At 36.1% G+C, this 72089-nt stretch overlaps 4 protein-coding genes across 4 annotated transcripts; 3 read left to right on the forward strand and 1 right to left on the reverse strand.

Moving 5' to 3' along the window:
• Nucleotides 1-3709: 3709 nt before the first annotated feature.
• LOC125995921 (olfactory receptor 14J1-like) lies at nucleotides 3710-4552 on the forward strand. Its single transcript, XM_049764871.1, has one exon. It carries the CDS (start codon nucleotides 3710-3712, stop codon nucleotides 4550-4552), a length of 843 nt encoding a protein of 280 aa, XP_049620828.1.
• Nucleotides 4553-21956: 17404 nt separating this feature from the next.
• On the forward strand, nucleotides 21957-22874 carry LOC125995922 (olfactory receptor 14J1-like). The gene has a single exon (XM_049764872.1). It carries the CDS (start codon nucleotides 21957-21959, stop codon nucleotides 22872-22874), a length of 918 nt encoding a protein of 305 aa, XP_049620829.1.
• A 13373-nt stretch (nucleotides 22875-36247) lies between these two features.
• On the forward strand, nucleotides 36248-37183 carry LOC125995923 (olfactory receptor 14J1-like). Its single transcript, XM_049764873.1, has one exon. It carries the CDS (start codon nucleotides 36248-36250, stop codon nucleotides 37181-37183), a length of 936 nt encoding a protein of 311 aa, XP_049620830.1.
• Nucleotides 37184-63759: 26576 nt separating this feature from the next.
• Nucleotides 63760-64716, reverse strand: LOC125995924 (olfactory receptor 14J1-like). Its single transcript, XM_049764874.1, has one exon. It carries the CDS (start codon nucleotides 64711-64713, stop codon nucleotides 63760-63762), a length of 954 nt encoding a protein of 317 aa, XP_049620831.1. The 5' UTR covers nucleotides 64714-64716.
• Nucleotides 64717-72089: the final 7373 nt, after the last annotated feature.

Raw genomic sequence — 72089 nt, forward strand, 5'->3', positions numbered from 1 at the left:
GAAACCCTGAATCTCTTAGGCCACGGGAATTCCCTTTCTTCCCCAATGCTTACTGTGCCTACTTTTTCTTGTTTTGTTTTGATTTGTTAGTTTTTGACTTTATTTTCCTTCTCTTTTTTTTTTCTTCCACTTTTCTCATTCTTTTTCACTCTTGTGGTTATTATTTAGAGATTCATTTTTATTTTTATTTGCCGGGTCCATTTTTTTCCTTTTTTCTTCCATTTTTCTTTTCTTTTTTTCCTCTCTCTCTTCTTTCTTTTTTTGGTAGTTGTCACCAAATTTTTTTATCCCCTTTTTCTCATCCTTTTTATCTCCAATGATGGTGGAATAAATGCTCAATCTACAACAAACTAAAGTGGAGACTAGTTGCACTCGCATACTGGGGGGTATTGGAGGGAGATATGGGATGCATACTGCGAACAGGGGTAGAGGGAGGACAACACTGGTGGTGGGAATGCCCCTCATTCCTTGTCACTATGTACCATAAATGATGCAGTGAAAGATTTGTAATGCACTTTGGTCACAATAAATATTAAAAAAATGAGTTAAGAACAATGTTTACACAATACATTAGGATCACAGAGGCACGCAATGAATGGAAAACATATGTAAAGATTGTGATTTTCAATGACTAGGTGTACCCCTTCCCAGTTGAATTTATCTTAAGCAATAAATTTGTTTTCACTATATTTGGCAGTTTTATAGGAATCAAACTATGCAGCACACAGACATATTTATTCTAAATGACCCTATATTATTTATTCAGAGTAAAACTTAATTGGGATATAGTTATAAATAAGTGAACGTTTCTTAGTTTTATTCATTAAGTGTATTGACATTTATCTACATTTTCATATAATATCTTTACTAACCATATTAATTTCACAGTTTATTTAATTTATTTAATTTAAAAGAGTTAATTTAGTTCACTCAATTCATTGAAAATATTTGCTCAACCTACTTCAATCTATAGCATACATTAGAGTGATTTTTCAATCATATAGTCCGACGAACATAAAATAAAATTTAAATAGCTTAGGTCATAACTAGGTGTGGTTATGGTATTTAAAAAAGTACTCTACTTAAACTCAGAATAATTTATTTGGGCCCCAGAGTATAATGTGAATTCTAAATTCCCAGAGACTCAGGAGGGATGCTTTGCCAAGGAAACTTCCTAGTCTAACCTCCAGTGGTCAATGAAGAATTCAAATAGGCTTATATTTGATCTCTTAGTCCAGATTTGCAGAAATCAAGAATTTCAGATAAATGTTAACTGATATCACTGACAGCTTGTCCTCATGTTAAGGGAAGAAGTTCTTGAATGTATTCTGGTGAGTTTCCTGAGACTGAAAAATATTCAATAAAATTTATTTATTCAGATGATTTTAATTAGAAATCTGGAAGAGAGCATTGTAAACTTTGATTTCAGAAATATTTTTGGAGTAGAACTCTCATCTTCAAGCAATATATTTTATAGAGCCATCATATAAGTACATTAGTGTATTTATAGGATGGGTTTTTAAATATAATTGATTATTTTTATTTTGGGTTTTTGGGCCACACCCGGTGAGGCTAAGGAGTTACTCCTGGGTCTGTACTCAGAATCACTCCTGACTTGGGGGACCATATGGGATGCCATGAATCAAATCTAGGTCAGCAGCGTGCTAGGTAAAGTCCCTAATGCTGCTTCACCACTCTGGTCCCTAATTGTTAAGTTTTTTATTTTAGTTAATATTAATTGATTTGTGCACCATATCTGGTGGTCTATGAGACTTACTGCTAGCTCTCTTGTCAGGAATCAACTCTAGAGGTGAACAGAAAACCATATGAGATGATGGGAACAAAACGATGTGGTTTGAATGCAAGGCAAAATACTTTTTAATCTAAATTTTATTTAAGCATCATGATTACAAGCATGTTTGTAGTTGGGTTTGGTGGTGGGAAGGCAAATTATCTCAACTCTTAAAACTTCATAATAAAATCATTGACAGTTGTTAAATGTATTTTATGAAATATTTATTGCATTTAAAAATGAATTAATGTGGCAATAGTATGACAAGAAGCATTAGCTGTTAAGGCCTTTCTATATTTTTCTGTTAGTATCTATATTAAAATTCTTTATTTTGAGTTAAACTCGTTTTTAAGATATTGTGGAACACATACACATCCAGAAAACATTGTACAACACAAATAATAAAAAAAAATAAGGAAGAATTGTTTTCCATAAAATAGCCAGTTTGAAGAGTGCTCAGTTTTAGATTTCTAGAGAAAACCTACTGTAGCAAAAGTCTGATTTGAATTAATTTTGAATACTATTAATTGGCATGTAACAGAAACAAAAATATCTGTCACCCTTAGCTTTATATTAATACACTACTAACCTTGGAGCTTTTATAGTGCTGAAAAACTCAAAGTAGGCTCAGATTTTCATGTCTCTGAGATAGGGGAACAGTCTTTTTATCAGCATAAACATAATTACATGATCTTCACAAACAACTACTTACTTGTTATGGTATCATTTCCTGCTAATTTTTTAGTCTCTTTCAGTTCCAGTCACTTCTATGTATACATTTTAAGATCCTAGGATAGATAAAATATCCTAAGATAAAGAACTCAAAAGTATATCACGAAAATTTGCCTTACAATCATAATTTTTCAATCATCCTATTACCTTAGAATTTTAGGATGTACCTGTTTTTATGGCTGTACTAATTTTAACTAGGTTAGGTTTTCCTTGTATTTTCTCTTTTAATTTTGGTGTGAAATTGAACCCATGTGTCACAGATGCAAAGCAATACTCTACCACTGCGAAACATGCAGGGCTCTGAATAAATTTTCTTAAATACAGATTATTCTCTAAATATATGAAAGTGATATCTAGATATACAGTTAATTGGTTTAGTTTACACACTATTTTTGTTTTCTGTTAGTTAAATTCTATACTCACTATAAACATATATGCACATTCTTGACTGTGCTATTATATACTTTAGATTGCTTTCTTCATAAAATAGTGTTTTTGAATGATAAAGAATATCCTGGAGTCAGAGAGATAGCATGGAGGTAAAGCATTTGACTTGCATACAGGAGTATGGTAGATTGAATCCCGGCATCCCATATGGTCCCCCAAGTCTTCCAGGAGCAATTTCTGAGCATAGAGCCAGGAGTAACCCCTGCATGCTGCTGGGTGTAACCCAAAAACCAAATAAATAAATAAATAAATAAAACATCCTAAGTATGATTTTGTAGTTCATATTTCTCTTATATTTTATTAAGTTAAAATACTTATAAAATGATTTAGAATATATGTAAATGATACATAATTTACAGATAATTTCCCTTTTTACAACAGAATTCGAATTGCTTTCTTTTGTAATTTTCTACTAGGAAATATACAATATTTGATGAATTGATATGGTTTTGACTAACTGAAGGTTTATAATTGCTTGTTAGCTTGTAAGTCTTAATATTTTATATTTATGAATACAAATATTGAGTTAGTATTTATTATTGGCTTATTTAATTTATCATTGTGTTTCAACTCTACAGAATTTGGGGTGTTTTACTTATCATTCCAGACCAGTCATTGGCAGTCCAACTCAGTCAGAAGTTAATGAAGACTATGAGTAACTTTACAACTGGGTTTCTGCTTACAGGATTTTCAGCCAATCCTGAGCTAGAAAGCGCATATGGTTCTCTCTTCTTAGTTATGTATTCATTGGCTTTAACTGGAAACATCCTCATTGTCATCGTGACTTCCATGGATGATAGTCTCAACTCTCCCATGTATTTCTTCCTGAAGCATCTCTCTTTTTTGGATATCTGTTCTATTTCTGGGACTGTACCACGATTTATTGTCAACTCATTCTTGCATAGAGGCAACATTTCCTACTGGGAATGCTTTTTTCAGTGCTTTGTTTTCACTCTCTGTGCTTCTGCTGAGATGTCCATGCTCACAGTGATGTCCTATGACCGCTATGTGGCCATTTGCCTTCCACTGCACTATGACACAGTAATGAATGTCAGAACCTGTGTCCACGGAGTCATCGGAGTCTGGGTCAGTGGGACCATTTCTGGAGTCATGCATACAGTAGCAACATTTTCCATCCATTTCTGTGGACCCAGGGTCATTCACCAATTCTTCTGTGATGTCCCCCAGATCTTGAAACTCTCCTGCTCCAGTGATTTTATGAACGAGGTCAATGTCACCATTTTTACAACTTTGTTGGCATTTCTTTGTTTTATCTTTATTGTATTCTCCTACACAAACATATTTTCCTCTGTACTGAGGATGCCATCAGCAGAAGGCAGAGCCAAGGCCTTTTCCACTTGCCTCCCCCACCTCGCTGTTGTCATATTATTTCTTTCTACAGGTGCCTTTGAGTATTTCAAACCTCATTCTGGATCTCCAACTGCTTTTGACATGTTTCTTACAATGATGTATACAGTATTTCCCCCAACTTTCAATCCAATGATCTATAGTCTGAGAAATAAAGCCATCAAGACAGCTGTAAAAAAAGTAATTAAGAGAAAGAAAGCTCATTGGGGCTAATGACATATATTATTTTCTCCTTTGAAAGAATATTCATATTCTATTGGCCAATAAGATAAATATAAAAATGATCATACAGAAATTTAATGGAAACTTTTAAAGATAATGTTTAAAGATAACATATAAATTAAAGAACATTTGTTCATAGTGTGTAAAGAATCTCATTTTATTCATTCACAATCCATTGCACTAGTATTGTTAATAGAGTCATATACTTTTCTTAGAAAATCTTAGTGACTACTTGTCAGGAACAAGAAAAAATATAGATATGGAGTTTTTAATAAATTGAACTGAAGGAAATGTTCATGCTTTTGATATAAGACTGCCCATTGCTCTAGCTTTACAGTGTTATTCTTTTTCAGAACCCTAACTCTCCTTCTGTCCATCCAAAGAGGGGATTACCCTTGGAACTTTCTATAGTCATATAAGTTTTAAACTCACTTTCACATTTTCTGAAACATATACGCTTTGCTTTTTGATTTGAGGTTTAATAAATCTAGAAATCAAGTAGAAAATTGTGTCTCCTATAGGTCACCAAGATACTTTCATGCATAGGTTTAAATCTTCAAAACATTATTTATCAATGAAAGTCATGAATTTAGCTCAGTTGGAAAACACATGTCATGCCTTCAATATGAGGTCCTGCATTCAGTTCCCAATATCAAGACATAATAAAAGTGGGGTCAGAGCAATAGCACAGAGATGAGGGCATTTGCTTTGCATCCAGCAGATCCAGATTAGATCCTCAGCATCCCATAGGGTTCCCTAAGCCTGCCATTAGTGATTAGTGCTCAGAGCCAAGAGTAACTGGAGTGCTGTGTGTCCCAAAAACAAAACAATAAAGACACAACAAAGCAATCCACCCAAATGGAGAAAGCAGGACAATGGGATCCTCAGTGTATTTTTTATGTTAGGGGACACAGAAATTTTTGGTAGATTTATAACTGTATCTGCTTTTATTCTGATTTATAATTCTCTTTCTGTGTCATTATTTTGAATTGTAATCGATTTTTATTTTTTGACTTTGTATTCAATTTCTATTATTAGCTGATTTCATGAAGGGAAATATGAAGGCTATTTTAAATTTCTATGTAGTATATTATCTACCTGTCTAGGGTTTTGATATTTTCCATTCTAAAGATAGAAACTGGGTTAATTTTTGAACGTTCAATTAATTGAGTTACATTTTAAATAGGGAACTATTTTCAATTCAAATATTTGAATCACAATTGCTTCATATGCAAACAACTACTATATAGCAATAAATGTTTATTTCACTCATATGTAAGGAATAGTGCTAATTAATGTTAAATATTATTTATTTTACTTAATAACACATTAAGACTGATTTATTATGCCATTTTCACTATGTGGATGAAGACTCAACTAGAGCTGAAGTAATTTGTACTAGATTCATTTAACTATTATATGTAGTTCTTTCTTATGACATCTAATCAAGTTTTAAATGGTACTTCTATATTTTTACTTTTCTATGACTATTTTCTTTGGTTTCTCTTTTCTGAGTTTCTATTAGCAACTGTCTACTTCTTTTATGGGATTTTATGTCTTCTTTTACCTCTTAAATAACCTCTATTTGCCTTGTATTTTTTTTTTTGTTTTATTTGGTTTTGGTTTTGGTTTTTGGGTCACACCCGGCAGAGCTCAGTGGTTCCTCCTGGCTCTATGCTCAGAAATTGCTCTTGGCAGGCTCGGGGGACCATATGGGATGCTGGGATTCGAACCACTGTCCTCCTGCTTGCAAGAGAAATGCTTACCTCCATGCTATCTCTCCGGCCCTTGCCTTGTATTTTTAATTAGAAAACATTTATTGCCCAGTTCTTTTATTTTTTAGGTCTTTGGGCCACACCCGGTGACATTGAGGAGTTACCCCTGGTTATGTGCTCAGAAATTGCTTGCAGTCCGTCCTAGGCTAGTGTGGGCAAGATAGAACAGCCTTACCACTTGCGCTATTGCTCCGGGCCCTGTCCACTTCAGGTTTTTACTGAATAAATATTATTAAATTATCCCCTTTCCTAGAAATATGCGTCTACATGAATGTATCTGGAGAGTATTGTGCTGAGTGAAAAGAATCAGAGAGATGGATAGACATAGAATGATTGCACTCACTGTGTGATATAAAAACAAAGATAGCATGGTATTAATATCCAGAGACAGTAGACACTTGGGCCAGTTACTGATAGGAAGCTTGTCACAAAAGCAGGGTAGAGCAGTTCTGGCAGGGAAAGGACCACTATGACAGTGACAGTTGGAAATGATCACTTGGACTAGAAGTCAATGCTGAGGGGATAAAGAGCTATGCAGAATACCGCTTCAGTAACAGTAGTGCAAATCACAATGTCTAAAAGGGAGAAAAAGGGAAGAGAGAAAAAGAGGGAGGAGAGAGAGGAAAAACGTCTGTCACAGAGGCAGGCAGGGAAGGTGGCAGGGAAGAGGGCAGGAGGAAAGCTGGGGACATAGGTGGTGGAAAAAGTGTCCTAGTATAGGGTGCTGGACATTGAGTGACTGAAACTCAACCAGGAACAACTTGGTAATTGTGGGGAAACTTATTATGAGCAACCTTGTAAACCACAAGGTTTAAATAAAGTAATTTAAAAAAATTGCCCTTGTTTGATCTCGCACAGTTCCATAAATACAATCGCTTCCCTGAAGCTATTTGTTGAGAAAGATTAAAATTATCAGGAAAATACCACACCTGGCAGCAGTCGAATCTCAGCAAGCTCCATTTTTTCCTCTCTAATCTTATATTCTTTACAGGGTAATATTGATTTTCATAGTGTATATCGTTCACTCTATCTCAGGGCTCAGAGACTAATATGTGGAGCTGTGGGTTAAAATTGGATCATTGCTTGCCAGGCAAGCATCTTCTTCTCTGAACGATCTCTCTGGCCCCTGAAAATAGGTTTTGGAAGAAGAAAATTACTTAGAAAATATTTGTATTCTCTCTTGTGCCAAATTTTCTTTTTTAATTTTTTCCACAGTGTTTATTCATAAAGGAAACGTACTTATTTCTCATATATTCTATGCCTTTTTAAAAGTTAGGCTGGTTGAAGTCTAGGAGATAACTCAAAGGGCTAGAGTTCTTGTTTTAATTTTTTTATTTCTGATTTTTTATTTATGTAAACACCATGGTTACAAGGTTGTTCATATTGTAGCTTTTTTCTTCAGAGGAAAAGTTTTTCATAATTGAATTACAATCATACCATGCATAACAACTATCACCAGTGGGCATTTTTGCCACTAATGTCTCCAGTTTCCCTCTCACCCTTCATCCCCCTTTGTCTCTGGGGCATATATTTTCTTCTTTCTCTTTAATTCCCTCCCTCCCACCCTCCCTCCCTCATTCACTCACTCTATCTTTTTCTTTTGCTAACTATCTTTTCCATTTTTATAGTTAAAATCCTCACATTTGCTTTTTTAAAATTGTATATTTAAAAACCATGATTACAAACATATTTGTAGATAGATTTCAGTCATAAAATGTACACCCCCGTTCACCAGTGCAATTTCCCCACCATCAATGCCCCCATCTTTTTGTCTCCCCCACCCCCTTATCTTTGAGGCAAACATTCTATTTCTTTCACTCACTGCCATTGTCATGATAGCTGTTAATGTAGTTATTTCTCTAACTGCATTCACCACTCTCTGTGGCAAGTTTCATATTGTGGGCTAGTTCTTTCAGTCCTCATTTCTATTGTCTCAGCATATTATTATAATGCTGTCTTTTATTTGAAAACCTCCCATTTGTGAAATGATAGCCCAAATATATTACTGCTCTGTGACAATAGAGTTAAATTTCAATTTGAAAGTCAGGCAACCTCAATGCTATGAGTCTACTTTTATAAGATTTAAAATTTTTTAATTGTCAAAATTTTTAATTGTCACACCACTAGCTAAAGGTTTATTTTAAATTAATTCTAGTAAAATTTTTATTTTTTGTTAATTCGTTCTTTGGAGTTTGTATTGGGGGTATTTGCTATAACATTTGGAGTTAATTCTTTGTTTCTTTGGGTAGCAATTTATTAGTATAATTGCCCCTTTTCATATCATATCACTAGTAATCACAATGGTATCTAATTTTAAAATGAATATCCTATTATTTTAGCAATTTGAATTAAAATAATTCTTATATTTTATATTTTTACATTACAATGTTTGTCCACAATTTTTCTGATGCATACAAAAATAAAACACCAATTGAGCCTTCATTATATCACATTAACTGAAAAATGCTCTACAAAATCTCAAGATTCCTTGAATCTTAAACCCTCTGGGTGTTTGTTTGCTGAGTCCCAAATTCTCAGGGAACAGGATTCAAACTAACCTTTAATATGTCCAGAATCATATTGAAATGGACTCATTTTATTCTCTCCACAAGCAAATTTGACTGAAAGAGGCAGGTGTTTGATATCAAGGCCTTGGGCTAAGTGTCAGAGGCCTACACTGACATTTGTCCTTATGTTGAGGGAAGAATTACTTTAATGTGTTATGTTGAGTCTCTTGAGATTTTGAAAAGAAAGATTACACAATAAATAAAAATTCCAGAAGTTTTTTCAATAAAAACTTTTCAAAAGCATATGAATTTTTATATTTTATGAAAATAGGGAACCTGAAAGAAAGAAATATGAATTATATTCAAGTTCTCTCCACAAGTCTCAAAATTGAGAAATTTTTCAGTGTCTTTACTTGGCATTCACCTGTGTGAGAAAAAATTGTCATTTTCAGTTCTAATGGGCACATCTGATTTACAGCTGAACATATAAAAAGAAGGTCCCATGTCTTACCTGCCTATAAATCATGAGTAAAACTATTAATCAATCATATATAAATATTAATATATCAGAAATTTATAAATTTATTCAGAAATTATTGTTTATGTTCTTTTTGGGGAGGGTATTTGTGCCACACCCAGCAGTGTGCAGGTATTACTCCTAGTTCTAAACTCAGGAATTAATCCTGGTGGTGCTCAGGGACTATATCCAATGCTAGGGATTGAATGAAGGCTGGCTGCATGCAAGGCAAGCTCCCTACTCACTGGACTATCTTTCTAACCCCTATTGTTTGACTCTTCTGTCTATATGTTTTATAATCAGTGCCAATTCCATTCTCATACATTTACATTATTTAAAGTTTTATATAGATATAGTATATTCCAGTCTAAATATTTGTCATGATCTCATTTGTAGAAGAATGCTTCAGGATCATAGTTTTTAAATGATCCTAAATTTTTGTCAATACTTATTTGATTTTGTTTAAGGTTTGTTGGTGGTTTTTGTCACAGTTCTAAATATAAATGAAATTTAAGTTTTCTTAATACTTATTATTTTTTAATGCCAAAATGCTTATGCTACACCTTAAAAGCCTCAATTAATGCTAAAATGCTTTAGCTATAGATATACTCTGATTTTGCCATAATACATTTTTAGATTACGTTCTTTATAAAACCATATTTTATAATTTGAATATTTAGGTAGAAAATCATATTTACTAGTTCTCTTGTTTCTTTGTAAAGATAGGATGTATGGTAAATTATTCTTCAAGAATATTTCAGCTATAAAATTTATTAACCATGCATTCGGAAAGGTAAGTTCCTTCATGATTTTTACTGGGAAATTAATAATAATATTAAAAACAATGAATGGGGGCTTGTGATTTCCACAATTCCCAGAGAGAGGGGGGATTTTCATGCCCCCTGTCCAGATAGGACAAAAGATGCAGCAACAATTACAATGCAGCAAATCATTCGGGCACCAGTTGTTGAATGGTGTGTGCATTCCATAATCCCCAGAGAGGAAGAGGGATTTGCATGCCCCCTATCTGGGTAGGACAAGAGATGCAGGTACAGCAGCAATTCCAATGCAGCAAATACTCCATACAAAGTTGGAAAGGTATAGCAGGCCAGAAACTAACACCACAAGTTGTTCACCTTCAAGCCAGTTGTTCTACCACATGCAACCACAAGTCAAGATGTAACCTGCTTCTCTAGGCTGCCTGAGTAGCCTTTATTTATTTTAAGGGTGGAGAAACCCTGTATCTCTTAGATTTTACACTTGGTCAAAAATTAATGTAAAAATTTTGAACACGTTTTACTTTTCTTCTATCTTTTTAAAAATTTTTATTTACACCATTGTATTTTAGAGTTTTTCATAGTTGTGTTTTAGACATATAATGTTTTAGGACCAATCCCAATGCCTTTAGTTTCAAAATCCTGGAGTGTTTTGCCTATGTTTTCTTTTATGTACATTATAATTTCAGTTCTGATATCAAGTTCTTTAATTTATTTTGATTTGACCACTTTACGCCTGGTTTTAAAAAGAGCTGAGCAATTGTCCCAACACCACTTGTTTGAAGAGTCTTTTTCTGATCCATTGGGTGTTTCTTCCCCCTTTATAGAAGATTGATTTAGTGTATGTCTGGGGATCATTTTCTGAATATTCAAGTCTATTCTATTGATATGAAGGTCTGTCTTTATTCCAATACCATGCTGGGTTTTTTTGGAAGGGGGTCACACCCAGTGACACTCAGGGGTTACTCTTGGCTATGTGCTCAGAAATCGCTCCTGGCTTGGGGAACCCATATGGGATGCTGGGCGAGGAACTGTGGTCCGTCCTAGGCTAGTGCCAGCAAGGCAAGGCAGAAGCCATGCCACTGCTCCCGCCACTCAATACTATGCTGTTTTAATGACTATTTCCTTGTAGTACAATTTAAAGTCCGGGAAAGTGATGCCTCACATCTTTGACTCCTAAGGATTATTTTAGTTATTCATGTATGTTTATTGTTCTAAATGAATTTCATGAGTGTTTTTTATCCACTTCTTTGAAATATGTCATGTGTATCCTTCAAGGGATCAATGCAAATGTTCCTGTTAGAAGCAAATATAATGAAAAGAGAAAGAATTTGTGCAATTTTCTGTTGGAATACATGATTTTCTTTTTTTGTTTGTTTGTTTTGGGTGCCATACCCATTTGATGCTCAAGAGTTACTCCTGGATAAGCACTCAGAAATTGCCCCTGGCTTGGGGGACCATATGGGACGCCAGGTGATCGAACCTAGGTCTTACCTTGGCTAGCGCTTGCAAGGCAGACACCTTACCTCTAGCGCCACCTCTCAGGGCCTGTAATACATGATTTTCTATAGACAAAACAAATAAAAACTATCATGTTTATGTTTTTTTAGTGAAGGGGCCGGAGTGGTGGCTCAAGTGGTAGGGCATTTTCTTGCACTGCTAACCTAGGATGGATGTTGTTTGATCCCAGGTGTCTCATATGGTTCCCCAATCCAGGAGCAATTTCTGAGCACATAGCCAGGAGTAATCTTTTTTTTTTCATTTTAAGGTCTTCTTTTATTTTTTTAATTATATTAATATCTTTCAAATACTAAGTTCTCAGAAAAATCCTAACCACCCTAGCATGAAGCTCCCAAATTCCTGATTCATCTCTGTGCCCTCACTCTCATCAACCTTTTATTTTTAAATATATTTTTATTTAAGTAGCATGATCATAGTTGGGTTACAGTCACAAAGAGAACACCCCCCTTCACCAATATAACATCCTCCCGGCCCCCCTTCCCATCCCCTGCCTGTATTCAAGACAGGCATTCTGCTACAGTTATTTTTTTCACAGAACTATTTATGGTACATAGTGACAATGAATGAGGGACACTCCCACCCCCAGTGCTGTCCTCCCTCCACTCCCGTTTTCAGAATGCATCTCATATCTTCCTCCCTTTCCCCCCAGAATACTAGTGCAACTGGTCTCCACTTTACATCTTGTTGTAGATTATCTATTCTGTTGTCATTTGCGATAAAAAGGATAAAAAAAAAAGGAAGAAGAGAAAAAAAATGTGGCTGCAACTACCAAAAAAAAAAAAAAAGAGAAAAAGAAAAAAAATGCACCCGGCTAATAAGAGAGAAAAAATCACCAAATAATAACCACTGGAGTGAAAAGGGAAGAGAAAAGTAATGGAAAGAAGAGAAGGAAAATAAAGTAAAAAACTAACGAATCAAAACAAAACAAGAAAAAGAAGGGGTGCTGGAGTGGCAAGGTTTGACGTTCCCTCCATTTATTTATTTATTTATTTTTGCACAGGCACAGTAAGCATTGGGGGAGAATGGGAATTCCCATGGCCTAAGAGATTCAGGGCTTCTTCATCCTTGAAGCATACCATCATGGGATCAACCCCTGGCTCCATAGATACTCATTACCTCATCCCAAGGGCTTTTCTTGGGAAACTTTCCTCTCAGTTTGGGTGAGAAAATGAGGCCACTGTAGCCAGTGATCTAGGCATTTGTGCAGGTCCTCGGACAGGGTCTAGGTTAGAGTCTTTATGGTTCTAAAGGTTCTGTTCCATCATTGTTGCTGTATTCAGTCTTCTGTAACAGATGCTCCCTGTTTTCATTCAGTCCCCAAGCCGAAGATGGGATATTATGGATCTAAGGGTTCTGCTCAGTCTCTGCTGTCCAAGTTGGACCTCTGCAATAAAAAAAATCCTTTTTTATAAATAAGAGTTTCTGCCTACAGTTTAGGGCAGGGTTTTCCTTATCAGTTCCAAGGAAAGTTCTGTCCAGTCGCAGCTGTCAAAGTCAGTTTTCTGTACATAGTGCTCTTATTTTTCACATCTCAAAGGACAGTACAGTACCAGAAACTTCTGGTTTCCATCCAGTGCTAGATGAGGTGATAAGACAACTTGGTCTTGGGTCAGGTTGTCATTTCCTCATTGTCATATCATAACTGGTACAAGTTGGTGCCAGAGATGTGCTATAATTCTCCCAATGGAGTTGGTTCCTGGAGTTGTTGCCCAGAGCTGTATCAGTTCTACATCTGGCATCTGGGGTTTGGGGTTGAACTAACACTGTCCAATCTGCAAGGAGTAATCATCGAGCATCACTGGGTGTGCTTTCCCCAAAAATAACACCAAAATAAACTATCATAAAAAAGAGATCATTTCAGAAATATTATAAAGGGAGAGTATTACATTTATAATGACTAGTTTCTAAAGTAGTTTTTTACTCATTTTTTATTCTTTGAGGGAATAAATAATGTGAATAAGAAGAATAATTTTATATATGTTTTGTTTTGGGGGCCACACCTGGTGGTGCTCAGAGATTACTCCTGGCTCTGCACCCACAAATCATTCCTGGCCAGCTCAGGGGACCATATAGGATGCCAGGAATCAAACCCTGCTCTTATCCTCTGTGCTATTACTGTAGCCCAAATTTAATTGTTATTTCTTTTTGAGGAATGCATTGCCATTGATGCTTAAGGGTCTCAGAGGATAATGTGGAGAATTTTGACTAACAGGGCTGGTAGTTCAGTAGTGGGACGTGTGCTGTGGTCTTGATTGGCTCCTGTCATATCCTTGGTGCTGGGGTGCTCCTTAGCCACAGTCTGTCAGGCTTGAGAGACACTGTGATGGAGAATCAGATGCTGACGTTGTACACAATCACTGCTGCATGTCTCTTGGTCGGTTTTCTTTGGGTTTGTTTTGGGGCCACATCCAGTGGTGCTCAGAGGTTGCTTCTGACTCTGCACTCGGGAATGAGTCCTTGCAGTGCTCTGCGGACCCAATGGCATGTCAGAGTTCAAACCTTGCAAGGCAAGCACACACCCGCTGTACTATCATTTTGGTCCCAAGTGTCTTGGCCCCTTAGTAACCAGTTTTAGAGTATTTTTAGGAATTGTAAAACCAGGTTTGTTAGTTCAGATTAGAAAAATAACATAAACTAGCCAATGTCATAAAATTCTTTCACAAATTATCATTTATAAACTACAAAAATAACACAGTCAGAATGTTAACATTCACACTTAAATATTTATAAATCTATTTTTCTTCCTTTAATCCAATAAAAATAATTTTTGCCTGAAGTGTCAGTAGACTCTAAGTCATTTTATTCATAGAAATATGCAGTGGAACAATTTTTGTGTGTGTGGATTTTGGGTCACACCCGGCAGTGCTCAGGGGAAACTCCTGGCTCCATGCTCAGAAATTGTTCCTGGCAGGCACGGGGGACCATATGGGAAGCCGGATTCGAACTGATGACCTTCTGCATGAAAGGCAAACGCCTTACTTTCATGCTATCTCTCCGGCCCCAGAACAAATATTTTTAACTGGATGAATTGCTTTCAGAGTGTTAAACTGACAACTTCGTCAGTTATCAGATGATATCTAGGTGTAGGTGGTTTGAATCTGAACAGTGCAGTAAAGTTCATGGAACTTATTATTGAAGTTTCACTGACCTTTTTCTTTTTACTGTCTTTTTTAAGACCAATATTCTAGCCTTCCTAACTATTCTTCCAAGTGTGTCATCCATAAGCAGTCAATGTTTGTGTTCTGTTAGTTTGCTGTATTTTAGGCTCCATCCCACCCCTCTGTTCCTTTTTGACAGAAAATTTCAAGGCATTGATGTTTAGAAAAATAATTCATATTAAAGTGTTGCATTTTTAATGAAGATTCTGGTAGTTTTCTTCTCTAAATATTTGGGTTTTTAAGATAGAAGCCCATGCAGATTATTTGCAGAGCTTGTTTGAAGATGCATTCAGCTGTTCACTTGAGAGTAATTTTTTAAAAATCACTTCCTCAACTACAAATAATAATCTGTAAGACAGAGTTTTCTTGGTTGGAGAATAATTAAATTCAAAAATCTGAAACTATTATACCTTACCATTTTGGTTCTCATAGTAACATTTGAGCATTCTGATGAGAGTCCTAAATTGGCCGGAGAAGAAGCAAAACTCTCTATGTTTTTGCCATTTAAATTACAATAATCTCATTTTTCTTCTGCTTGGGTTCTTATTGTTTCTAACTCTGCAATTCAATCTATTTGCATCCATCCTCAGACTTAGAAAATATTGACTATGAATTTTTCTACCAACATTTCTTTACCTTTCTCTTTTTTCTTTATGTAATCCTTGTAACATTAATTGTCTTCTTAATGCATTTCAGATATCTATGATGGTGTCTTCAGAGTCTTAAATTCTTTTGACTGCCTCCTTTATGTATGTAAGTTTGTGTCTGTCAATCTAGCTATCTATCTATTTAACAATCTATCTATCCTTTTATTGCTCTATTTATAAATCTATATATGTACCTAATATTAAGGCCACTACTTTAATTTTTATCATATTAAATTCTGCTGCCATGTCACAATCTGCTTTCATATCAGATCTTTTAATATATATTGTTTCAGACATTATCTGAATTTGTTAATGCACTTATGATTACTTCTTTTCATTAAACACTGGTGATATTAGTAGTAAGAATTCCATAGTTAGAACATTTCTTGTATGTTAGAAGACTTCTTGGTTTTTAGTTCCTTCTTTAAAATAATGCTGAAATCTTTAAATTTTTCATTATTACTAGTATAAGTTTCTAATTTAAAGTGTTGATAGATATTATATTAGAGTTTAAAGTAGATAACAAGATAAAATTTGTTAGAAATGGTTTTGAAAGAAAAATTTATACAGAAAATATAGGTATATTTTTATAGCAAAATAAATGACTGGAAAGCTTATATTTGGAAAGGATAGTCTAAAATAGTGTTATGTTTGGCGATTTGGAGTAAAATACCTCTTTGAAATTAATTATATCTTTTTTTAATCCACTATTGGAACTCTTTTTTATATAATTTTTATTTTGACCATATTGGCTTACATATCTTTCACAGTAGTATTTTAGGTACATACATTGAATCAGGGGAATTCCCATCACCAAATTTGCCCTTCCTCCACCCCCATTCCCATCCTGCATCCACTATCTCCCATGCTCACCACCCTGAGGACCCCTCTGTGTCTAGCTTACTACTTATTGATCATATATCTGGTTGGTTGGCACCCTCCCTTATTTCCCCCTCTGTTTGAGAGGCCGAACTAGATAGTTCAAGTTATGTGGTTTTATTTGAAGAAAGAAAAAGCAATAAAGTGGGGTAAAAATTCCCTCTCTAATGCCCCCAATTTTTACTATGCTTATGCAGGAAAAAAACAGGGGGGGGGCACAAAATAGCTTTTTTTATTTATTTATCTATTTATTTCTTATTTTTATTTTTATCTTTCTTGACTTCTTTGTTTTGGTGTTGATATTGAAGTTGATGTCCCCAATCTTATTTTATGTTATTTTATCTTTCTCTTTCTTTTTGTGCTCTGGCATGGTTTATTTCAGAACCGAGACTATTAAGTGGTGCTTGCCTTCAGTGCTGTAGTGCTCACTGGATATTTTATTCGATATTTCTTTTTGTATTGTTGTGGTATTTCAATTTCGTTTTTCCTGTCCTCTCTCAAACAGAGGTTCAGAACCTCTAGAAGGACTACACCCATTTTTGGCTTATTTGAAATTAATTATATCTTGAAGCAAAGAGTTTAAGTTATATTTAATAATTTCATAGTGCTCCAACTATTGAGCAAACTCTTAGAGGTATTTTATCCATGTTATTTAGCATGCTAACGTTTACATATTTTATGAAGTTGGTAAGATTTATTAAAGGAAGAAAAAAACAGTAAAAAAGAAACAGAATTTGCAGATACAGACTTAGAAAGTCAAAGATGGAGTTAATCATCCAATTTAGGATGCCAGGATTCTAAGATGGAATTTCCAAATTTATTTTAAATGTCTGTTTTTACTGATGCATTTGATTGGGATATAGGAATACAATATCAGGGGTTATTCCTTTGCTTTTTTTTTAATCACAACCTGTTAAAAATTTTTTGAGTACATAAAAATCACTAGTAATCAAAATAACACAAGACTTTAATGTACAATTAGTCTTATTAATTTAGTTATGTCTTTGCATTGGATATGGTGAGAATAAAATGCAAATTACAACAATGATTTTCAACAATTTAGCATAAGGTACATACATAAAAAATAAAAGCATAGTTAATTAAGTGTGACCACTCTACCAGCTCTGCAGAAAAATACCAGAAAACTTTATAATTGCAGAATTGGGCCCTAGGGTATTGACAAAGCAATTCAAATACCCAGAGGCCCAGGAACTTTTCTCTTGCCATGGGGTATTCAGAGCCTAAACTCTGAAAGTCAAAAAGAGATTTTTTTCTCTCCACAGAACCATATTTATTGAAAGACACAGAACGAAAGATTAGAACTTTGAGCTAAGAGTTATCATCCTCTTACATTTCAACTTGTCCTTATGTTGAAGAAAGACTTTTGTGCATGTGCCCTGATGAGTGTGCTGAGACTCAGAAAATTTGATAAAATTATGCATGTCACTGATATTAAAATATCATAATAAAATGCATGAGTCCTTATGTATCTTTTTTACTTGAAATTAGGAATCCTGAAGAGAAAATCGTAAACTCCTTTTATTCCAGAAACAATTTGTGGAGCAAAATGTTCATCTCTATTCTGTGCCATATTTATGTAATTAGATAAGCACTTATGTAATGCTGATCAAATATCCAATGGGGTGACACAGCTGATATACTTTGCATATTTAACAGGCATTGACCTTTATAAAATCAATTTGCAAAAGATCTAAAAATTCTTTCTACAGCAGCAACCAGAGACAAATTATTCAAGTGTAGTAAGCAGGGGTCTGAGAGGTATTTAGGATTTTGTTTAACCCTTAGTTATAGGGTAATGAATAAGCTGAAGAAAAAATAGAATTGATGCACTACAGCCATAACCTATCCTGAAATTACATTTCAAGTACAAGAAGTACATTGATATTTAATTAAATGTGACAGCTTTATCAATTCTGAGTTGAATTAAAGGCATAAATATCTTGATATGACATACAGGATATCCCTTCAATTTTTCCTGTATGTATTCTTGGTATTATAGAATAATATAGCAGTAGTATATTAAATAAATGTCAGTTACTTAAATCAAAATATAACATAATTTGGGCTAGAATGATAATACAGTAGGTAGGGCACCTGCCTTGCACATAGCCAACTCAGGTTTGGTCTTCAATTCCAGTATCCTACAATATTCCTGACCCCTCCAGCAGGACTGAGATTTGATCCCCAAACATCCCACATGAAGCCCTGGGTCAGCCAGGTTGATCCCTGAATACAGAATCAGGGAGTAAGCCATGAGCAGCTGGGTGTGGTACCCCTCAAAAAATAAAGAATTTTAATTTAAGTGCATTACAAATTTCTGAATAAGTTAATAACACATATATTTTTCTAATCTAAAAATTAGGCATACTATAAAAATTTTAAGGAAAAACATATTTAAAGGTATGAACATAAAATATTCATGGCCATGTATTAATCAATGAAAGTAAATTTTTTAATATGAATCAATAAAATGACTAAACAGATCTTTTCAATAAATAAAAAGTAGTTCTATGAATATGAATTGATTCTTTCTTTTATTTATTTATTTATTTGGTTTTTGGCCACACCCAGCGACGCTCAGGTGTTACTACTGGCTATGCACTCAGAAATCGCTCCTGGCTTGGGGGACCATACGGGATGCCGGGTCTGTCCTAGGTAAGCACATGCAAGGCAAATGCCCTAACACTTGTGCCACCATTTAGGCCCTGAATGAATTCTTTTTTATATAATATACTTGAATATCAAGCACTTGACTTAACTCATAGAAATGTAATTTTCTGGGTTCTGCAAAAATTGACCCGACCTGTTTTAGTTGCAAGGAAAAAATATCTGTGTGACGAATTTTATCTATGAGCCTAAATCATTATCTTATAAAGATTTCTAATTCTAGTTTACATGTGAATTAGTAATTTGAGCAATTCTTAAAGACATGCAATTTACACATATAGAAATATGTGTTGCCATTATAAATTTACACACCATAATGCAGATTCAAGATTACTTTAAAATAGGTTAAAGTAAATGTTGATGGACATAACTACTTCTGGATGAAGTCATATTTATTAATAGAAGACTTTAAGAATCTTACAATGAAATTGCACAGTATAAGCAAGAAAATTCCATCATCATTTGGTCTAAGTAATTAGTACAGTCTTTATCATAGAGTTAGTGTTATAAACTTCTTATATGTCCTGTGTCATGAAAACTGATTTATCATCAATAAATAATATTACACACTAATCATTGAGAAATAAATATTGTATGTTTATTGCTTAGGATTTTTCATTGCTGATTGCTTACCTATCTGTTTACTAAAACCTACTTCTGAAAAATAAGTGATCATAGTCATAACTTTTAATGTCTTCTAAAATCTACTGTCTAAAAGTTGTTCAGTTATGTTAGTTTCTGCCTATCTGCTAATTTTAGTACCAATTTTAAACTTAATTTTTAAAAACACATTTTATTAATTAAAATATTGCTTAGAGACAAAGACATGTTTTGCATTTTAGACCATTTTATATCTTACGTTAAATAATGTTCTTATACAAATATTTTATCTGTCTCTCATATAAATATTTTATCACACAATTGCAAGTTTTAGATACATTTATAATTTCTCTCCAAATGCATCATATTAATTAACAAAATAAAAACTATTTTATGAAAGAAATGCTTTTTCATATGATCAAATTCAGTGTTTAAGCAATTTGTTAATTCAGCTATTTATCATCAACGTAATTTCATTTTAACAATACTCTGGAGATATGTGTTATTTTCTCATAAGCTCTGGAAAGCTATAATTTGATAACAATTTGCATGATGCTTTATGATTAAAATAATAAAGAACTTGGTTGTCTGCATATCAAATAGAGTGCATAGATACTACTGCAAACTGATTTTCGTAGTTGTGTTAATATTTTGCCTGACTTTTGCCTCCCAAACAGTGCTCTGGAGTGTCTCCCTGTGATCTTCAACCTATAGCTTTGCAGTTTATTGTGAGAACCCAAGAATATGGTTGTGTTCTTGCTCTGTGTTTCCAAGTATCATGGGGTTATCCTAGCTGTGCTCCAAGTGTCTCCAATTCTGAACCCAACAATGTTCAGGGAACCATATGGTACCTGGAATCTGAGGTCAGCTATAAGAAAGGTGTGACTCAAAATTTCTGTCTGCTCCCTCTAGTTAGTAGAATTTTATTTTTTTTAATAATATCTGTATTTAAGCATCATGATCACAAACATGTTTGTAGTTGAGTTTCCTTCATCTAAAGAACATCCCCCTTCACCAGTGCAACATTCCCACCACCAATGCCCCCCAACTTTTTCCTTCTCCTACCCCTGCCCGTATTCAAGACAGGCATTCTACTTCCATCACTCATTAACATTGTCATGAGAGTCAGTGTAGTCATCTCTCTCACTACCCTCACCTCTCTTTGTGGTGAGCTTCACATTGAGAGCTGGTCCTTTCAGCCCTCATCTCTATTGTCTCTGGGTGTTACTAGAATAATGTTTTTTTATTTTTCTTAACAACCATAGATGAGTGAGACTATTTTGTGTCCATCTCTCTCCTTTGATCTTATATAATGCATATTTGTTATCAAAATTATGTGTATTATAATTAATGACCAATCATTGATTTATAATATACTACAATAATTTTTGAAACACTGACTTCACTTTTTGTATGAATTTAGTGATCAGACTATGAAAAAGACCTCTTTCCTTTCCCCCACACTTCTTACCCTTTCCTTCAATTCACAAATTCTGAGTGGGATTTCTTCTTTCCCCACTTTAGATGCTTTGGTACTTTAGGGATTTTCTGAAAGTGAAATCATCAGTAATTAGTTATTGCCCTACAATAAAGAATAAGGTTACAAATATTTAGAATTTTTCTCACCCCAAAACAACATTTTGAAATTGTTATAATAAAATTATTATTTCAATGATGTATAACCAAAAAAGTTTAATAAGAAAATAGAAATATTTCAAACATAGGAATATGTGTGCTGTGGCAAAAGAGATTGTTAGTTCACAGCAGGTAAGATCTAGCTTTGTATTCAATGAAACCTTTTTGGCTGGGCAATGAATAGTCTCCAGAGCTCTGTCAGGAGTGATCCCTGAGGGTAAAATCAGTATTAAGTCCTTGAATATCACCAGTTTTGCTTGAATAAAATAAATATAAATATAAATATAAATAAAGTCTTGCAAGACCACTTAAATTTAAATTGTTCATAGTCACATAAATAAAATGATAAATTTTTAAAATCCTTTTGACATTTTTGTTTGAAACTTAAATGCAAAAAACTTGTCTATTTTTGTCAATATTCATTTTATTTAGAGAAGTCTTTATAAATTACCAAAGGGATTATGTAATTAAGGGATTTTGGTACATGATCAAAGAGATTGTAAAGTAAAACTAAAATATAATTGATATAATAAAAAATAATTGTTTGTGGATAATGAGAAAATGGCATCCTAATGCCTTAACATATTTTATTAAGTTTATGAGGTTTGAATTTTAATTACAAAAACTTCTGTTGTTATTGTTGAAGGGTTGACTTCTTATCTTACAATCATTGATTGAAAGTGATACAGGCCATGGATAATTTCAATACAAGTGGTTTTCTTCTTATGGGGTTTTCTACTAAGTCGGAGCTAGAAGTTTTTTATGCCTCTGTATTCTTCGTCTTATACTTAGTGGCTTTAACTGGCAACATTCTCATCATCAGCATTACTTCCATGGATGACAGTCTCAACTCCCCAATGTACTTCTTCCTGAAACATCTCTCATTTTTGGATCTTTGCTATATTTCTGGGATTGTACCAAAATTCATTTACAACTCTTTGATGCAGAGTAGAAGCATTTTCTTCTGGGAATGTGTATTTCAGTGCTTTGTTTTCTCAGTCTGTGCTTCTGTCGAGCTGCCAATGCTCACGGTGATGTCCTATGACCACTACGTGCCCATCTGCCTTCCACTGCGCTATGACATCATCATGAATGTCAGAACCTGTATCCATGGAGTCGTTGGTGTCTGGGTCGGTGGGACCATCTCTGGAGTCATGCACACAGCAGCTACTTTCTCCATCCACTTCTGTGGCCCCAGGGTCATCCACCAGTTCTTCTGTGACATCCCCCAGATCCTGAAACTCTCTTGCTCCAGTGAGTTTAAAAATGAGATCAATGTTACCGTCTTCACATTTTTGTTGTCATTTGGCTGTGTCATCTTTATTGGATTCTCCTACGTGCACATATTTTCCACTGTCTTGAGAATGCCATCTGCGGAGGGCAGAGCCAAGGCCTTTTCCACTTGTCTCCCCCACCTTGTTGTCGTCGAATTATTTATTACTACTGGAACCTTTGAGTTTTTGAAGCCCCATTCAGACACCCCAACAGCGCTGGACATTTTGCTCACTATACTGTACACAGTTGTTCCCCCAACGTTCAATCCAATGATCTACAGCTTGAGAAATAAAGTCATCAAAACAGCCATAAGAAAGGTTTTTCAGAGAAAATAATCATCCTTTGTTTGAGGCACATGTGTTTATTTTTGATTGTGAGAAGGATTCAAAATAGTTTCCATACTACTTTAGCCACTCAAGAAAGTAAATCATAATAAAGACCTCATTTTATGGATGGGTGATTGGTTTATGAGAAAGGTAGCTTAGCTATATGTTATCTGAGTAATAAAATTAATTTAAAAATGTACTTACATAAATTGTACTCCTTTTTGCTTTGGTTTTGGAGCCACACCTGGTAGTGCTTAAGACTTACTTCTAGCTCTGTGCTCAAGGGCCATAGTTGGTTATTGTCAAGGGACTGTATGTGATTCTGAATAACCTACAACCTAGCAATGTATTCCCTTGTACTGTCTATCTCTCTTGACTCTAATCATGGCTCTTTATACAGTCAAAAAATTTAAATTTCACCTCCTGAAACAGTGAAATTTTCTTTATTCTTAATAAGCCATAACATTTTTATTGCATGTTTTTTTTTTCCAGGAGATATGCAACAGTGACTGTGAGGTTGTCTTCTCATGTTCCTTTTTGTCCTAACTTTTAGGATTTAATAATCAATAATTTATAATAAGTCTTGTCTCAATACACATGGTCATTTTGTGGGTATATATTTTTGACTGCCTTTCTGGGCTTCTATCATATATTTAAGTTACTGTGCAAGAATCTTTTTATGCCATTTTCTTTCTCTTCTTATGTACAATATTGCTTTACCACTCACTGGAGAAAAACCATTAAATGATCATTTTGGGAATACTAAAAGAAAAATATTTGAAGTGGTAAAGTGAATAAAATGAAGAAGCAATAATAATATAGATAAATATATTATTTAGAGTCATATTCTTTAAAAACAATGATCATTAAATATTAAAAGAATGTAATACATGAAGATGGTGTCATATAAAAGTGGGAAACTCAATCAATAGATTCAACAGCAGGTAAAATAAGAAAAGATAAGTATTCAGAATTAAATAGTTGCAGTTTGAAGATGTCCCAAAATGCAATTATATGTATTTAAAAGATCTTTCACAGTAATATTTTAGGTACATAGAGACATTGAATCAAGAGTATTCCCACCACTAGTGTTGTCCTCTCTCCACCCCTGTTCTCAGTATGCATCCCATATCCATAACCTTTGCCTCCAGGGCTGCAAGAATATGCGGTCTCCTCTGTGTCTAGCTTGTTGTAGAATGAGTATTGATTCTGTTGTCACTGGCTTTGGATTTGGTGTTAAGTCTGATTATTTTTTTATTTTTACTCAATGTTTATATGCCCATTTGGTCTTGGTACCACCCTTTATTTCCCTTTTAATTTACGAGGTATAACAAGATGATTCAAGTTATGTGGTTCTGTTTGAAGGGAAGGAAAAGGGGGGGTGGTGGGCAAAAATAAAACAAAACACCAGAAGTCCATCTAGAGGTTATAAATATCTGTTTAAGGGAAGAGAAGGAAAAAAGGAATAAAAACATAACAGAAATACAAAAAAAAAATAAAGGAGCAACAAAACAAAAAGAACAACAAAAAGAAACAGAAAAAATGCAATTGTAATAGTAAAATAATTTCACAAGTGAGATATCCTATTTGTAAGTGTGAAAGAAACGTTTCTGGTAAAATATTACTCTATATAAAAATACATTTAATAGCCACTGAAAATTAATTTTTACCACTTACATGAGGAAGAATCTTTATCTATTCATAGAAATATCAAATTCAATTAGTAATTGAATAAAATGAGAAATATAACTTCTATGAATTTAAGTAGTGACAGTTTTGGGACCTGATATAATATAGGTGTAGGGGTGTTTAATACATTGAAAAAATGCTAATATTTTATAAGACTTGTTAATAACTAGCTTCAAATATTTTTCCTATTGTATATCACTTTCTTACTGAACCTTCCAGATTATCTGAGATTTTTCATGTTCTCTGTCTTGGTTGCAAAATTAAGATCCCTTTTCAGCTTTCAAAACATATCTATTGAGATTTTTATTGGAATTCCTGAAAGCTTGAGATAAGTAGAGGAGGATTGAATTCTTACAATATTCTCACGTGATTTTCTTCGAATTTTTTCTCATCAATGATGTAGAGTTTTCAGTATGATGGTTATATATTTTCTTTCTTTATTTCTATGTATTGTTCTGTATGTCTGATATATTCTGAATCATAATTAAAGAATAATTGTCTCTTTAATGTATTTTAAAACACAATAAAAATTTTATTTTTTGGCCTTATACTTAATGATCTTGCTTATATTATTATATTTTAGATTATTCTAGAACTTTGTAAGTTTTTTAATTTTCTACATTTATTTTTGTATGTAAAGCATCTCATTTTTCCCATTTTAGATTTTAAAGATTTGCTTAATTTTAATTTCTGGAACAACTAGATCAACACTCAAGTAAAGTATCTATTTTATAAAATTTATTTTGGTTTGGGAATCAAATCACTCCTAGAAGAGCTCTGTGATTTTCAAAACTTGAATGGGAGATTCACTCACTTTAATTCCAGCAACACTTTACATTATATGTGGAAGGTTTATTCTTCCTCTATTATTTCTCTCCACAATTGTTCTGATTCCTCTACCCCATTGCTTCAACGATGGGGGGAAACTTTCTACTCAAGGTGAGGCTCAGTTTCTGTTGTCCTTGGGCATTTTTCTGTCCCCTATGGTAAAGCATCTTAAAATGAGACCTTACCAAAGTCTTTTCTAATTGTAATATTTGAATCACAATTACTTGATTTAAAAATTATGATGGTATATTTAAAAATGACTGGAAAGAACAGTCCAGTTGTTGGTGGAATGGAGTGAATAAAGGTCTCTCATTCATTGCTGGTGGGAATGCCCTCTGGTTCAGCTTCTGTGAATAATAGTTTGAGACTTCTAGAAAAAATTCTCAAGAGAATTTTTACACCCTACAATTTCAGTTCTTGGTTACTACGGCAAGAGCACAAAAACCTAGAAAAACATACAGGCCCACCTAAGCTCATTGCAGCCTTTAGTATTATAGCTAGAATATGGAAAAACCCAAAGGCACAACAGATGAACATCATGATACAGTGGTACATATAACTAGTGCAATACTGTGCAGCAATGAAAAAAATAAATATTGCAGCTTGCTGCAATATGGTTAAAATGAGGATATATCAAATGAAGTAAATTAAGGATAAACACTTGATAATCTCACTTATTTCAGGTGTTTTGGTGCTAGAGCTCAAACCCCAGTCACACATATGCAAGGTATTGTGTGTGTGTGTGTGTGTGTGTGTGTGTGTGTGTGTGTGTGTGTGTGTGTGTGTGTGTGTGTGTAGGAAGGCACAGTAGGCTTGTACTCATGCTTTTTCTTGGATCTGTGCTCAGGGATTGATCCTGTCAGAGCTTGGAAGAGCATTGTAGTATGCCAGGGACCAAACTCAGTTTGATCTAATGCACTGCAAGCTACTTTTGATATTTGGCCACACCCAAGAACACTCAGGGTTTAGTCTTGGTTTTGTGCTCAAAGATCTCTTCTGCTGGGGTCTGGGGGAACCATATAGGGACATACGGTGCTTGGATTGAACTTGGTTTAGCTGCTACAAGACAAGTGCCCTTTTCCACTATACTAATTCTCCAGCTCCAATCCTTGTTTTAATTTTCTCAATGACTATTTCTTCCTTTACTAATCTAAGTAAAATTTTATTAATATATATGGAATAAGATAATAATTTCCTTGTTGGCAGAATTGACTAGTATTTTCACCAATTTATTAAGGGAATAAATGACTCAACATTGTAAGAAGATCAAATTATATTATTTAGTTAAATATATAATTAATAGTTATATATAGTTAAGTGATATTATATAGTTAAATTGCATTGAATTATGTAAATGGATTAAGTTTAATTCTTTTTTGGATATTCTGAATTTCTAATAACAATCATAAAATATTTCAATTATTTGATCCAATAAGTATAAAATAGTTTATATACCTCATTAACTAGGTGTAATTTTCAAATCAATCCGATAAAAATTACTCTTTGAGAAAACTCAGTGTAATCACTTGCAAGTCAGCACCCCAGTGTGGGCGACCGTACACCCACATATTCAATGAATTTTTCACCGCTGCCTGATTCAAGCCAAAAGTTTGCATAGCCCTGAGCCAAAAGAACCCTGCAAATAAATTTAGCTCACCACAGAGAATTTGGCTTAACCAGATTCCTTAAACCCTTCCATGGAACCTGTTTTTTGTAACTGCTCTCAAGCATAGTTATAGATAGGTTTTTGTAAGGTTTAAATTGTAATCCTTATTTGCTTGCACAAAAGAAAGATCTATTAACTATTTGTTTAAGGATTTGCTTCCCCTCCCCCCATCCTGCCAGGTTTCTCCTTATCCTTCCCGCCATCAAAATGTGTCTGCTCCCATTGGTTAAAAATCGTTGTACCTGTACAAATCTGATTGGTTTAAGTTTCAATCCTATGTTTTTGCTCCTCCCACTAAGCAGGCTATAAAAACTCTGCTTGTTCTCTCAATAAACCTCTTGACAGGAATTCAGCTTGAGCTTTTTATTATTAACTTCTATGGCTTAATTTTCTAGGTGTTCACAAAAGAGCTTAACACTCGCGAATTATCTGTAGCTGCTTTTTGCCTTCTGTTCCGGTTGAGAGAAAGCTGCTGGCCGGAATTTTCTCCCAGCAAAGGGCAGGAGCAGAGGCAGTTACACCCCAGTGTAATTGCAAAGAATCCCAAATACTCAAAATACCCATGAACACTGTTTTGGCCAAAGAGAGTTAATTGCCTAATCTCAAGGGGCCAAAGAATGATTGAAATAGCCTTATTTTTTTCTCTTCACTTGCCACAGTTTTGTCAAAGGAATTAGGTGGTAACATTCAAGTCTTCCTCTAAATATCAACTTCTGACAATTCACTTCATCTTTATGTTGAGACAGGAAGGTCTTTATGTTGAAACTAGAAGCACCCAAGAACCAGTGCTTGGGTAAGTTTCCATCTCTCTCCCTCTGACTTATTTCACTCAGCATAATAGATTCCATGTACATCCATGTATAGGAAAATTTCATGACTTCATCTCTCCTGATGGCTGCATAATATTTCATTGTGTATATGTACCACAGTTCTGTAGCCATTCATCTGTTGAAGGGCATCTTGGTTGTCTCCAGAACCTGGCTATTGTGAATAGTGCTGCAATAACTATAGGTGTGTGGAAGGGATTTTTGTATTGTATTCTTGTGTTCCTAGGGTATATCCCTAGGAGTGGAATAGCTGGGTCAAATGGAAGCTCATTTTCCAATTTTTGGAGGAATCTCCATATTGCTTTCCATAGAGGTTGGACTAGACAGCATTCACACTGGCAGTGGATAACAGTTCCTTTCTCTCCACATTCCTGCCAGCACTGCTTGTTCTCATTCTTTGTGATGTATGCCAATCTCTGTGGTGTGAGATGCTATCTTATCATTGTTTTGATTTGCATCTCCCTGATGATTAGGGACGAGGAGCATTTTTTCATGTGTCTTTTGGCCATTTGTATTTCTTTTTTATCAAAGTGTCTGTTCATTTCTTCTCCCCATTTTTTTATGGGATTAGATGCTTTTCCTTGTAAAGTTCTGTCAGTGCCCTGCATATTTTGGATATTAGCCCCTTATCTAATGGGTATTAGGTGAACAGTTTCTCCCACATGGTGGGTGGCTCTTGTATTCTGGGCACTATTTCTTTTGAGGTGCAGAAGCTTCTCAGCTTCATGTATTCCCATCTGCTTATCTCTGCTTCCACTTGTTTGGAAAGTGCAGTTTCCTCCCTGAAGATGCCTTTAGTCTCAATGTCATGGAGTGTTTTACCTACATGTTGTTCTATATACTTTGCAGGGGTATTCAAACTATGGTCCAAGGGCCACATATTGTATTTATTCCCATTTTGTTTCTTCACTTCTAAATAAGATATATGCAGTGTGCATAGAAATTTGTTCATAATTTTTGTTTTTACTATAATCTGGCCCTCCAACAGTCTGAAGGACAGTGAACTGGCCCCCTGTTTAAATAGTTTGAGGACCCCTGCATGGTATCAAGTTTGATATCAAGGTCTTTAATCCATTTGGAATTTACCTTTGTACATGATATTAACTGGGGGTCTATTGTCTTTTTTTGCAAGTGGCTAACCAGTTCTTCCAGCACCATTTGTTGAAGAGGTTTTCCTTGCTCCACTTAGGATTTCCTGCTCCTTTGTCAAAAATTAGTTGCTTGTATGTCTGGGGAACATTTTATGAGAACTCGATCCTATTCCACTGATCTGAGGGTCTATATTTATTCCAATACCATCCAGCAAAATCTTAATACAATTGTTGAAAACTCTGAAAGAAAATATCAGTAGCAACACAACAATAGTTGGAGACCTCAACATGACACTATCACCCCTTGACAAATCAACCAGACTAAAACCCAACAAAAATATACTATCTATGAAAAGATAAATAGAAGAAAGTGGACCAGTAAATATATAGGGTATTCAATCCCCAGAAAACTGGATACACATTCTTCTCCTGTGCACATGGGTCATTCTCCAGGATAGACCACATGCTGGCGCATAAAACGTATCTCCATAAAGTCAAGAGAATAGAAATATTATAGACTACCTTCTCATATCACAAGGCACTAAAATTAAAAGTGAATTACAAAGGGACACAGAAGAAAAAAAATTAACACCTGGAACGTAAATAGCTTTCTGCAGAACAACCAGTGGGTCACAGATGAAATCAAAACATTACTGGAAACAAATGACTATGAAGACACAAATTGCCAGAATTTATGGGATACAGTAAAAGACATACTAAGAGAAAAATTTATAGCTTTCCAAGCAGACATCTGAAAGAAACACATTGAGAATAAAGGCATCTTTAAGCAGGAAAAAACACTCTCCAAACAAGTGAAAGCGGCGATAAACAGATGGGACTGTATTAAACTGAGAATCTTCTGTACCTCAAAGTATAAAGTAATGAGGATACAAAGGTCACTTGCAGAATGGAAGATGCTATTCATCCAATACCCATCAGATAAGGGGCTAATATAGAAGATGTACAAGATACTGAAAGAACTTAAAAGAAAAATATTTAACCCCATGAACAAAATGGGAAGAAGAAATGAAAAAAAATTTTTCAAAGAAAAATTATAAATGGCCAAAGGCACATGAAAAAGTGCACCACAACACTAATCATCAGGGAGATGCCATTCAAAACAACAATGAAGTACCATCTTACGCCACAGAAACTGGAACAATTCACCAAAAACAAGAACAATTAGTGCTGATGGGGATGTGGAGAGAAAGTAACTCTTATCCACTGCTGGTGAGAATGCTGTCTAGTCCAACTTTTATGGAAAGCAATATGGAGATTCCTCCAAAAACTAGAAATTGAGCTCCCATACGATCCAGCTATACCACTTCTATTCTTTTATGACAAAAATTATACATATTTGGTATAGAAGAATATAGTAAAGATCACAAATGAATATTTGTATTTTATATCAGGGATATAAAAATATCTGTACACTAAATTGATAATATTCTAATAGAAACTTTGATAGCATGTGATAATCTGCCTACTTCATGTATTAGGGCATAGGGTGTCACTTGGTTCTTTAATCTAGTATTTTACTTTAGATGATACGAGAATGTCATAGCATTTTGAAGGCAGAAGAAACTTGAGACCTCAACATTGACAACATCTCCTTATCTTTAAGTGCTATACTGATGTACTTTTAGGGTGCCAGTTTAGGACTTAACAAGAAGTGTAGAATTTCTTCTCATATTGAGTCAAATGTTTTTGCTATGAACTAATCTTATTATTTCTTAATATACAATATATATAAATCTAGCACTTCTACTTTTGCAGTAAAAGTACATACTAAACCTTTGAAAAATAAAAGGACCTTTAGAATTTTTTCTATCTTCTTTTTTTCTTTATGTGGGTTCACTCAGAACAAGTTACTCAGGGCATAGTACTGGTTGGGTCAAATATATGTAGTGCCCAGGATCAAACCTGGGTCTGATGTTCAAGGAAGGGCATCCTACTCTCTGTACTATTTCTCTGACACATTTTCATTCTTTCTGAACCTGTAAATTTTGCAGAAACTCACCTATTTGACTTTCTTGGAAAACATACTATTTTCTACTTTCTCATTTTGGCAGAAATCCAAAGATCTTCATCATTCAATAGAAGAGGTTAGAGGAAGTTTACATTCCTAATTCAGTAACTCAAAGGTGAAAGGACATTTGTAGTCATAATGATCAACTTGAAAGAAATGGTTTTGAAAAAATGTTTTCACAGAAAATATAGATATATTTTTTCATGCAAAGTTTATGACTGAAATGCACATATTTGGAAAGGATAGTCTAAAATAGTTTTATTTTTGGTAATTTGGAGTAAAAATGCTTCTAAGCTTATTATATATTAAATCAATGATTTTAATTTTAATTGAGTTAATTGATTTAACTTAAAACTTAATTAAGTTTTAATTTTAATTAATTATTTTCATATTATTATATTAAATAAAAATTAAACTCATTGATTTAATAGTGACCAAAATCCTGGATTTATTTAATTATATTATTCACCATACTAACATACAAATATTTATGAAGTCAATAAAAGAATAAAAAAGCAATAAAAAAGAAACAGAAATTTCAGCCACAGAGGAAAGACTCAGGAGGTCAACGACGGAATTAGACACCCAATTCTAAGATGGAATTTTCCAGACTTATTTTAAATGACTCTTTGTTACTTCCTCATTCAGAGTACAATTTGATTGAAGTAAAGGAATAAAACAAATTAGAGGATATTTTTTGCTTTCTTGATCTCAGTCTGTTAATATTTTTCTGAATACAAAAAATTACTAGTATCAAAATAACACAAACTTTAATGTAAAATTAATTTTCTTGATTACTTTAATAAGGTGTTTTGCATTGGATATGGTGAACATAAAGTGCAAATTACAATAATGTTTTCAATGATTTGGCCTAAGGAAAACAAGTAAAAATAAAAGCACAGCCAATTAAGTGTCATCACTCTACCAGCTCAGCAGAAAAATACCTGAAAACAATATAATTAGAGACATGGGCCCCAGAGTATTGACAAAGTAATTAAAATACCCAGAGAGTCAAGAACTTTTATCTTGTCATGGGATATTTACTTAATCTTTAATGTCAAAGAGGAATTGAAATTGGCTTATTTCTTTCTATAGAACCATCATTTATAGAAAGACACAGATTGAAATGATTCTAACCTTGATCAAGAACTTTTATCTTGTCATGGGATATTTACTTAATCTTTAATGTCAAAGAGGAATTGAAATTGGCTTATTTCTTTCTATAGAACCATCATTTATAGAAAGACACAGATTGAAATGATTCTAACCTTGATCTAAGTGTCATTGTCCTCTAGCATTTCAGCTCATCCTTAGTGGAAGAAAGGAGTTTGTGCATGTGCCCTGGTAAGTGTCCTGAGATTCAATAAGAAAGGCGGATAAAATCCTTTATGTCACTGATATTAAAAAACATCTTAATAAAATGTATGAGTTTATATATTTTAAAATTGAAATTAGGAATCTAAAAGGGAAATTTTTAAATTCTTTCTATTCCAGAAACAATTTGTGGCACAAAATTCCTACTTCTGTTCAGTGCTGTACTTTAGACAAGTAGATAATTACTTATGTAATTCAGAGTGAATATCAGTGGAGTGACACAGCAGATAGTTTGCATATTTTACACATTGATGACTATAAGATCAATTTGCAAAAAATCTAAAATCTTTTCTACATCACATTTTCTACAGACACATTTTCAAGTGTAGTTAATATGGGTCCAGGAGATATTTAGGATTTGTTTATTCCTTTGTTGTAGGCTACTGAATTAGTTGAGTTGAAGAAAAATAGAATTGATTAAATAAGACCATAAAAATCTTGAAACTATGTTTAAAGCGCTAGAAGTACTTCAAACGTGTATTATTAAAAAGGAGAGTAACTTTGTAAATGCTGAGTTGAGTTAGAGATATAAATAAGAGCAAAAATACTTTGAAATGATATACGAGGAGTTCCTTAATTTTTACTGATTTGTATTCTTGATATTATAGATAATGGAGCAGTAGTATATTAAGTAAACATGTTAGTTATTTAAATCAAAATATAATATAATTCGGGCCAGAGTGATAATACAATAGGTAGGGCACCTCCCTTGCATGTAACAAACACAGGTTTGATCTCCAACCCCAGTATCCACACGCTTTCCTGAGCCCTTCCAGCAAGACTCAGATTTGATCCTCAAACATTCCACATTGATGCCCTGAGCCCAGCCAGCTAGACTGATCCCCAAATGGAATGCAGAATCAGGGAATAAGCCCTGAGCTCAAAGAAATAGAAAATTTTATTTTTAATGTACTAAAAATTGCTAAAGAAATTAATGACACAATGCCTTTCTAATCTAAGAATTATGAGTATTATATAAATTTTAAGGGCCAACATATATTAAAGTTATGAGCATAAAAATCTGGAATAGAATTTAGGGACATGTAGGAATTAATGATTGTAAAATTTTAATATGATTCAATAAAATGACTAAATATATCTCTTGCATAAATGGGAAGTAGTTCCATGATATGATTTAATTCTCTTTTTGTCATGTAATTTAATAAAAAGCACTCTACTTAACTGATAAAAACATAATTTTCTGTATACCCCAAAAATAATCTGATGTGTTCCAATTGCAAGAAAATATTTCTGAGTGATGAATTTTATCTATAAGCCTAAATCTAAAATATCTTATTTCTTAGAAATAAAATCCTTATTTTTAAAATAAATTTAAATAATCTTAAATAAAGCATTTCTAATTCTAATTTAAAAGTAAATTACTGGGGCCGGGAAGGTGGCGCTGGAGGTAAGGTGTCTGCCTTGCAAGCGCTAGCGTAGGACGGACCACGGTTCGATCCCCCGGCGTCCCATATGGTCCCCCCCAAGCCAGGGGCGATTTCTGAGCGCATAGCCAGGAGTAACCCCTGAGCGTCAAACGGGTGTGGCCCAAAAACCAAAAAAAAAAAAAGTAAATTACTGATTTGAGTAGTTCGCAAAGCTTGTAGGTTATACACATATAGAAATGCACATTGTCAGGGCCAGAGTAGTGGCACAATTGGTAGGGCATTTGCCTTGAGCGCTCTAGACTAGGATGGACCACGGTTTGATCTCCTGTAGCCCCATGTGGTCCCCAAGCCAGGAGCAATTTCTGAGCCCATAGCCAGGAGTAACCCCTGAGCATAGCTGGGTGTGGCCCAAAAAGCAAAAAAAAAAAAAAAAAAAAGCACATTGATCTGAGTAAATGAATACAAACTTATCCACAGAGTTAGTGCAAAAAAATGAAAAGGTGACTCTAGTTTCTAATATATCCTGTCACAAGGTAATCTGTCTGCAATAAATATTATCAGACACTAACCACTCAAAAATACTGTTATGTATTCTTCCTTAGTCTCTTTCATCTTAAATTGCATTCCTTTCAATTGAGAATCAAATGTATAGTATATCTGAATATAAATAATATCATAATATCACATCTGAAAAAAGTGCATTATAGTCTTAATTTTCAATGTCTCCTAAAATCTTACTGTGTAAAGATTGTTTAGTTGCTTAAAATTTTGTCTCTGTACTAATTTCAGTACCAATTTTAAAGAAACTTACTTTGAAAAAAATATATTTTCTTAATTAAAATATTGCTTAGATACAAAAATAACTGTTTTATATTTTAGGTCAGTTTATATGACTTTAAATAATGTTCTCTTCCCTGAAGAATGCAGAGTTCATCATACTATTTGTATGTTTTAGATAAGTTGATCTTTTTTTCACAGGCATACAAATTAATAAAATAAAATACCCTTTTATAAGAAAGTGCTTTTTATATGATCTAATTAAGAGTTTAAGTAATTTATTGATTCAGCCATCCATCAACACAATTTAATTTTAACAATACACTGGGGATGTGTGTTCTTTTTTCATCTTCTACTAGGAAATCATAATTTTATAGCAATTTTTATGATGCTTGATGATAAAAAAATAGTGAGTAAAGAACATGGTTACCTGTATATCACATGTAGTGTCTAGGTGTTATTTAAAACTAGGATTTTCCTGGTTATATTGATATTTTTGCTTGATTTCAGCCTCCTAAGCAATGCTCTGGAGCATCTTCCTGTGATATTTAGCATATAGCTTTGCAGTTCATTGTGTGAACTCAAGAATACGGTAGTGTTCATGTCCTGTGTTTCCAAGTATCATGGGGCTATCTGAGTGGTGCTCAGGGTACCTCCAATTCTGTACCCCAAAATGCTCAGGGAACCATATGGTACCTGGCATCAAACTGGGGTCAGCTATAAGCAGGGCATGTCCCTACGTTCCAATAACCTCTTTATAGATAGTATACTGTTTTAAATGCATATTTGTTATCAAGGAATCGTATGTATGTTGATTAATTATTTATCACTGGTTTACAGTAATAATTTTGGAAACACTACCTTCTACTTTTATGTATAAATACGGTGGCAACACTAGGAAAATGCCCTCTCTGTTTATTTCTCCACACTTCTTACTCTTTCCTTCAGTTAACCAACACAAGTTTCACAAAGTCTGAGAAGGATTTCATCTTTTCCAATTTAGATGCTTTGATACTTTAGGGTTCACCTAAGAGCAAAATCATCAGTAATTATTTTATTACTCCTAAATAAAAGAATAAGGATAACAAGGATTTAGAATTTGCTCTCTCCCAAATACAACAAAATTTTGAAGTTTCGTAATGAAGTTATTGTTTCAATAAATTCATATTAAAATTGGCAATTGTCAGGTGATTTTATTCATTGCTAAAGCAAAACAAGGTTGGATACATGATAAGCAAAAGCTTTACTGCTGTATAGCTCTCTATCCCCAGGAACTTACAAGTTCGACTTCTCATGACACACATATTTATATGTGTTTGAAATTAAACCCTTGAACATCACAAATTGTGTTTGAGCACTCAAAAAAAAAATAAAAGCAAATATTGTAAGAGCACTCAAATTAAATTACCCATAATCCCCTTGAGATAATATATTTTAGAATCCATTTGAATTGCTTTCTTTGAAATGTAAATGCAAAAACTGGTAATCTATATTTGCCAATATTAATTTCATCAACAGAAGGCCTTATAAATTATCAAAGGGATTATTACAATATTAAACTTTAAGATCATTTTATTTATTTATAAAGAGGAAATGGCATCCTGATTTAAATTACTTATTGAGAATAAGTGGCTTAAATTTTAATTTTTACAAAATTATTTGTTTAATAGTTGTCATCTTATAACCAATGTTGATTGGAAGTAATACAGGCCCATGGCTAATTTCACTACCAGTGGTTTTCTTCTCATGGGGTTTTCCACCGAGTCAGAACTAGAAGTCTTTTATGCCTCTTTATTCTTGGTCTTATATGTGTTGGCTTTAATTGGCAACATCCTCATCATCACCACTACTTCCATGGATGAAAGTCTCAACTCCCCCATGTATTTCTTCCTGAAGCATCTCTCCTTGTTGGATCTGTGCTATATTTCTGTGACTGTACCGAGATTCATTTACAACTCTTTCATGGAGAATGGCAATATTTCCCTCTGGGAATGCATAGTGCAGTGCTTTGCTTTCTCAGTCTGTGGATGTGCTGAGCTGCCTATGCTCACTGTGATGTCCTATGACCGATACGTGGCCATCTGCCTTCCACTGCGCTATGACATCATCATGAATGTCAGAACCTGTATCCATGGAGTCATTGGAGCCTGGGTTGGTGGGGCCATCTCAGGAGTCATGCACACAGCAGCTACTTTCTCCATTCATTTCTATGGCCCCCCGATCATTCACCAGTTCTTCTGTGACATCCCCCAGATCCTGAAACTCTCCTGTGCCAATGAGTTTAAGAATGAGATCGATGTTACCATCTTCACAGTTTTGTTGGCATTTGGCTGTGTCATCTTTATTGGATTCTCTTACGTGCACATATTTTCCTCCGTACTGAGGATGCCATCAGCGGAGGGCAGAGCCAAGGCCTTTTCCACTTGTCTCCCCCACCTAGCTGTTGTCATATTATTCATTTCTACAGGTTCCTTCGAGTATTTTAAGCCCCATTCTGAATCTCTAACTGCTTTGGACATGTTTCTTACTATTATGTATACAGTAGTTCCCCCAACCTTCAACCCAATGATTTATAGCCTGAGAAATAAAGCCATCAAGTCAGCTATAAAAAAGGTTTTTCAAAGAAGAAAATCATATTTCTTTATTTGATGCACATCTATTTATATTTGGTTGGAAGATGGATTTTTTGGTTTGTTTTTTGTTTGGGGTCACTCCTGGTTCTACGCTCAGAAATCGCTCCTGACAGGCTCTGGGGACCATATGGGATGCCGGGATTCAAACCACCATCCTTTTGCATGCAAGGCAAACGCCTTACCTCCATGCCATGGAAGATGGATTCTTTTTTTTTTTTTTTTTTTTTTGGTTTTTGGGCCACACCCGGTAACGCTCAGGGGTTACTCCTGGCTATGTGCTCAGAAGTTGCTCCTGGCTTGGGGGACCATATGGGACACCGGGGTATCGAACCGCGGTCCGTCCAAGGCTAGCGCAGGCAAGGCAGGCACCTTACCTTTAGCGCCACCGCCCAGCCCCGGAAGATGGATTCTTAAGAATTTCTCAACACATTATCCCCTCAAGAATTTAAATCAAAATAAGTACTTTATTATATTGATGGAAGATTTTTATGAGGAATTTGGTGTGTCTATATGCTATCTCAATAACTAACTTAAATATCCACCCTCATAAATTTTACTCTTTTTCTTTTGTTTAGCTTTTGGAGCCACACTTAGTAGTGCTCAAGGCTTACTTCTATCTCTGTGCTCAAAGACCTCTCTTGGATATGGACAAGGACCTTGGGTGATTCTTAAGATCTAACCTGCAAGCCTAGCAACTTATCTTTTGTACTATTTCTCTGACTCTAACCATTACTCTTTGTAAGGCGGTAAATTAAAATTTTACTCCACAAAGCAGTGAAATTTCCTTAATTTTTAATAAATCATCTATATTTTTCTATTTTTACAGAAAATATGTATATATGTGTTGCCTTACACACAGAACTCACACCTAGCTTCTGCCTAACAGAGACTATCCTAGTTTTTTTTCTCTTCACTCATTTGTTTTGAAATGTAAAAGACCCAACAATGCTTATTTCATATCACATAGGTACTTTGGCTTGTTAAATCTGCCCTTTCCTCTATGTGGATTGAACCTGGAAAACAAAGATTTCAGGAAAAGTTTGGTTGGCACTCTTTCAGTCCATGAAGCTGGAAGCTCCCTGGCCTCTATGTCTTTCACTTACTACTGCCTTGTTTTATTATTTCTCATGGTGACCCTGCTTCAGACCTGTTCACCTGAAGTTGAATTATAATAAGTTAGTCTTTATATCTATCTGGTGCCCAACACAGGGGAAAAATGGTGAGTTCAATACAACATATTCATTCTCCTAGAGTATCATCACCATGATTGCCCCCTCACTTTGGAAATGAATATGTCATGACCTTAGTGGAGCCATGATTTTCATGGCCCTTCTGAAATGCTTTGCATTGCTCTGGTACATTTATCCACAATTTCAGCACCAGACTGTATGCTCATTGTCCTTTAGATATTCTCCCACACACATTCTCCAAGAGGGAAAGTGCTTTCCCAGTAATGATGCAGTCTCCATCTAAAGAACTTTCCATAGCCAATAATTTATAGCTCAGTATTGGAATCAAAGAGGAGACATTTCCATCGTCCATCTATGACTTAAACTCCAGTAGATCACTTGAGGAAGTTGTATATGATGAGCCAGTTACCACCTCTTCAGACCAGAGTCTGAAAATGGTTCAGTAAAAACACTGTCTACCCCATACCCAGAGAGACTACCCAATATGTAGTTCCAAGCAAAAATTATAGTTAAAACAATTATTGATTTGTATTCCACATAGGCCTCATGAAGTTCAACTTTTCTTCCCCATCCATCTGGAGGATAATCAGCATCCATCTTAGAAAGGCTTGAAATGGACTCACTGAGCCACTTTAAAAAGTATGTGCTTTGCAGTGGTATGGTATTTGCCTTGCATACAGACAATCTGGATAGACCCAGATTTGATCCCTGGAATCCCATATGGTACCCCTAGCCAGGAGTGATTTCTGAGTGCAGAGCCAAGAGTAGCCCCTGAGTGTCATCGGGTATGTCCCCCCCCCCAAAAAAAAATAAAACCAAAACAAAAAAGAATGTGCTTTGTATTGACCTACATCTACATACTGAAATGAAAAATGTACAACTGGAGTGAAAGTGCATTTTGGACCTTTCAGGATTTTCATGTGGTTGCTAAAACCTACCTAAGCCCTAAATAAATATAATGGAAAATGTGGCTCAGTGGCAAGGCCAAGACAAAACTCAACGCTTGGGTAATTCTGGGAGAAAATTTTTAAGAGTTTTATTGACTTATGAGATGCTAATAAGCGAGGGAAAATGTGAGGGCACACACACATACAAAAGAAAAATGCCTTACTTTGTGATGTTTTCGCTCATGTCTGAGAGGCAGAGTTGTGAGCTTGGGAAAAGATTGTTTCAGATGCTGAATTTAAAGGAAGTTATACAAGAACTTTTCAGGGAGTTTTCAAGCCATATGTAGTATTTATTGGAAAACTGAAGGATGCAATTCAGAGACAGGTTAAGTGTAGAGACTAAATGACACCTGTTGAAAAATTTAGCTTTTGTTAATACTAATAAAGATGGTCAGATTACCCTGTGTCCTATCAGATAAAGTGAGGATAACAAAAAGTGTGTCAGAACATTGATTCTATTAAACATATAATTTTTGTTACAAGAAAGATATTGTACAAATGGCAGCTGTTACTCAACATACAGAATGTTAATTCTACCTTGGTTTCTATAGGAACCTCCCCCAACCCGGCCTTCCCTTCCCTGCAATAATTCCTAAAAACCTGGCCACTATTTTGTTTAGAAGACTTAAAGCACTGCTTTTATAACATCCTTATCTACCAAGACTACCAAAAATGCTTTACATTTTCTGTTCCCTCCTTTAATACTAAGGCATATATGCACAGATTACAGTGGACTATTTTAAGCTGGTGAATGGCCAATCACCTACCATATGTTAGTATTTTGATAATGTGTTTTTATGCCCTATTTGGACAAGGATTTCCAATGTTTATATTATTTACTATGTAGATGATATATTACTTGCTCGTTCTCATGTCAGGGAGCTTCAGTGACTATATGAGTATGTGATGACATGTTTGCCAGAGCAGTCTTACAGGTTGCCACAGAGAAAATTCATATTCTTCCTATATGAATACTTTGGTTATGTTATTGTATACACTACAACACATACCCAGAAAATTGCCATCAAATGGAAAGACCTCAAAACTCTTAATTACTTTAAAATTTGCTGACAAATATTAATTGGACCTAACCCTCCTCAGGAACCTAACTCTAGTTTAGTAACTTGTTTCTCATTCTTAAAGGGTTCTTCTCCCTGGATGGCCTAAGACAATCCTTGAGGCTAAGAATTTGAAAAAAAAATTTTTTTTGAAGCTCACACATGGTTTATTTATACTCACAGCATTTTTTATCATATTACTTTTTTATATATAATTTTTATTTTGATCATAGTGGTTTACATGTTGACAATAATATTTTAGTTAAATATTTTTATGGGCTATCTGCAGAAGTCCTATCTCTCTCAGTTTGCTCCTGGAAAAAATTATAGTTATTGTTCTTTGATAGTCCTCAGTCATCTACCACAACTATTTTTCAGACATCAAGCCTGCTAATTTTCTCTATTTAGATAGTAAACAGCCTTGCATGCTGTGCCATATTTGAAGTTCATCACTGCTTTTGTAATTAAAGGGAGGCTCTGAGCTCATGCTCTCCTGGGATATGACTTTCTTTTCATTATTCTTCCTATCCCTAAGAAAGAAATTAAGTCCATTTTTTCCTCAATGATGTTCTTCAATGTTTTTTAGCTGATTTCTTAGAACTTTCCTTCCATTACCCGGTATGGAAACCTTGGAATTTTTTCAGAAGGACACCCTTTCAAGTCTCTTCCATCATCTGTTCCTTCCCAATTCCCAATGTTCCAGTGTATTACATTGATGGTTTATTGTCAGAGAAAGGCAGGATTGGTGTCTCCTTCCTGACCACAACACTCTTTGCCAACTATAAGTCTGCCCACTTTGATTTATATACTCTCCCATATGTCAGGCCTCTCCTTTGTGGTGAGTGTTTCAGCCTCTGTGGTTGGTCTTTTCCCTGGAATAGCCACTGCTGCCATCCATTTTTACCTCCACTCTAGTAGAACATCAGGCCCTACACAAACACCAACTGCTTTTATGCACATTATTGTATCTCATTACGACAAGCCAGGCAATTTGTCTGTGCTTGTCCTGTCTGTGATTCTTTTCATAGCTACCGTATTTTCCAGCATAGAAGATGACTGGGCATATAAGAGGACCCCCTAATTTTGCAGTTAAAACATAGATTTAGGCCTATATCCGCTGCATCAGACAGAACATTCCTGTGCTGCAATTGTATGTACCACAGTGAGCCAATCTCAACAAGCAAAGGTTCAAAGGTTCTACTGTCATAGATTTCCTCTCTGACTCTGGCCTATCTGAGCAGGCTTTTGACAGTGTAGATTCGGTACAGAACATTGTCTAATTTGCATGCATCAAAAGCCTGCTTGGATTGGCTGAGTTAGAGAGGCGGTCCTAGCAGCCTTGCAGTGATTGGTGCAGGATCGAATTGGAAAATTCGTTTTGTGGCAATATTCAGACAATTTTCGTTTAGCGGCATATTGAAACATCTTTCGGGATATATTCGGTGTATAAGACGACCCCCGATTTTCGGTTGACTTTTTTTGTTTCAAAAGTCGTCTTATACGCCGGAAAATACGGTACCTCGCATGTGCCTGGAGCTAATACTTGAGGTCTGAGGACAAATGCGTTATGGCAAATGGATATTACACATGTTAAATTTTCCCCCAATTTTTCTTTTTTTTATGTAGTCATTTCATATGGGCTATCCTATGACTTCTGAAAGACTAGAGCTGTTTGTTTCATTTGTCACTGATATTCCCCTATAATACTCAGACACAAGGCATCATTAAAAGTGCTCACTGAGCTCAAAACACAATTGCTAAAAACAAAACACAGAAAAGGTGATATGCCCCCACTCTACCTCTTATTTCTAGCATTTTCTTTAAATTGATTAAATTTACCCCAAAGCAAGCCCCACTCATCTGCCAAATAACATTTTCAAGTAGCTGTACAGTTTCAGAAAATAGTTAATTCATCTCTCTGAGTGAAAATCGAGAAATAATGAATAGCTGTTAAATTTCTCATATGAGAAAAAGGCTACAGTTATATTTCCCCAGATAGCAGCCCCAACAAGAAACTCTGAATCCTATTACACCTCATCAGAAGTCAAATTCACCAAGACTCAAAAAGATCTTAGGTTATTTTAAACACATCATGAACTCAAAGCGATGAAGCTGTTCTCAGAACCTCCTTCACCTGGCTCATCCCTAAATATAGCAGTCTTGTCCTTGATGCCTCAGTTTCTGTATGAGGAAAGAACCACTCTTTCTAACCTTCTTCTAGATTACTCTTTCTTTTGTTTTGTTTTGGGGCCACACCTGGTGACACTCAGGTGTTACTCCTGGCTATGCAGTCAGAAGTAACGACTGCCTCAGGGGACAATATAGGATGCTGGGGGAAAAAACGAAGGTTGTCATGGGCAGTTAAGGGCAAATGCCCTACAGCTGTGCTATCACTTTGGCTCCTCTAGATTATTCTTGATCATATTTGTATTTATTACTATATTATGAGCTAAACTGTGTGTTCCACCTCTCTAGATCTTAATAACTCTTTTGCTCTATACCTCATTGAAAACAGCTAAATTGTATCTAACTCCAATGCTTTAATATAATACCAATTACTATGCTTAACTTTTTCTGGCCCAGCCTAAGCTCTTCAACTGTTTTGTTTAGGTCCTCAACCTCTCTTATGTCCAGTTCCTCTGTCTATTCACGACCTTTATTTATAGAAGTACTGTGATCCTGCTGTGACCTCAATAGCTCTTGGATGTCACTTTTGTGAGCTGTTCACAAATCTTCCAAGCTGTTTGTCTTTTTCGAACTGTACTTGGAGTTATTCAAAACTCCTTGATTTTTTTCTGTTCTTTCTTTGGCTTCTACTTGTCTTTACCTGGCAACATTCTCATCATCACCACAATTTCCTTGGAGGACAGTCTTAACTCCCCCATGCACTTTTCCCTGAAACATCTTTCCTTTATGGATGTTTGCTATATTTCTATAGCTGTACCAAGATTCATTTAACAACTCTTATATGAAGGGTGACAATATATAATCCAGTGCTTTGCTTACACTATGTAATATTGCCTATGCTCACAGTGATGTCCTATGACTGTTAAGTAGCTATGTGCCTTCTACTGCATTATGACATCATCATGAATGTCAGAACCTGTGACCATGGAGCTATCAGTTTCTGGCTTAGTGGGGCTATCTCTAGAGTCATGCACACTGCAACTACTTCCTCCATCTGCTTCTGTGGACCCTTGGTAATCCATCAATTCTTCTGGGATATCAGCTGAAATTTTCTGCTTTAATGACTATCTTAGTGAGGCGGGTGTCATTGTCTTAGCAGCTGTGTTGCCATTTTTTTTGTTTCATTTTTTTTGTTTGTATGTTTTGGGTCACACCCAGCAGCACTCAGGAGTCACTCCTGGCAGCCACTGGGGACCATATGGGATGCTAGGATTAGAACCACCGTCCTTCTGCATGAAAGGCAAATGCTTTACGTCCATGCTATCTCTTCGACCTCTCTTTGTTTCATGTTTATTGGATTCTCCTGTGTGTGTGTGTGTGTGTGTGTGTGTGTGTGTGTGTGTGTGTGTATTTTTTTCAATCTGTGCTGATGATGCCATCTTTCGAGAACTAAGACAAGGCCTTTTCACTTGCCTCTTCCACCTTGCAGTTGTCTTCTTATTCCTTTCTACAAATTCCTTTGAATATTTCAAGTCTTTTTCAGTGTTTAAAAGGATCACATAAATGCTTGAAATCCCAAAGTATTGTTAGTACTTGAAATATCTTTTCAGAATTTGACATTGGATTGATTTCTTTGATTCCAGTTTGTTCCAACTTGCTAACCCTAATAAAGCTACAGCTTACATCTGACACTTTCATCCCAGTTTTAATGATATAGTACTTTCTAAACATAATTAATGTTTCAAATAAACCCTTTAGTGATTTTTGTCCCCATTTAGTTTTGCTGTGTATGTTTTATTCTAGAATTCTCTACATTGAGAAGTATCCTAACAATGTGAATGAATGAAGGAAGTAGAAAGCCTGTCTAGAGTACAGGTGGGGGTGGGGTGGGGAGGAGGAAGATTTGGGACATTGGTGGTGGGAATGTTGCACTGGTGAAGGGGGGGTGTTCTTTACATGACTGAAACCCAACTACAATCATATTTGTAAACAAGGTGTTTAAATCAAGATATTAATATAATAAAAAGTAGAATTCTCAATACAATCTTAATTTAGTCTATTTAAGGATTTTCTTCCATACGAATTTCTCTCTTAGGGAAGATGTCAGGGAGGAGATGGTGACTGGTTATGTCAAGAAACATAGTGTCCCATGAAACTTTTGCAATAGTTTTCTAGGTTTCCATTATAGGCAGAGTTTGTGGAATAGAGTTGAGGTTGTGGCACCAGGGAACATCAGCTACAGATCTAGCTCTGTGCTTGGGGATCACTCCTGGTGGTGTTTAGAGAAATGTATGTAGTCGGGGCCGGGAAGGTGGCGCTGGAGGTAAGGTGTCTGCCTTACAAGCGCTAGCCAAGGAACGGACCACTGTTCGATCCCCCGGCGTCCCATATGGTCCCCCCAAGCCAGGGGCGATTTCTGAGCACATAGCCAGGAGTAACCCCTGAGCGTCAAACGGGTGTGGCCCAAAAAAAAAAAATGTATGTAGTCTTTGGATCTAATTGTCTTGACCTAGGATAAGTTAAGCACCTTAACCTTTATCACTATGCTTCTCGTGTTTTATAATCCATTAATTTATTAATAGAAAAATATGGGCATTAGCTTTTATTAAAATATTTAATTAAGTATTTCTGGCATAAGTCAAATGAATAGGGCATATGGGTTTCATGTTGGACAGTAAGATTCTGTACTCAGCATCACATGGTCCCTCTGGCTGTGCTTACTGTGACCCCTCCTAAAATATTTGATTCAAGGACTGAGAGGATGTGATTAAATATGATTCTGTTTGTGAGGATCTGGGTTATAACTGTAACTAAACACATACATACACTCAGAGATAGTTCATCTATTTTCTGTATAAAATGAGTTTACTTTTCTTAAATAACTTATCTATGCAATACAGAAACTATTTAAAAACTTTTGGAATTAATCTTATAACTGTCAATAATTGGATAGAAAAATAAGAATATGAACAATAAGAATGAAATCTATCACTATGCATCCTATAGATTCCCACTGGTCCTCTACTATGCCTACAGAAGAAAGGCTTTGCTAGGGAAGTAAGATTTCTATTCCACATAATATTTCCTGTTTTGAAAGGAATTAATCGTTTTATCAAAGTCCTTAAATCATCTGAGCTCATGCATTGTACTTAAAATCTTTACTAGTCAATAACTACTAAGACTTTCAATAATCTCTATAATTTTTTCTAGCAGGAAACTCACCAGAGCACATTCAATAACTTGTTTCAACATAAGGACAAGTGTCAGCGCCAGCAATAAACTTTTAGATGCAGATCTAATCTATGTTCTTCACTGTCTTGTAACAAAATATGGCCCGTGGAGACAGAAAACTGGTCCATTTTAATCTTCTTTGGCCAACAGAGGTTAATCTCTGAGCTTGCTTTGTTTGAAGTTGAGCTTGTTTCTGTTTAGACCATTTCCATTGTTGTATAAATACCCTTGGGGCCACACTTACAATCATCTTGAGTTTTCCTGGAGATATTACCTGAGTTGATTACATAGTGACACTGAGTGTTCTGAGGGTCGAGTATAGTTGGGTTCACTAAGCTGTCAAGTTATAAAATTTGCGATTTTATATAAATTTATTCATTTCCACATCAATTTATTTTGCTGTGTTGGGAATTAAAACCACAGTTTTACATATGACAAGACACAGTACTTTCTGTCTGCATTGCACCATCTGACCCAATAGCATGTGTTATCTTTGAATTTACTCCTGCTCTGCATTCAGAAATCACTCCCAGTTTGGAGGACCATATGGGATACAGCAGATTGAGCCCACATCTGTTCTGGTCAGCTGTGTGTAAGGCAAACACACTTCCACTGTGCTACCACTCTGATCCCTGTCTTTGCATTTTTTTTTTTTTTTTTTTGGTTTTTGGGCCACACCCGGCGTTGCTCAGAGGTTACTCCTGGCTATCTGCTCAGAAATAGCTCCTGGCAGGCACGGGGGACCACATGGGACACCTGGTTTCAAACCAACCACCGTAGGTCCTGGATGGGCTGCTTGCAAGGCAAACACCGCTGTTTTTGTTTGTTTGTTTGTTTGTTTGTTTTTTGTCTTTGCATTTCTAATAGCATCAATTTGATACCAAACTTAATTGCTTAGATATTTATCTGATGTTTGTTACCTAATTCCAGCATCAAATTCTATCATTCCTTTTCTAAGAAAGGGGGGGTACATGTTAGTAGATTGCAAAAAATGAAGCAAAGAAATATCTTCAAATTTGATGCCCTTAAAGAGCAAATGAATTTTATCTTGATCCAGGAAGACACAAATAAGTGCCTAAAAGGGCACTAAAAAGTGATCTAGGTATTTAGTCAATGGTGGAATGACCTCTATGAAGCCATAAAAATCTCTAAAAAACAAATACGGTGATTTATGGTCACACACTTTATAGAGTTTTCATTTCTGAAGGTAAAAATAAGATCTACCAATAGCATAAGAGCTCCTTTTCACTATATTCCAGTAGGCTTGGAGTCTTCTATATAAATGTCATTCACTGGCATGAAGTTATAATTTATTGTCTATTGGGTTATGTTTCCTTGGGAGCTGGAAATATTTAACACTTTCTACATGGTTTTTCAGAATCTTTATGACTTCTTTGAAGTAGAATTTGCCAAATTTTTCCTCCCCTATTTTTGAGGTGGCCTTTGTTTCTTTGCTGTGCACTTTGATGAGGGCTGTTAGAGAAATAACTACATTGAGAACTATCCTAACAGTGTGAATGAATGAGGGAAATAGTAAGCCTGTCTTGAGTACAGGCGTGGGTGGGGTGGGGAGGAGGGAGATTTGGGACATTGGTGGTGGGACTGTTCAACTGGTGAAGGGGGGTGTTCTTTACATGACTGAAATCAAACAACTACAATCATGTTTGTAATCACAGTGTTTAAATAAAGATGGAAAAAAACCTTTAATTTTTGGTTGTTGAATTGCTATCTCATTTATTCAAGGTTAGTTCTTTCCATTCATGAAAATGAAACATTTTTTCCATTTCTTTGTACATTTTGGTCTTTGCTACTTTTAGTCTCCTTTGTTAAGCTGATTCCCAGGTCCTTATTGTTGATGCAATTGCAAATGTGGTTATTTTTTGTTCTTTTTTAATGTTTTGTTTACATAGAATCATCACAAATTTATATATGTATATTAATTTTGACTTTAGTAATTGAATGTGCTGATTTTGTTTTCCTAATTCTATGTAAAGTATCATAGACATTGTGATAACTGCAAATAATTAGAGCCTGTTTGCTTTCCAATTTCAGTTTGTTTACAGACTGGAGCAACAGCACAGAGGATAGGACACTTGTCTTGCATGTGACCAACCTAAGGTGGATTCCTGGTATGCCTTAGGGTCCCCTGAGCTTGCTAGGAGTGATTCCTGAGCACAAAGCCAGGACTCACCCCTGTGCATTGCCAAGTGTAGCCCCAAAACAAAAAATATTCCATTAGTTTATCTTATGGGATGTCTAATTTCTGTGATGAGTAACTCCAAAATAACTTCAAATAATAATAGTGAGCAGTATATATGGCTTGTCTTTCTCCCAATATTAAAGGTAAGCTTTCCCTCAATTCTTATGAAGAAGAATATAAAAATGCAAGCCAGAAAGATAATACAGGAGGTAAATGGCAAACTAGTTTGCCTAAGTTTGACCTTTCTACCCCACCATATGGCATATATATTCTTTTTTTTTTTTTTTTTGGTTTTTGATTTTTGGGTCACATCCGGTAGTGCTCAGGGGTTACTCCTGGCTCTATGCTCAGAAGTCACTCCTGGCAGTCTTGGGGACGATATGGGATGCCAGGATTCCAACCACTGTCCTTTTGCATGCAAGGCAAATGCCCTTCCTCCATGCTATCTCTCCTGCCCCACATATATATTCTTGAGAATAACTAAGGGTAGCTCTTGGGTTCAAAGCTAGAGAAGCATTGAGCAATACTAGGAATGGTCCAAAAACTAAACCAAAATGAAATCACAGTAACAACAGTGATAGCAAAGCATTAACACAAGTTTATACTTCCTGACTTCAAATTGTGTGCACTTACTATCAATATCATACTCTCATCTATGATCAAAATGGAAATTACACATCTCTGCTTCAATTTGAATGGACTGGAGTAAGGTTACTCCCTTTCTAAGGTGTAAATGAAAATAATACGAACACCATAATATCTCACTCATGTATAAGAAAATATAAAAAAACAAAGCCAGGCATTAGAAATTTATTAATATTAACACCACTGAATAGTGTCAATAGAATTAAGAGGAGAGAAGAAAAAGAACTAAGAGGAGAGGATGCTGTGGAACAGGATGGTTGGGACATGTGATCTTAGAAGAATGGAGAATGATTGGAGGAACTCTGCTGGACATTGTCTAAACAATAGTCCTGATTTTATTATTAAAAATAGCAATCATGATAATGGGAATAAGCTATAAAAACTAAATATAGGGGCTGGAGCTGTGGCTGAGTGGTAAAGATTTTGCCTTGTGCGCATCTGACTTAGGATGGACAGCGGTTCGATCCCCCCAGCGTCCCATATGATCCCCCAAGCCAGGAGTGATTACTTTGCACATAGCCAGGAGTAAACCGTGAGCATCACTGGGTGATGGCGATGCCATCAACATCACGGCAGTAGGGGTTGTCAGGAGCACTAGGTATGGGTCCTTCTAATGTGAATTCAGGTTGTGGGTCTGATATCTGCGCACAAACACCAAATCTCCAATCTGGAAGGGATGTGGAACCTGACTGATAAACACCTGCTAGAGATCTTCAGATAAGCTGCTGCATTCCCTTCAAGATGTTTAACCTAGAAATCAAGGGGGTGGAAGGCGCGAGATTCCACTCTGTCATAGGTAAAAGCTTTTGAATAGGTGGTGGAGAACCATCTAGTATCTCAAAAAGGGTAAGGTTTAACCGTGAAGGGGAGTGAGTATTCCTGGCCTGGAATAGGGCAGAAGGCAAGAGCATTGTCCAATCCTTCATGCCAGTCTCCAAGGACAATTTGGTTAAAGTCTCCTTGATTGTTCTATTCATCCTTTCTACCTGGCCTGAGCTCTAGGGTCGGTAAGCACAATGAAGTTTCCAATTTATCCCCATAATCCTAGCCAGTCCCTGACTCACCTGGACCATGAAAGCAAATCCGTTATCGGATCCAATTACCTGGGGCAGTCTGAATTGGGGAAAAATGTCCTCTAAAATCTGTTTGGCCACTAATTCCACAGTTTCTCTTTTGGTGGGGTAAGTTTCTACCCACCCTGAGAAAGTGTCTACAAAAATTAGGAGATATTTTAGTCCACATTAGGCAGGTTTTACCTCAGTAAAATCCATTTCCCCAAATTGCCGTGGTCTATTCCCTTGAAGTCGATGTCCTTCTGGTGTTTTAGTGGAATGTGCATTCACCACCTGACAGGCTTTACAAGCTTTTACAATCTGCTTGGTCATTTCTCGAGCCCAGGAGGCAAATGGTTGTTCCCTAAGTAGCTCCAGCATGATTCGAACTCCTAGGTGAGTTAAAGTATGTACCTGTTGGAGATATGCCATTGCAAGTTGGTCTTTTGTCTCTTCAGGTTCAGACTCCTCACTTTGAAAGCTGATCCTCTGTGATCAGGGTATGAACCTATTGCTCCTCCCCGAGGGCCGCTGCCTAGCTTCCTTGTCAGCCAGTCTATTCCCCACAGTGACAGAGTCTGACCCTTTTTGATACCCTGGGCAATAGATTATAGCCAACTCGGTGGGCATGAGAACCGGAGACAGAATTTGCAGGATTTCAGCTTTATGCTTAATGTCTTTCCTTGCAGAGGTAAGGAGACCTCTCTGTTGATAGATCCATGAATGTGGGCAGTAGCAAAGGCAAAGTGACTGTCTGTATAGATAGCCCTTTTCTCAGCTGACAGTTCTAAGGCCTTTGTCAAGGCTATTAATTGTGCATTATGGGAAGAGGTCCCAGAGGGGAGCCTGGCTGACCAGATCATTGTATCCCCGCTAACCACAGCTGCTCCTGCCAGTCTCTCACCCTCATGTAAGAAGCTACTCCCATCCGTAAACCAGGTTACCTCTGAATGTAGGAGAGATTGATCTTTCAGGTCCTGAGGATACCTATTTCCTCTGCGAGAATGTCCTGGCAGGTATGCAGTACAGGGCCTAGAGATTTTCCAGGCAGTAGAGTGGCAGGATTCAAGACTGAGGGAGTTCCAAAAAATTATCCGGTCTTTAATTCAAGCATTTGAAAGCCACTGGTCCGGAGGTTGTCTGATCATGCTTTCCAGTGCATGTGGTGCCACCACCGTGAGTTGCTGCCCCAAAGTCAGTGTGTCTGCATCCTTAACAAGCAAAGCAGCTGCAGCGATAGCCTTGAGGCAATGGGGCCATCCACTAGCTACTGCATCCAGAAGTTTAGATACACTACTGGTTGCTTCCAGGGTTCCAGGGTCTGTGTCAGAACACCCCGAGCTACCCCCTTGCGTTCTTCCATATACAGAGTAAAGGGTTTCTCAATATCAGGCAACGCTAAGGCCAGGGCTGACATTAGTGCCTTTTTGATGTCATCAAATGCCTGCTGCTGCTCTGGTCCCCACTCAAAGACCATATCATTTTTAGTTACTGGATACAGAGGGGCAGCTAAGGAGACAAATCCCAGTATCCAAAATCGACAAAAACCAGCAGTTCCTAGAAATTCTTAAAGTTGGTTCCAAGTGGCAGGAGGGGGAATCTGAGTTACAGTTTTCTTTCTAGCCTCAGTTAGCCACCTTTTCCCCCTTTAATGGTAAATCCTAAGAAAGTGACCTCCTGCCTACATAGCTGGGCCTTTATAGCAGAAGCTCACTATCTCAGACATCCGAGCTCAATTAACAGGGAGCGGATATCAGACTCACACTCTTCCTTTAAGGAGGTGGCCAGCAACAGGTCATCTGCATACTGGAGCAGGGTTACGTCAGGGTGACAGACCTGAAAGTGGCCTAGGTTGGACATCTGAAGTCTGTCTAATGTCCACCTGTAATATACTTAATATCGGTCTATGTTGTATATTGTCCTTCCTCCCTGTTATATATAACCCTCCCCCCACTTAACACTTTACAAATCCTTTTCTAGCTCTTCACTCTCACCTTAATCTGTTATTTCTCCCTATTTAACCTTTTTATTCTCAGTTCTTAATTCATCACACCCATACCCCAATCAACTGCCAACCAGCTCCCATAACAAACAGATACCTAACCTGTTATGCCTCAGCCTGAGAAGAAGCTTCAACTGCACTGATGCTGGTTTGTTATCAGCGACCCCCTTTCTTTCATTTCCCTTTGCTGTGGACTGTTGCTAGCTACCAGATTTAGTTTTGGAGAAAGCCCCAACTCGAGGACATTTCCTGATATATATCTGCTGGGAACCATTTTGTAGACTCCACAAGATCATGTCACAGGCTTCAGCTGTACTCCAGATTTTATGTACCCACCTAGCCTATTTCAAATGACTTAAAGGGGTAACATATATCTCCTTTGTGTATTTCTTTAGATGTATGTCCTTAGTAGGTATAATTTTTTGTCTATTTCCTTATGTATTGGTAGTTTTCCCCATTCCTTTTTTAGATATGTTTAGTAGAAAATTCTAGTAGTAGGTAAGTTTCTCTTCTGAGTTCATGTTACAACCAGGTTATTGGGATTACTTAGATTGTTATTTTACCCCCATATGCACCAGTAGTAGCATGTGGCATTGTTATTTTTATATAGGCATATTAAAGTGGGGGAAAATCTTATGTGTGGAAACATGTTTTTATCTAATAGGGATAGGAACACATAAATTTTATGTTGGAGATGGATACCCTGAACACTTCTCATAGTGACTTGGCTTAAACTTCAGAAGATCAGGCATTGGCCATTCATCCCTGAATCTTGGATCCCACCTCTGGAACCAGCATGGTTTTCTGCACTGCCAGCAGAAATAAGACTTCTATTGGGGAAGACCCAAATGCTGCTTTGACACTGACTTGCTCCAGTGTGGCTTAATATGACACCTTGACAGCTTGGTAACAGCAACAACTTGCTTTCTTGGGAGGGTCCCTGCATTGCCACCTAACGGTGAAATGAAACCAGGAGACACTCCCTGTCATCCTGACTTTGGCATAGAATCTGTACAAGAAACAGAATCTCTAACTACAGAAATCTGACTGTGACAGCCATGACTGAAAAGAACTTTTACTTGGACCAGAAAGAAAGACTTTGGGGTTAGTGGGGTTAGAGAAGTTAGAATGCCTGGAGCATGTAGTTGATCTTATGGCAGGATGTTTCATGGGTAGGGTATCCCTGTTTCTAGGACAAAGGCTTTTTCTTTCTATTTTCCCCATATTTTGCTGTGCTTAAGCAAAACAAAACAAAACAAAACAAACATAAAAAAATCTGTCCAACAAAAACAACAACAACAAAACACTGCCCAACCAGACCCTTTTTTTCTTTTATTCTTTTTCATTTCTTATCTTTTAAACAGGGCTCTCCCATTTTCACAGTTTGTTGAGATATGAATTACTTTGTTTTACTATATATTTCAGCATTTTTCTACAAAACTAAGAAGAGAGGAAAAGAAGAAAGGTGGGTCCAGCTTCCAAGTGGTCTTAGATGCATTAGTAGAGAAAAAATAACAACCAAACTAAATATTCAATTTAAAGTCAACAACAATAGAATGAAGAGACCTAAACTTTAATGATCTAAACTTAAATGGACCTGTTAGACTGGCAGTCCAGAGGACAAGAATGGTGGTATTGGATGTACTCTGTGTGGTTTTTTTTGGGGGGAGTGGTGGAGGGAGATTGACTCTGGTGGTGGAAATGGCTCTGACTAACTGTATACCTGAAATTCAACTATTAAGGACTCTGAAGATTACAATGATTTCAATAAAATAAAATTTAAAATATTTACACATTTTTACATGTTAGTTTGGAATTTTTAAGTCAGGATATGATTAGTATAATGCTCCCAAACAGTAATTTGTTGGCATTCCATTGTTCAATATTGCTTCTCTTTCTCAAACTAAGGAAACTCCACACAGCACATTCACAAATTTCTTACTGCAATATATGGATATGCTGAAAGTCTCAGAAGCTGACACTTGGAAGAAAGTCATGATTTCTGCCACTCTGTTCCTTTCAGTAAAATGTAGTTTGTGTTGAGGAAAGCATGAATACATTTTAATCCATTGGCAATATGGAGATAGGTTTAATTCTCAGTGGAAGCCAGAGAACTCCTGGGTACTCTGCATTTTAGCAGTTCTGAGTAATATGATGGAGTATGAGTGAAATCATATTGGGTTCTCTTGCAGCACATTTTTCTGTTGAGGTAGATGGAACTATCTCATCTACTTACACTAGTCTTCTCTTGATTTGTGTTCATTGGATCATGCAGGAAATACATTAGAATTCATGTTTTAATCTCTACAATATGCTAAATGTTAAATTCAGTAGTTAATTTAATAAAGTGAATATGCTACAAGACAAAATTAAATTAATAAAATGAATATGCTAAAAGACAAAATAATTTGAATCAAGCTTATAAACTGAATCATAATGCACTTTCTAATTTGATCTTTGGATAACACCCACACTTGAAGTTGTCTTTCCTTAAAAAGGAGATAAAATACAAATAGTTTACTGCCAATTAAAAAAATGGACTAGTCTTATAATTTTTTTTTGTGTGGAAATATTAGCTTTATTCGGTGGACAAGACTGAAGTCCAAAGACTCAGCATAAGTTCCAGCCAAAAGCCTCTCGCCTTCCAGAGACCCTTGTTTTTATCCCCCAGAATCAGGTACCACCCAATGGTGGAAGCAGAATCAGGTACTACCCTAGGGTGGGGGCAGAATGCCAGGTCACACCATAAGGTAGGGCACAATAACCGATCAGGGTAGGGTCAGTAACATAATAATCCCCTAAAATATTTACATACACAACACTCATGGACTCTCAGATCGTATGAGAGTCTCGTGGAGTTACAGATGGTTCCAGGGACATTGTCCCCAGTGTCATTCATTCTTTTTTTTTTTTTCTTTCATTTTTTTTTTTATTTAAACACCTTGATTACATACATGATTGTGTTTGGGTTTCAGTCATAAAAGGAACACCACCCATCACCAGTGCAACATTCCCATCACCCAAGTCCCAAATCTCCCTCCTCCCCACCCAACCCCCGCCTGTACTCTAAACAGGCTCTACATTTCCCTCATACATTCTCAATATTAGGACAGTTCAAAATGTAGTTATTTCTCTAACTAAACTCATCACTCTTTGTGGTGAGTTTCCTGAGGTGAGCTGGAACTTCCAGCTCTTTTCTCTTTTGTGTCTGAAAATTATTATTACCAGGGTGTCTTTCATTTTTCTTAAAATCCATAGATGAGTGAGACCATTCTGCGTTTTTCTCTCTCTCTCTCTGACTTATTTCACTCAGCATAATAGATTCCATGTACATCCATGTATAGGAAAATTTCATGACTTCATCTCTCCTGACAGCTGCATAATATTCCATTGTGGTATATGTACCACAGTTTCTTTAGCCATTCGTCTGTTGAAGGGCATCTTGGTTGTTTCCAGAGTCTTGCTATGGTAAATAGAGCTGCAATGAATATAGGTGTAAGGAAGGGGTTTTTGTATTGTATTTTTGTGTTCCTAGGGTATATTCCTAGGAGTGGTATAGCTGGATCGTATGGGAGCTCGATTTCCAGTTTTTGGAGGAATCTCCATATCGCTTTCCATAAAGGTTGAACTAGACAGCATTCCCACCAGCAGTGGATAAGAGTTCCTTTCTCTCCACATCCCCGCCAACCCTGTTTATTCTCATTCTTTGTGATGTGTGCCATTCTCTGGGGTGTGAGGTGGTATCTCATCGTTGTTTTGATTTGCATCTCCCTGATGATTAGTGATGTGGAACATTTTTTTCATGTGTCTTTTGGCCATGTGTATTTCTTCTTTGTCAAAGTGTCTGTTCATTTCTTCTCCCCATTTTTTGATGGGGTTAGATGTTTTTTTTCTTGTAAAGTTCTGTCAGTGCCTTGTATATTTTGGAGATTAGCCCCTTATCTGATGGGTATTGGGTGAATAGTTTCTCCCACTCAGTGGGTGGCTCTTGTATCCTGGGCACTATTTCCTTTGAGGTGCAGAAGCTTTTCAGCTTAATATATTCCCATCTGTTAATCTCTGCTTTCACTTGCTTGGAGAGTGCAGTTTCCTCCTTCAAGATGCCTGTAATGTCCTGGAGTGTTTTGCCTATGTGCTGTTCTATATATCTTATGGTTTTGGGGCTGATATCGAGGTCTTTAATCCATTTGGATTTTACCTTTGTAAATGATGTTAGCTGGGGGTCTAAGTTTAATTTTTTGCAAGTGGCTATCCAATTGTGCCAACACCACTTGTTGAAGAGGCTTTCCCTGCTCCATTTAGGATTTCCTGCTCCTTTATCAAAAATTAGTTGATTGTATGTCTGGGGAAAATTTTCTGAGTACTCAAGCCTATTCCACTGATCTGAGGACCTATCCTTATTCCAATACCATGCTGTTTTGATAACTGTTGCTTTGTAGTACAGTTTAAAGTTGGGAAAAGTAATGCCTCCCATATTCTTTTTCCCAATGATTGCTTTAGCTATTCGAGGGTGTTTATTGTTCCAAATGAATTTCAAAAGTGTCTGATCCACTTCTTTGAAGAATGTCATGGGTATCTTTAGAGGGATGGCATTAAATCTGTATAATGCCTTGTGGAGTATTTACATTTTGATGATGTTAATCCTGCCAATCCATGAGCAGGATATGCGTTTCCATTTCCGTGTGTCCTCTCTTATTTCTTGGAGCAGAGTTTTATAGTTTTCTTTGTATAGGTCCTTCAAATATTTAGTCAAGTTGATTCCAAGATATTTGAGTTTGTGTGGCACTATTGTGAACGGGGTTGTTTTCTTAATGTCCATTTCATCCTTATTACTATTGGTATATAGAAAGGCCATTGATTTTTGTGTGTTAATTTTGTAGCCTGCCACCTTGCTATATGAGTCTATTGTTTCTAGAAGCTTTTTGATAGAGTCTTTAGGGTTTTCTAAGTAGAGTATCATGTCATCTGCAAACAGTGAGAGCTTGACTTCTTCCTTTCCTATCTGGATTCCCTTGATATCCTTTTCTTGCCTAATCGCTATAGCAAGTACTTCCAGTGCTATGTTGAATAGGAGTGGTGAGAGAGGACAGCCTTGTCTTGTGCCAGAATTTAGAGGGAAGGCTTTCAGTTTTTCTCCATTGAGGATAATATTTGCCACTGGCTTGTGGTAGATGGCCTTCACTATATTGAGAAAGGTTCCCTCCATTCCCATCTTGCTGAGAGTTTTGATCAAGAATGGGTGTTGGACCTTATCAAATGCTTTCTCTGCATCTATTGATATGATCATGTGGTTTTTATTTTTCTTGTTATTGATGTTGTGTATTATGTTGATAGATTTACAGATGTTAAACCAGCCTTGCATTCCTGGGATGAAACCTACTTGATCAAGTGGATGATCTTCTTAACGAGGCATTGAATCCTATTTGCCAGGATTTTGTTGAGGATCTTTGCATCTGCATTCATCAGTGATATTGGTCTGTAATTTTCTTTTTTGGTAGCGTCTCTGTCTGTTTTAGGTATCAAGGTGATGTTGGCTTCATAAAAGCTATTTGGAAGTGTTTCTGTTTGTTCAATTTCATGAAAGAGTCTTGCCAAGATTGGCAGTAGTTCCTCTTGGAAAGTTTGATAGAATTCATTAGTGAATCCATCTGGACCTGGGCTTTTGTTTTTCGGCAGACATTTGATTACTGTTTTAATTTCATCAATGGTGATGGGGGTGTTTAGATATACTACATCCTCTTCCTTCAACCGTGGAAGATTATAAGAGTCCAAGAATTTATCCATTTCTTCCAGGTTCTCATTTTTAGTGGCGTAGAGTTTTTCAAAGTAGTTTCTGATTACCCTTTGAATCTCTGTCATATCAGTAGTGATCTCTCCTTTTTCATTCCTAATACGAGTTATCAAGTTTCTCTCTCTTTCTTTGTTAGGTTTGCCAGTGGTCTATCAATCTGGTTTATTTTTTCAAAGAACCAACTTCTGCTTTTGTTGATCTTTCGGATTGTTTTTTGAGTTTCCACTTTGTTGATTTCTGCTCTCAGCTTTGTTATTTCCTTCTGTCTTCCTATTCTTGGGTCCTTTTGTTGAGCATTTTCTAGTTCTATTAGCTGTGTCATTAAGCTACTCAGGTAGGCTCCTTCTTCCTTCCTGATGTGTGCTTGCAAAGCTATAAATTTTCCTCTCAGTACTGCTTTTGCTGTGTCCCATAAGTTCTGAGAGTTTGTGTCTTATTGTCATTTGTTTCCAGGAACCTTTTGATTTCCTCCTTGATTTCATCTCGGACCCACTGGTTATTGAGCATGAGGCTGTTTAACTTCCAGGTGTTAAAGTGTTTCTTCTGAGTCCCTTTGGAGTTCACAAATAATTTCAGAGCCTTGTGGTCAGCGAAGGTAGTCTGCAAAATTTCTATCCTCTTGATCTTATGGAGGTATGTTTTATGTGCCAGCATGTAGTCTATCCTGGAGAATGTCCCATGTACATTGGAGAAGAATGTGTATCCAGGTTTCTGGGGATGGAGTGTCCTATATATATCCACTAGGCCTCTTTCTTCCATTTCTCTCCTCAGGTCTAGTATATTCTTGTTGGGTTTCAGTCTGGTTGACCTGTCCAGTGTTGACAAAGCCGTGTTAAGGTCCCCCACAATTATTGTGTTGTTGTTGATATTATTTTTCAGATTTGTCAACAGTTGTATTAAATATTTTGCTGGCCCCTCATTCGGTGCATATATGTTTAGGAGAGTGAATTCTTCCTGCTCTACGTACCCCTTGATTAATATAAAATGTCCGTCTTTGTCCCTTACAACCTTCCTGAGTATAAAGTTTTGCATTATCTGATATTAGTATGGCCACTCCAGCTTTTTTAATGGGTGTTGTTTGCTTGGATAACTTTTCTCCAGCCTTTTATTTTGAGTCTATGTTTGTTCTGACTATTCAGGTGCGTTTCTTGTAGGCAGCAGAAGGTTGGATTGAGTTTTTGATCCATTTAGCCACTCTGTGTCTCTTAACTGGTGCATTTGTCCATTGACGTTGAGAGAAAGAATTGTCCTGGGATTTAACGCATCTTTATTTCAAAATTTGGTGTGTCTTTTGGGTAGTCATGTCTTAGATTAGGTCTTTCAGTTTTTCTCTTAAGACTGGTTTTGTGTCTGTGAAGTTTCTGAGCTGTTTTTTGTCTGTGAAACCATGTATTCTTCCATCAAACCGGAAAGTGAGTTTTGCTGGGTATAGTATTCTGGGTGAAGCATTCATTTCATTCTGTCTTGTCACAATATCCCACCACTGCTTTCTGGCATTGAGTGTTTCTGGTGACAGGTCTGCTGTAAATCTCAGGGAAGCTTGCTTGAACATGATTTCCCCTTTTGATCTTGCTGTTTTCAGAATTCTCTCTCTATCTGTGGGAGTTGTCATTGTGACTAGGATGTGTCTTGGGGTGGTTTTTCTGGGGTCTCTTTTGGTTGGTACTCTTCGGGCATGCAGGATTTGATCACATATATTCTTTAGCTCTGGAAGTTTCTCTTTAATGATGTTCTTGACCATTGATTCTTCCTGGAAATTTTCTTCCTGGGTCTCTGGGACTCCAATGATTCTTAAGTTGTTTCTGTTGATCTTATCATAGACTTCTATTTTCGTCTGTTCCCATTCTTTGACTAATTTTTCCATTGTCTGCTCATTTGCTTTAAGTTTTTTGTCCAATCTCTCCTGCTGTATGGAATTGTTATGTATCTCATCTTCCACAGCACCAAGTCTATTCTCAGCTTCTGATACCCTGTCCCAGAGCTTATCCATTTTGTCATTCACTTCGTTTACTGACTTTTTCAGTCCTGTTAGTTGACATGTTATTTCAGTTTGGAGTTTTGTCATTTCTGCCTTCATATTTTCTTGGTTCTTATTAGTGTTCTGTTCAACTCGATCCATGGTTTCTTGGAGTCTGTTGAGCACCTTCCATATTGCTAGTCTAAAGACCTTATCTGAGAGGTTGATTAGTTGTTCAGTCATTATCTGGTCCTCAGAATTGTCATCTTCATTCTCTATGTCTGATGCTGGCCTGCGTTGTTTCCCCATTGTCACACTTGTATTGTGGGTTTTTCTACGTGTTGTGGTGGTATTCATTGTCTATATGATGTAGGCAGTACACTCCTCTGGCTCCTCCCTTTCTGGATGGGCTGACTTGCCTCTAAGGGAGGGGAGTCCTCCGTGGATGAAGCCTCACACTGGGTCAAATCTTAGGCCCGAGCATGCAACAGAGAAGACAGTCCAGAGAGAAATGTTTGCTTCTGTGATATAGCGCCGTTCTAGTGTGATTTTTCCTTCTTGTTGCAATGGAGTTCTTTCCTTAGAAAGAGTGCACGGCCGCGTAGCGAAGCGGATCGGCCGTGCTCCTCTGAGCCTCTTTTTGCCCCACTCGCAAGAGTTTCACGCAAGAGGACAGTAGACAGACATAGACAGGTCACACTCACAGTCTTTCACAGTTGAGCCCCACTGGGCCGGTGTACTTTCGCGGATTTTCCCCGCCTGGTGTCACACACAGGGAGCCAGCTCTTGCAAAGCTTAGCCGGTTTTTATGCTCTGAAGTCCCTCCCTGAAAATGGCGTCTGGGCGAGCGAGGTTTCTGGAGGCTCTTTTTGCCCCACTCGCAAGAGTTTCACGCAAGAGGACAGTAGACAGACATAGACAGGTCACACTCACAGTCTTTCACAGTTGAGCCCCACTGGGCCGGTGTACTTTCACGGATTTTCCCCGCCTGGTGTCACACACAGGGAGCCAGCTCTTGCAAAGCTTAGCCGGTTTTTATGCTCTGAAGTCCCTCCCTGAAAATGGCGTCTGGGCGAGCGATGTTTCTGGAGGCTCTTTTTCCCCCACTCGCAAGAGTTTCACGCAAGAGGACAGTAGACAGACATAGACAGGTCACACTCACAATCTTTCACAGTTGAGCCCCACTGGGCCGGTGTACTTTCACGGATTTTCCCCGCCTGGTGTCACACACAGGGAGCCAGCTCTTGCAAAGCTTAGCCGGTTTTTATGCTCTGAAGTCCCTCCCTGAAAATGGCGCCTGGGCGAGCGAGGTTTCTGGAGGCTCTTTTTGCCCCACTCTCAAGAGTTTCATGCAAGAGGACAGTAGACAGACATAGACAGGTCACACTCACAGTCTTTCACAGTTGAGCCCCACTGGGCCGGTGTACTTTCACGGATTTTCCCCGCCTGGTGTCACACACAGGGAGCCAGCTCTTGCAAAGCTTAGCCGGTTTTTATGCTCTGAAGTCCCTCCCTGAAAATGGCGTCTGGGCGAGCGAGGTTTCTGGAGGCTCTTTTTGCCCCACTCTCAAGAGTTTCACTCAAGAGGACAGTAGACAGACATAGACAGGTCACACTCACAGTCTTTCACAGTTGAGCCCCACTGGGCCGGTGTACTTTCGCGGATTTTCCCCACCTGGTGTCACACACAGGGAGCCAGCTCTTGCAAAGCTTAGCCGGTTTTTATGCTCTAGTCTTATAATTTTTTAATTGATTGCATAATAGTATAGATAACAGCTTTATAACAGCATTAACATTTATGACATTCATGTACAATGGTTTTACAGCTCACTCTCAGCAGAATACCCATCAGTTTCCATCCTTGCCGTCTGTCACCTGTAGTCAGCCTCCTCCATCCCACTCCTTCTCCACAACCTTCTGTAATCTGAGTTTTGCACTACAAGACCAAGGATTTGTCATTATTCAGTACTACTCAATGTTGTTCGACACTCTTGGTTCATCTTTCTGTATACCACAGAGAAAGATTATCTGGCATTTTGTCATTTGCCCGGTGACTTACTTCACCTAACATGCCACCGTCCAGTTTCATCGACATTGCAACCAATTGAATGATTTTATCTTTTCTGCTTTAGACGTCCCTTGCAGCCAAGGCCACACAGGATTTAGAGACATCTGCCATGTCCGTGTCAGCTACCAACAGCATTGAGTCATGTAATTGCCAAAAAAAGAGGCCAAACCAGTAGCAAAAACTCATGGATATTCTGCACTCACAGCTGTGGTTCTTTGAGAGAGAAGGGTAAGGACAAATTCCCAACTTTCTAAATTTCTGGGCATCACACACAGATTAGCCTTACAACTTCAGGGACACCAATGGCACAGCTTTACCTCTTCTCCACTCATCTCTGCAGAGACTATTAAGCAACAAACACTCCAATGGAAACTGATTTGTGGCTGACATCTCCAGAGACAGTTTGGAGTCAGGCTTGGCTACTTTCCTCTCTCATCTCCCCCTCCAGATTTTAAACTTCCAGAAGTCCAAGAAGCCATGTCCATAAGCCTCCTCTGTGCTATGTGAACTCATTGGCCTGGCTCCACAAATCCTACACAATCATTTATAAAGCTATGAGACATCGTCATAAATTTAGTACTGACTTCCCAGTAGGAAAACACAAAATAAGCCGTAAAAATGATCTTAGAAACCACATATGCTCAAAGGACAGAACAATGACACACTCAACCAGCATTATACACCTTAGTAGACTTTCACACAATGACAACTCCTTGTGAGATACAACAATTTTCATAAATGATAAACTCAATGAAATATTTTATGATTCCATTATCATTTTTTACAAGCAATATTAAGTAAATTAGTTATACTTTCCAAGGGACTGACTTCAGGGAGAAGGAAAAACAGATGACAAGGATGGGGGAATATTACACTGGTGGTGGGATTGGTGTTGTAATATTGAATACCAGAAATTAGTGTATTGTGACAACTCTGTAAACTATTGTGTCTAAAATAAAAAAAACTCAATTACAAAATAAAAACTATTATTCTAAGAGTAAGCCTGTTTAATTTGATGTCATTTATTTCTTTACCTTTGTTTATTTATTTTTGACACATTAGGAGAGTAATAAAGATTTTTCTGAGTATCATATTATAGAGATCTTTTGTTATGTTTTATGTTTTATATTTTATCACTTTTTATATAACATTGTGTTATTTTATTATACTGAATTGCAAAAGATGTAATTCTTCATGTGTAAGATTAGGCATAAGGAAAAATGTTACATTTTACCACTTGTAACCAGTGTAGTCTCTTGGAACTCCTTTCCATTGTAATATGTCAATAAGTTGAATTCATTGCCTTTCAAGTTGGAAACAAACAACTCAATATCATTACGTGTATGTGACTTGATAATAAAATTTAAAAATAAACACATCAAATAAAGGTCAATAAAAATTTAAATATAGGGAACACATGTAAAATATATTAAAATAACATTTGAGGATATATCTCAAAAGAGAATACATGGATAATTAGTAATATGATAACAAATAAATGTAGTATTAAATTATATAGTTTGTCCCATATTCATAGGCATCATTTCTCAATGACATAAATTGTCAGCATTGGCATTTTCTGGTATAGGACTGGCCTACAAAATTCTCATTCTAAAACTATACTATTAAAATTGGTATGTGAAACAAATTGACTAAAAGAATACATATGTAAAATTAAAATTATTTTCCTATAGTTCTTCTAAATTGTTTTATTTAAATATTTCTTCCTTATGATTGAGTATATTGCAATACAGTGTATGTAAAGAGGCAAAGCAAATGAATTAACTGATGGTTACCAGGAGAGGTTACAAGTCTAAATGGAGCCGAAAGGGATTGGTAGAAAGTTGGTAATCTCTGAATGGCTATAATGATAAAATCATCATTTTTTTTATCGATTCTTGGGTATCATAGAGTGTCTAAAATCCAGTGAAACTAATGAATCAGGAAAGTCATAGCTATACTTTCCCATTGTCATCACAATTAAGTTGACATCTTAAGTATTGTTAAATTTGCATTATTTTCTCACGTATTTGTCAGCCAATACTTAAAATATTCACAAGTCACAGAATGAACATTTTAATTTCTAACAGCAAAAATTTTAAATATATTTCATTGACCATAAAATATCACTTAAAATAAATTTTACTCAATAGGGGCCAGAATGCTTGAATAGTGGTTAGGGAACTTACCTTTCATGTAATGACAGTGTTAGACACCTCCCGTTCCATATAGTGTCCCAAACCCACCAGGAGTGATAATTGAGTAACACGGGAGTGGTCTTAAAAGCAATTAAATTGATTGGTCAGATATGTTAATATTAGATATTACATACTGAACTTGTGTCCCAATTGAGATGGAGTAAAAGCCAGCACTTCTTTTCTTCTGTAAAATATTTTTTGTAGAGCTGACTTAATGGCTTTATTTCTCAGGCTATAGATCACTGGATTAAAGGTTGGGGGAACTACTGTATACATAATAGTAAGAAACATGTCCGAAGCAGTTGGAGATTCAGAATGAGGCTTAAAATACTCAAAGATACCTGTAGAAAGGTATAATATGACAACAGCAAGGTGGGGGAGGCAGGTGGAAAAGGCCTTGGCTCTGCCCTCCGCTGATGGCATCCTCAGCACAGAGGAAAATATGTGCATATAGGAGAATCCAATAAAGATGAAACAAAGAAATGACAACATAGCTACAAAGGCAATGACTCCAACCTCACCAAGATAGTCATTGGAGCAGGAGAGTTTCAAGATTGGGGGGATATCACAGAAGAACTGGTGAATGACCAGGGGTTCACAGAAACTAATGGAGAATGTAGATGCTGTGTGCATGACTCCAGCGATGGTCCCACTGACCCAAACTCCAACTACCCCATGGACACATGTTTTGACATCCATGATGATCTCATAGTGCAGTGGAAAGCAGATGGCTACATAGCGGTCATAGGACATCATTGTGAGCAATGCTAGCTCGGCAGTACCAGAGACAACAAAAGCAAAGCACTGCACTATGCATTCCCAGAAGGAAATATTTCCACTCTGCATGAAAGAGTTGTAAATGAATCTCGGTACAGTAGCAGAAATATAACAGAGATCTGAGAAGGAGAGATGCTTCAGGAGGAAGTACATGGGGGAGTTGAGGCTCTCATCCATGGAAGTGGTGGCAATAATGACAATATTGCCAATTAAGGCCAACAAGTATAAGATTAAGAACAAAGATGCAAATAGGATTTCTAGCTCAGGCTCGGAAGAAAAGCCAACGAGAATAAACCCACTCATGGTAAGATTAGCCATAGTCCTTCATCTCTGAATGTCATTGGCTGCAAAAAAAAAAAAAAAGGAAACATTTAAATAGAAAAATTTTGTTTCTTATTATTCTAAGCTCCATGTAATTTATGCAGCTTATATTAAAAATGAACAACAGACTTCTCATTATAATTAGGTAGTTTATAGAGATGATCACATCAAGTAATTTTATTAACTTTTTTCAGCTCTAAAATTTTTTGTAAGTAGATGAATTTTGCATTTTTATATCATATCAGAGGGGAAATAGAACTTATATAAAATTTATTATGAAAAGAAATATTTAGTGACTGAATCGTCACATTTAACTTAAATATTTAACTTAATATTTAAATATTTATCTTAAATATTTATCCTGCATATATTATAAAATTTTTTTAGCTGCCATGGTTTCTCATTTGTCTTTATATCTAGTCAGATCTATGGACTAAATATCTAAATATCTTCATGAACAAGTTCTTGATATATATCACAGATACATATATATGATATATATGACAGGTATATGACAGGGACAGATATACAACAAGACCCATATAAGACAATAATTAAAACCATAACGTGGCTTCTTGAGAGGAAAGATTTAGATTTAGACTTTAAGACAGTTACTGGATGGTGTCACTTTCATGCAGAAAATCAATGATCAAAGCCAATAAATTAGCAAATAAACAGCAATACAAACCCTCAAAAATCAGTGTAAACCGATTATCACAAAGGATGAGAAGGAAGGAGGAAGATAAAGATAATTATTTTGATTTATTTTGATTGTCCTTATTGATTTGTGGTGGTTAGCTGATATACATGTATATTTGAATAAAATGTTCATTTAGGTAAGGTAAATGATGATGAATGAAATAAATATATGTAATAAATTTAATCATGATACAATAGTTAATTTTTCTTCATTACTAAAAGTTTTAAAATAGAATGTTGCATCAGTTATTATGCTGTTAAGTGGGAAAACCTTTGACCTAAAATTAAAAATAAATGGACAATGAATTACTATATTCCAAATAGAAAATGACAAAAACATGCTTTGGCTCAACTATCATTGAAATTAAGATACATAACTGATGCATATACATTTGAAAATATTTCTTTGTATAATTAATAAAATGAAAGAATAATAAAATAAAATTTTGTACCCATATAAATTCATTAGATTAAACCCTAAAATATTTATATAAAACTGGTAATATAATATTAGTATTCATAATAATGTCTGGTAAAACACAAGGACATTATCTTAAAATCTGTTAATACATGATATACATTTTAACAGAAACCATATAATTTTATAAATAAAACTAATCAAATATATATTCCAGCAATATTTCTATTAAGTCAATAATCAGCATTTAACATATCTGCATTTATTTTAAAGAGGTACAATACAAGACCATTGGCAATCATAAATGTAAATTAATAACTATTTATAAGATAAGACTTATAATATGCTTTGAAAATATAATTTTTCAAAAATGCTAACATAGTCACTATTTAGACTAGACTCTATTATACATACCTGGTCTCAAAACACATAATCAGGAATGTGACTGAAAGAAAACAAAGAGCATAAATCAACTAGACACATAAATGTAATTATTTTCATCAGAATGGTGCTTGCCAAATCATGCTTATTGTTGATAGGCTGTTAATGTTTTCCTCAGATGAGTAAATTTTCATTTTGTAGCACTAATTCTATGGATAAATCTGAAATAATAGATTTGAAGTTGGCAATGGATCTTCTTTTCTTTTGATATGCACCAAGTAATCATACAAGAAACAAGTTTAAGTTTGAGATGAATAGAGAAGCCATCCCCATCAGTCATTGACTGTGACCTATTTATTAACTGCATCACTCTGATTGTGAATGTATGATACTGATTTAGGTGTATATCTGCATGTATGTTCTTCAGCCCTAAAACAGAGTAAGTCAACTAATGTTATATCTAGATTGAAATGGAATGCAAAGGCCTAATTGATGATGCTGTATGCTTTTACACTTGTTAAAGACACATTGACTCATTTTTCTCTTGCAACTGAAACTCACCAGGTCAATTTTTACAGCTTCCAGAAATATCCATTTCTTTGTATTTATAGGATATTCACAGTTTCCTGTGTTGAACCAAAGAAAAATTCATTTACAGATATAAAATAGTGCTTGCTTACTCAAAATTTCATGCTTTTCTTTACTCACCAATTTCTAATGATTGTTAATATACTGCCAAAATAGTTGTAAAATGTCCAGGTACTCCTTTTATATATATATATGTCCCTTGAAAATATAATAAGATTTAATTATGACTAATATACTATATCATATAGATATTAACCCATTGTGTTTGAATCTCATTATTTTGAAAATAAGTTTATTTAACCATTGTGTTTAAAATTCATTGTGCTTAAAATGACTTTATTACCTTATTACACAAAAATACAGAGCTAAGCTTCAGTAATTTTTTTTACCACCCTTCTGTGATTCCAGAGATTGAAACATTAAAGTGAAGAGCCTTAGAATGTCTCTTGGTAGATCTTAAATACCATTTCAGTATCTTTGACTCAACTTTGTGAAATATCGCTTTCAGTGTTTAAAAGGATCATGTATATTCTTGAAATCCCAAAGTATTGTTAGTACTTTAAATTTGACATTGGATGGGTTTCTTTGATTTCAGCTTGCTCCAACTTGCTAACCCTAATAAAGCTACAGTTAACATCTGACACTTTCAACCAAGTTTTAATGACATTAGGACTTTCAAAACAGAACAGATGTTTTAATAATCTATTTAGTCATTTTTGTCACATTTGTCTTTTCCTGTGTATATTTTCTCTAGAAATTTCAATAAAATTAAAAAAAAAATCTCTTTGGTCCATTTTAGGATTTTCTTCCATCAGAATTTTAGCCTTGGAGAAGATATCAGGGAGCATATGGTGACTGGTTATATCAAGAAACACAGTGTCTCATGAAACTATAGCAATATTAATCTAAGTTTTCTTTATTGGCAGAGTTTATGGAGTAGGGTGAGGGTGAGGGACCTGGGAACATCTGCTACACATCCAGCTCTTGCTCAGGGCTCACTCCTAGCGGTGTTTAGGGAACCATATATGATCTTTGGATCTAATAGGGCCTGCCTCCAGGTAAGGCAATCACCTCAACACTTATATTTTGCTCCCAAATTTCTTTATAATCCCATAATTCATTAATAGAAAAATATGAGCATTTGCTTTCATTAAATATGTAATCAAGTATTTATGGCCTGGGTCAAATGGATACATATGGGTTTCATTTTGGACAGTTAGACTGTTCTCAGCAGCACATGGTCCCTCCAGCTGTGCTGACTGTGGCCCCTCCAAAAATATTTGATTCAAGGTCTGAGGATGTGACTCAATGTGATTGTGTTTGTGAGGGTCTGGGTTTTAACTATATTTAAATACACACAGATAATTGATCTATTCTGTATAAAATGAGTTTACCTTTCTTAAACACATTATTTCTGCAATATAGACATATATGAAAAACTTTTGGAATCAATCTTTTAACTGTCAATACTGGAATAGAAAATAAGAATCTGACCAATAAGAATGAAAACTATCATGATGCCATCCTATAGATTTACACTGATTCTCTACCATGTCTACAGAAGAAAGGCTTTGCTAGGGAAGTAAGACTTTTATTCCACATAATATTTCTAGGTTGGAAGCAATTAATCATTTTCTCAAAAGTCCTTATTTCCATTTAAATCATCTGAACTCATGCATTGTACTTAAAAGCTTTCCATAACTACTAAGACTTTCAATAACCTCTAGAAATTTATTCTAGCAGGAAACTCACCAGAGCACATCAGGAGCTTGTTTCAACATAAGGACAAGTGTCTGCGTCAGCAATCAATTCTTCTTAGCTGCAGGTGTGACCTCTGTTTTTTACTCTCCTGTTATGAAAGCTGGGCTATGGAGAGGGGAAAAATGGTCCATTTTAATCTTCCTTGGCCACCAGAGGTTAGTCCCTAAGGTCCCTTTGGTAGAAGTACAATTAATGTGTGCTCAAATAATTTACATTGTTGTATAAATACCCGTGGGGCCAAATTCACAATCATCTTGAGTCTTCCAACAGATTATACACCTGAGTTGTTTTCATGATGACACCGACTGTTCTTTTTTTTTTTTTTTTTTTTGGTTTTTGGGTCACACCCGGCGGTGCTCAGGGGTCACTCCTGGCTGTCTGCTCAGAAATAGCTCCTGGTAGGCACGGGGGACCATATGGGACACCGGGATTCAAACCAACCACCTTTGGTCCTGGATCGGCTGTTTGCAAGGCAAACGCAGCTGTGCTATCTCTCCGGGCCCGACACCGACTGTTCTGAGGGGTGAGTTGAAGTTGGATTCACTAAGAAGTCAAGGTATAAAAAATTGCAATTCTGTCTAAATTAATAAATTTATTTTGCTGTGTTGGGAATCAAAACTGCAGCTTCACATATGCCAAGAAAATGCTTGCTTTGTGCCCTGCACCATTTGACACTATAGTATGTGTTGCCTTTGAATTTCTAACAGCATCAACTTAATATAAACTTTAATTGCTTACATATTTATCTGATATTTGTTATCTAATTCTAGCATCGCATCTATCATTCCATATCTAATAAAAGGGAATAAATGCAAACAATGAAGCAAAGAATTATCTTCCAGTTTTATGCCCCTAAGTATCAAATTAATTTTATTTTAATCCAGGATGTCTCAAGATAGTGACTTAAAAAAGGGACAAAAGGTGTCCCTCGGTATTTGTTCACTGGTGGAAAGACACCTATGAAGACATTAAAGACTCTAAAAAAAAACTCAGTGATTCATGGTCATACCTACTCTATAGTTTATGTGTCTGAAGGTAATAAAACTACCAATAATAGTGAGAGCTCCTTTACCCTGCATTTTCACACAAAATAAATAAAGTAATTATAAATCAGCTATTTAAAATTTTACCATTATATATTGAACTTGACTCCCAATTTAGAATGAGTATAATTAAATGCTTCTTTCCGTTTTTGAAAACATTTTCTTACTACTGATTTGCTGGCTTTATATCTCAGGCTAAAAATCATTAGATTGAAGGTTGAGGGAATTACTGAATACATAATAGTAAGAAACATGTCTACACCATTGGAGATTCAGAAAAGGCTTAGAATATTAAGACAGTTGTAACAATAAATAATAAAACAACAGTGACATAGAGTGGCAAGTTAAAAGGCCTTGGCTCTGCCTTCTGCTGATGGCATCCTCAGGAAAGGATAATATGTTTGTGTAGGAGAATCCAATAAAGATAAAACGAAGAAATGCCAACACAGCCATGAATACAATGACTCTAACCTCACAATATATTCACTAGAGCAGTTATTTTCCTGAGATGGGAGATGTCAAGGAAGAATTGATGAATGATCTTGGAGACACAGAAATGGAGGGAGAAAGTAGCTGCTGTGTGTATAACTCCAGAAATGGTTCCACTGAACAGACTCCAACAACGCCATAAGCACAGATTCTGACATTCACGATGATGTCATAATGTAGAGGAAGGTAGACGACCATGTAGTGATCAGAGGACATCACTGTGAGTATGGTCATTTCAGAACAGCCACATATAGTGAAAGTAAAGCACTTTAATATGCATTATCAGAGGAAATTATTTCCATTTTGCACATAAGAGTTGTAAATGAACCTTGGCACAGGCACAGAAATATAGCAGAGATCCAGAAAGAAGAGATGCTACAAGAAAAAGTACATGGGAGATTGGAGATTCTTGTCCAGGAAAATGGTGGTGATAATGAGGATGTTGCTAGTTAGACTACAAGTATACGCCTAAGAAGAGAGAAGCAGATAGGATTTCAAGCTTGGGGTTTGCAGAAAAGCCAAGGAAAAGAAACCTGCTTTAAGTTATCCACAGTATTTGACTTTTGAGTGCTGCTGACTACAGGACAGGATGGAATCTGTGAATGGCAATTTTTGTAACATCAGAAAGTGAGCCAATTTGGGTTAAGAAAATATAAACACTTTATTAGTGGGAAATGAGTTTAGTCTCATGATTACCAACTCAAGCATTGTGATTAATTATGTGTAAGGTATAAATATTGATTATTATTATTATATTTTGTAATAACATTTCAATTTTACAAGTGATAAAAGTAAGGATCTAAGAACTTGAGTAAAAGGGACCAAACTATATGATCCTGGGGTGTAGTTTAAGGAGTCATTAGGTCACACAGTTTGGATGAACTTTGGTTTTTGCCTGTGATATTGGATTGGGGTAGGTTTTGTATTTACAACACACACACACACAATGATGTTTAGGACTCTTCTCATCTCTGTTCTCAGCTACTACCAAAACCACAAGTGAAGATGAGAGAGGGTGTTATGCCTGCAAAACACCAACATGCCTCCACCTTGATTTGATTTATTGCACCATACAGCTTTCTGAGCATTGTAATATGAACTCTGGGCACTCCTAGATTGGATTCAGTTATTTCCAGCATGACAAGGGCCCTCTCTGCGACACATTTTGGGGCTCCCTCTGAATGACAACTCTAGTTTATAGAAAATCATGAGTTGGACCAAGGGTCCCTGAGCAACTGTTGGGTCATTTCTGCTCTCCCTAAATGAAAAAAATACACAATAAGAACAAAAGCACAATGAAAGTACTGGAAGCACACTTGAGCTTGCAAGCTATATTATAAGCTGGTGACAAGGAAGCAGCAACTTAATCTAGTGGCAGGTTGCTCTACCTCACCACCTAAGAGCAAGATGAAACCAGAAGACCCTTTGTCCTTGGATCTGTGCAAAAAACAAAGCCACTTATAAAGAAGAATGAGTAAGATAACCTTGACTGAGCAGAACTTTTCTGGGACCATAAAAAAAGACTTTATCCTAGGCTTTGCCTTAAGATCTGTGCAAAAACCAAGATCTCTAATTACAGAAGACTGACTTTGAAAATTGTGACTGAACAGAACTTTTCCTGGGTCCATATAGAAAGACCTTGGAGTTTGACAGCTAACATGCCTGGAGCCTATAGTCAGTCTCACAACACTATGCTTCAAGGGTAGAGACACCATGTATATATCTTAGACCAAGGAAATGTTCTAATTTCCCCCAACGATTACCCTGCTTATGCAAAACAAAACAAAACAAACAAAAAAACCACTTGCCACATCTGTCCTTCCTTTTTCTTATTTTTTTGATTACTTTCATTTATATTTATAAGGCCCCTGCCTTTTTATTTTTAAATTTTTTATAGAATCATCTGATTCTGGCCCACATTTTTTATATGTCTTCCTATGAACTGAGAAAAGGAAAAAAAAGTGAGTGGAATACGGATA

This window comes from Suncus etruscus, chromosome 18 (assembly GCF_024139225.1).
Source record: "Suncus etruscus isolate mSunEtr1 chromosome 18, mSunEtr1.pri.cur, whole genome shotgun sequence".
NCBI classification, from domain to species: Eukaryota; Metazoa; Chordata; class Mammalia; order Eulipotyphla; family Soricidae; genus Suncus; species Suncus etruscus.

Bases quoted from the DNA above. Each gene is read 5' to 3' on its own strand.
- LOC125995923 (XM_049764873.1), top strand. From the start codon at position 36,248: ATGGCTAATTTCACTACCAGTGGTTTTCTTCTCATGGGGTTTTCCACC.
- LOC125995924 (XM_049764874.1), bottom strand. From the start codon at position 64,713: ATGAGTGGGTTTATTCTCGTTGGCTTTTCTTCCGAGCCTGAGCTAGAA.
- LOC125995921 (XM_049764871.1), top strand. From the start codon at position 3,710: ATGTATTCATTGGCTTTAACTGGAAACATCCTCATTGTCATCGTGACT.
- LOC125995922 (XM_049764872.1), top strand. From the start codon at position 21,957: ATGGATAATTTCAATACAAGTGGTTTTCTTCTTATGGGGTTTTCTACT.